Source organism: Myxine glutinosa, chromosome 1 (genome assembly GCF_964187855.1).
Source record: "Myxine glutinosa chromosome 1, kmMyxGlut1.1, whole genome shotgun sequence".
NCBI classification, from domain to species: domain Eukaryota; kingdom Metazoa; phylum Chordata; class Myxini; order Myxiniformes; family Myxinidae; genus Myxine; species Myxine glutinosa.
In genome coordinates, this window is record NC_136261.1 from 6,221,299 (window position 1) to 6,293,387 (window position 72,089).

Genomic DNA, 72,089 nt, shown 5'->3' on the forward strand with positions numbered 1-72,089 from the left:
GGTAAATAGGAGACCTAGCCCGAACTAAATCAATATTGTGTGCTTTGTGGCAGCACTGCTCATTTAAAAATAAAACAGGCTAACATCGCTGCAAGATTAGACAAGGCCGTACAATAGAAAACAAGCATCACCATGGAAACAGAGACAATATACGGACAGAGCAACTGAGAAAGGAAACGGGACAAATGCAGAAACTCATGAGGAAACTGAAACCCAAACCTAAACAAGAGAATCCAAGAAATAAAAAGCAATAATAAAATCGAAGACAAAGACTGAGAGGTAATGATTGCTGAAAGCAAATTCAAAATATAAATCATGGCAAGGAAGAGAGAAACTACAACAAAGTCAACAAAGGGGGGAAACAAAACCAGATGATTGAAAATAACACGAAAATATGGTGCTAATCCGGTGGGTGCACTCGGAAAACAAAAATCAAAATTTATCAATTCCTCCTGAAAAGATAAACTTGAGGATTTATTTAAAGGTATTTATGAGGAACCAAAACAATACAAGGATGCAGACTGGATCTGACACTTGGAAAATAAAAAACACACCACCTAAAGGAATCCCTTGGTAGGGTGTGTATGGTAGGGTGTGGATTATGTACACACCCAGTGATATTTGATAAAGAAACAATTAAACAAACAATATTATATACACACATGTTATACGTGACATGTTATACTGTATATTATATACACAATGTTATACTGCATATTATATACACACATGTTATACATGACATGTTATACTGTGTATTATATACACATATTATACGTGACATGTTATAATGTATATTATATACACACATGTTATACTGCATATTATATACACATATTATACGTGACATGTTATACTGTATATTATATACACACATTATACGTGACATGTTATACTGTATATTATATACACACATGCTATATGTGACATGTTATAATGTATATTAGACACACATATTATATGTGACATGTTATACTGTATATTATATACATTATACACACATGTTATACATGACATGTTATAATGTATATTACACACATATTATATGTGACATGTTATACTGAATATTAGACCCACATTATATGTGACATGTTATATTGCATATTATTTACACACCTGTTATAGTTGACATGTTATACTGTATATTATATACACACGTGTTATATGTGACATGTTATACTGTATATTATACATGACATATTATACTGTATATTATATGTGACATGTTATAATGTATATTAGAGACACATGTTATATGTGACATGTTATAGTTATATTATATGCACACATGTTATATGTGACATGATTAGCACAGCTCATCAACCATCTAACACCCTGACCATGAAGCATGGTGGACTGGTGGTGGCAGCATCATGCTATGGGGATGCCTTTCAGTGGAAGAGACTGTGAGACTTGTAATGATAGAGGGAACAATAAATGGAGCCAAATACAGGCAAATCCTTTGCGAGAACCTGATTCGGAGTGCAAAAGTCCTGAGACTGCTGTGAAGATTTATGTTCCAACAGGACAATGACCCCAACCACGCATGCAGCCAAAGCAACACTGGAATGGCTTCAGAAATTCAGAACAACAACGTGAAAGACCTTGAGTGGCCCAGCCAAAGCCCAGACTTGAATCCCATTGAGAATCTGTGGAAAGACTTGAAGACTGCTGTTCACGGACGCTCCATATCCAACCTGACATAGCTTGAGCAAATCTGCAAGGAAGAATGGGAGAAACTCCCCAAATCCAGATGTACAAAGCTGATACAGACAAACCCAAGAAGTCTCGAAGCTGTAATTGCTGCCATTGGTGCTTCTGTGAAGAATTGACTCAGAAGGTTGAATAGTTATGTAACCTAGAAAGATTCTGAAAGTGCAAAGCCCGTCCTCGTCCGTTTGTATGCAGATGTCTTCTTCTTCCGTATGCTCAAATAACGAAAACAGTTTAAAAAATACAAAATGAAAATTGATGACTTTATGCAACCTTTAACTTTGAGCTTCAGATCTAAAAATAATATTTGGCTTCTAGACTTTGTTTGGTGAATCAATGCAGTGAGCCAATATGCAAATTCTTAAAATTTCAGGTCAATCGGTTCTCATAATAAAGCTTTGTTGAAAATTTGATGTCAAAACTCAAATAGTAAATTGAAATTCCAGATCAATTGGATGAAAATGGATGACTTTATGTGACGTTGACCTTTGACCTTTGACCTTTCTACAAAATTTTTAATTTTCTTTCTCTGTATTATCATAATAAAGCTTTCGTGAAAATTTGACGACAATAACTTAATCTTAAAAACGTTACGGCCCAGACAGACAGACACACACACACACACATAAACACAGACACACACATCGACACAGTCACACACATCGACACAGACACACACATCGACACAGACACACACATCGACAGAGTCACACACATCGACACAGACACACAAAAGTGATTGCAAAACCCCGTCTCCTGCTGCGCACAGGACGGGCTAATTTGATATTTCTGTATTTCACATTTGATTATATTGTACAAATTTCTAAAAACGAAAATTCCACTTTTACATTATGGGGCATTATCTGGCATTATGGGAGTATTGTGGAGGTATTATGGTGTATTATGGAAGTATTATGGAGTATTATGGGGGTATTATGGGAGAATTATGGGCTATTATGGGAGTATTATGGGGGTATTATGGGAGTATTATGGGGTATTATGGGAGTATTATGGGATATTATGGGAGTATTATGGGATATTATGGGGTATTATGGGGGTACTATGGGAGTATTATGGGAGTATTATGGGCTATTATGGGGTATTATGGGCTATTATGGGAGTATTACGGGGGTATTATGGGATATTATGGGGGTATTATGGGCTATTATGGGAGTCTTATGGGGGTATTATGGGAGTATTATGGGATATTAAGGGTTATTATGGGCTACTATGGGAGTATTATGGGGGTATTATGGGAGTATTATGGGCTATTATGGGAGTATTATGGGGGTATTGTGGGAGTATTATGGGACATTATGGGCTATTATAGGGGTATTATGGGAGTATTATGGGATATTATGGGGTATTATGGGCTACTATGGGAGTATTATGGGCTATTATGAGAGTATTATGTGGTATTATGGGCTATTATGGGAGTATTATGGGGGTATTATGGGAGTATTATGGGCTATTATGGGAGTATTATGGGCTACAATGGGAGCATTATGGGCTATTATGGGTTATTATGGGAGTATTATGGGAGTATTATGGGAGTATTATGGGGTATTTTGGGAGTATTATGTGTAGAGATCAGTGACAACAAATCTCAATTTAATCCATTTTAAATTCCGGCTGTAACAACAAAATATGAAAAATGTCAAGAGGTGTGAATACTTTGTGAAAGCGCTGTGATCATTGTAATGTCCATTGGGAGAGGTAGGGATCACGTGATCTTCTTACACCACAAACTTTAGCCTCACAGCATCATCCGCACAAACCCACATCCTCTCAGTGTCCTTAACTCGAAGCTTCTGAACGATCAAACAACAATTGTCTCTCCGAAAAGACCGACTGGACAACCCTCCCATCCACTTTCTGAATAATCCTCTCCAAGAAGTTCTGTCACTCAAGCTTTTGGGTCTCACTATCTGCCATGATCTTTCCTGGGAAAACCACATTTCAAATCTGGCCTCCAAAGCCAGTCGCCGACTGGGCATCCTCCGTCGTGCGAAGTCCTTCCTTGGCACACCTGAGCTCCTCACCACATACAAGGCTTTCATCCGCAGCTCAATGGAATACTGTTCTCCCCTATGGGCTGGTGCTCCTGCCTCACACCTAGCTCGTCTTCACGCTGTTGAAACCAAAGCATTCAGAATCATTGGAATCTCCCGCGATGAAGCTATCTCCAAGGGCCTTTCACTCACTCACTCACCGCAGGCAGGTTGGTGGTCTTTCCGTCTTCTACCGACTCCTCTCTGGCCTTGCCCCCCCCAGCTCTCTCTGGGCTCTGTCCCCCAAATATTCCTACAGGTCGCACAAGATCTGCCTGCAACCCTCTTATGGTTAAACTGCCAAAATCAAGACTCTCTGCTCACCTTCACTCCTTCATTCCTCTTTTCTCCCGCCTCTGGAACAAACTCCCTCACTCTCTTCAATCCCACTCCACCCTCCAGGTCTTTAAAACAGCTGTTCACCACCATCTCTTATCTTCCCCCATCCAAAACCTTGATCTTTTCTACCCCCGCTAATTTCACCCCAATTCCACTTTTTTGAAATACCAACTTCTGTCCTGGAAGTCCTTGGTGTCCTTGTGTTTTATACTTCTCCCACCCCCCCCCCCCCCCCACCCCTTCCCACTCCTCCTCCCCCCAAGCCCTCTCCCTGCACACATCTCCCTGCTCTCAAATGTTGTGTTTGTGTGCTTCCCCTTCTCTCCCCATCTTGTCTTCCGCTCCCTCTTTTTATATATTTTGTTTGTCTGGTTGATTTGTTTGTGAAGTAAATGTTAGCTCTTTCACGAGCCTCGATTCAGTATACAATAAAAATAAAAAATAAATTTTTTTGTTTTTAGTTTTGTCTCCATTTTCTTCAATTCGTGTAACGGTCTTCCTTGGTCTCGCTCTTCCTTTGAATCTCAGGTGAGTGAATCATCACGATCCCATTCCTGTTCACCAATTCTTCATTCAAACTATCCACCATAAATCTTTTAAATAATCTATTCCTATTTATCTCGAGGCCCGAACTCTACCTGTGCACCACAACCCCATTATTACCAGCTACCATTACACCTGAAGTTTACCTCTTCCACAAGGCTCGATAACACCACTCCACAAAGGTATGTACATAGTCATACCGTCCTTCATAATAAAGAGGAAGACAAGCTCAGTGGGATGTAAGAATGTCCAGAAATTTGAAGAGGTCAAATCATTCCCATCCGTGGCATGAGGTTCAATGTTGAGTTTCCAGTTTCAGAACTATTTCAGGCCCTGGATGTGAAAAGTCCACGAGGAAGCCTCCTGATACCTGGCTATTAGTATTACTCATACACGAGGAAGCCTCCTGATACCTGGCTATTAGTATTACTCATACACGAGGAAGCCTCCTGGTACCTGGCTATTAGTATTACTCATACACGAGGAAGCCTCCTGGTACCTTGCTATTTTTATTACTCATACACGAGGAAGCCTCCTGGTACCTGGCTATTAGTACTACTCATACACGAGGAAGCCTCCTGGTACCTGGCTATTAGTATTACTCATACACGAGGAAGCCTCCTGGTACCTGGCTATTAGTATTACTCATACACGAGGAAGCCTCCTGGTACCTGGCTATTAGTATTACGCATACACGAGGAAGCCTCCTGGTACCTTGCTATTAGTATTACTCATACACGAGGAAGCCTCCTGGTACCTGGCTATTACTCATACATATATATTATCTGAATCCCAAAGGTTTCCGTTCTATTATACTACAGATAACTTTTCCATGAGATCTTGCACCAATCTCCTTTAGTTTTCCATTCCACGCCGTTCTTGCCGAGCCATCAAATTGGAGATCGCACCTGACCGGTCTGCCCAGTACTCGCCCGGGGTAACACAACCCTCTCCTAGCGACCAATGTGACACATTCACCAAGAGAATCCACATGGACAGCAAATTCCTGGTGCAATGCTCATAAACGAGCCACACCTCACATTGCCATGGCTCCATGCCCACCACACGCTTCTTGCCTCCATGGCCACATGCCCTCACAGCCGAGCTGCCATGGTCTATGCCCAACACACACTTTTTTCCTCCGTGGCCACATGTCCTCACAGCCTGAGCTGCCATGGTCCATGCCCACCATACGCTTCTTGCCTCCATGGCCACATGCCCAGACAGCCCGAGCTGCCATGGTCCATGCCCACCACACGCTTCTTGCCTCCATGGCCACATGCCCTCACAGCCCGAGCTGCCATGGTCCATGCCCACCACACGCTTCTTGCCTCCATGGCCACATGCCCTCACAGCCAGAGCTGACATGGTCCATGCCCACCACACGCTTCTTGCCTCCATGGCCACATGCCCTCACAGCCCGAGCTGCCATGGACCATGCCCACCACACGCTTTTTTCCTCCATGGCCACATTTCTTGCCTCCATGGCCACATGCCCTCACAGCCGTGGCTCCGTGTCCACCACAGCAATGACTCGCTAAACGGCCACACATGCTGGAACAACCGTCCAGCCTCAAAGCCAGGGCGTAGGCCCAGGACGCAAGGATTTCCACACATGGAAAATTCCAATAAAGAACTCAGTTATTCCTGGCCAGAGAATGCTGGCTAAGAAATGCAGGTCCATTCAATTTGTCGAATAAAGTAGAGGCGTCGACGGTGATCTTTCCCTTGGATTGTTTGTGTGTACTTCAAACGAGGGACAATCATCGTCGAGCTAACCCTAACCCTAACCCTAACCCTAACCCTAACCCTAACAACCCTAACCCGAACCGAACACTAACCCTAAATATCGAGCTAACCCTAACCCTAACCCTAACCCTAACAACCCTAACCCTAATCCTAACCCGAACACTAACCCTAACTATCGAGCTAACCCTAACACTAACCTTAACTATCGAGCTAACCCGAACAACTTGAAAAGAGGGATAATCACCATCGCGCTAACCTTAACCCGAACCCTAACTATCGAGCTAACCTTAACACTAACCATAACTATCGAGCTAACCCTAACCCTATCTATCGAACTAACCCTAACACTAACTATCGAGCTAACCTTAACTATCGAGCTGACCCTAACTATCGAGCTAACCCTAACTATCGAGCTAACCCTAACCCTAACCGTCGAGTCACAAATAAACAAAGGCAGAGATGTCGATCCAGGTTTCGTCCTTATTGTCGGCTCATCGGGACAACATACTGTTGATCGTTTATTTGTGACCAAACTAAGTCACTAAGCTGACTGGTGATCAGTGGGGCAGAGACAATGTGTTCGTGTGGTCGATCAGCAGGGCAGAGACAATGTGTTCGTGTGGTCGATCAGCAGGGCAGAGACAATGTGTTCGTGTGGTCGACAATACTTGTTGCTAAAGGTCGTGCAGTAATGGCTGGAGCGAGACCTGACCTGTGCCTTGCTTCCTCGTCAAGTTAGGGGGTTCATTCTGTGTGTATATATATTTATAAATATATACACGCCGTGTGTATTTATTTCTCTGTCACGCAGGGAGTGACCTCACATTCACTGAAGTGACGTCGTGTTCGTCACTGAAAGGGAGCATACACAATATCAGTGTTAGTACCATCTGCCATTTTGTTTCCACTCAGGAAAGGTGAATTTATGCTGTCCAAAACTTTTACTACATGCCTCTGAATTTGGGTTGATTGCTTGACCATTCCGGTTATTTTCACAACTATAACGCTCGAGGTGAGACGTTTGTCATTTACATTTGCAGTAAAAAATAAACATATATTTGGATGATTAATTTCACACATTTGAAATTCCGTTGTCACTTTGATAATAAAAATAATCATATTTTTGCTTATGAAAAAAATAGCACTGCAAAGCAGGCATAATCCCTCGGCCCATGCATTGCGGAAACCAATTTCAAGAAGGCTGCCTCGGCGGCCATATTGAAAATCGCAGTGCGCCCATTTTCGAAAGGAACCTTCCTCTACTCAACCCCAACACACACTGCAAAGATGGATTTAATCGGACAAGCCGTTCTGCTTGAAATTGACGGAAACCAATTTCAAGATGGCTGCCATGGCGGCCATATTGAAAATCGCAGGGCACCCATGAACCTTCCTCTACTCAACCCCAACACACACTGCAAAAATGGATTTAATCGGACAAGCCGTTCTGCTCGAAATTGACAGAAACCAATTTCAAGATGGCTACCGTGGCGGCCATATTGAAAATCACAGCGCGCCAATTTTCGAAAGACACCATCCTCTACTCAACCCCAACACACACTGCAAACATGGATTTAATCGGACAAGCCATTCTGCTCGAAATTGAAGGAAACCAATTTCAAGATGGCTGCCGTGGCGGCCATATTGAAAATGGCAGCATGCCCATTTTCAAAAAGAACCTTCTTCTACTCAACCCCAACACACACTGCAAAAATGGATTTAATTGGACGAGCCGTTCTTCTTAAAATTGATGGAAACCAAAAGTTGATGGATGCCCAGATGGCTGCCGTGGCGGCCATATTGAAAATCCCAGCGCGCCCATTTTCGAAAGGAACCTTCCTCGACTCAACCCCAACACACACTGCAAAAATGGATTTAATCGGACAAGCCGTCCTGCTCGAAATTGACGGAAACCAAAAATTGACGGACGCCCAGACGCGTGACAATGATACCCCTTCGCCCAATTTGGGCTGAGGGGTGAAAAGCAAATCCGCAAGTCTGTGAATTGTATTGTTTACAACTGTTATAATGGGGAGGATTGGAGAGGGGGGGGGGGGGGTTGTGATGTTATTGGCCCCATAATTTTTACAGTAGTTATATTATATTGTGGCGGAAACGATGGCTCGCTGGCACGGTGACATCATTCCGCGCACCAAGAGGGTGTCGGCCACGCCCGAGGGGTAGGCGTGGCCTCGGGATATACACGGGGTGTGCAGCCCCGAGCACCGCAGTGCGATAGTTGAGCTTTGTAATAAAGACTCTTTTTGGTTACCTGCGTTGTTGCTTCTCTTCTTGGCGAACAAGTCGTGCGCATAGCACCGCACTTCACTGGTGACCTCGACGCTGGTTCAGCCGCCGCTGACCAACAGAACGCGCCATGGTCAACAACGCGGTAGCGGTGAAGCTCCCCGAGTTTAGGGAAGCTCAGGCCGAAGTATGGTTCGTGCAGGCCGAGGCACAGTTCCGACTTCGAGGCGTAATGGCGGATGAGACGCGGTATTACCACGTCATCGCCGCCCTCGGGCCCGGCACAGCTGCCCGAGTCGTGTCCGTCCTGCGGAACCCACCGGCCGACCACAGGTACGAGGCGCTCAAGCGTCTCCTCATCGCCACGTTCGGCCTCACGGAGTGCGAGCGGGCCGACCACCTCCTGGACCTTCCCGAACTCGGCGACACACGACCATCGGTCCGGATGGACCACATGCTTTCGCTACTGGGTGACAAAGCCCCGGATTTTTTATTCCGGGCACTCTTTCTACGCCAGCTGCTGGCACAGGTACGCCTCTCGTTGGCCGGTTCCAAAATAAAGGAACCCCCGCGCGCTGGCCGTCGAGGCCGACAAGTTTTTCGCGGCTTGTGAGACGCGGGCGAGCTTCGGTGCGGCCGTCGCGGATCTCGAGGCTGATGCGCATGCACACCTCGTGGTTCCCGAGGCTGATGCCGATGCACACTGCGTGGCCGCCGCCATGCCCCGCCCACAACCACCGCAAAAACCGCGGCCTCCGCCTTCGCCGCAAACCTGGTGCTGTTTCCACGCCAGGTTTGGCCACAAGGCTAGGAATTGTTGCCCGCCGTGCTCATTTGGCAAGTCGGGAAACTACCAAGCCGGCGATCGGTAGCGGCCCTGAGCGTCGGCCATTCCGGCAGCCTCCTTTTTGTCATGGACACCTTGTCCGGGCGTCGCTTCCTCTGCGACACAGGCGCACAGGTGAGCGTTATTCCCGCCTCCACGTCCAACAAGCGAACCGCGGGCCGGGGCCCCGCGTTGCTTGCAGCCAACGGTACACCCATACGCACATTCGGGAAGTGCTGCCTCTCCCTGCGGTTCGGTGGGCAACACTTTCAATGGACGTTCGTAACCGCCAGCGTGCCCATGGCATTGCTCGGTGCGGATTTCCTATGTGCAAATGGGCTGTTGGTGGATGTGAAGAACAGACGCCTCTTCCACGCCGAAACGTTCAGCTCGCTTGCTTGCACGCTGAGCAGTTCGTTGGGCAGCTCCCCGAGCGGCTCACCGAGCGGCTCGCCAAGCGGCTTGCTGAGCAGTTCGATCCCGGCGAGGTTGGTCTGTACGCTTCTGGCAGCGGACAAGTTCACCCGCCTCCTCGCCAGCTTCCCGGCCCTCACGTGGCCCACCTTCTCGGCGGTGGCCTTCAAGCACGGGGTGGAACATCACATCCCCACCGTCGGGCCACCGGTCTACGCCCGGGCACGCCGCCTCGAGCCGACGAAGCTCGCGGTGGCAAAGGCGGAGTTCGCTACGCTGGAGCGGCTGGGCATCGTACGGCGCTCCAAGAGCGCTTGGGCGTCGCCACTGCACATCATGCCGAAGCCCGGCGGGGGATGGCGGCTGTGCGGGGACTACCGCCGCCTCAACGATGCCACCACCCCCGACCGCTACCTGGTCCCTCACATTCAGGACGTTTCCGCCCGGTTGGCGAAAATGTCCTTCTTTTCTAAGGTGGACCTCATCCGCGGGTACCACCAGGTCCCCGTCAGGCCGGCGGACGTACCGAAGACGGCCGTCATTACACCATTCGGCCTCTTCAAGTTTCTTCGGATGCCCTTCCGTTTGAAGAATGCGGCTCAGGCGTTCCAACGATTGATGGACAGCGTCTTGCGTGACTTGGATTGCGTTTACGTCTATCTGGACGACATCCTCATCGCAAGCGCGTCCCGCGAAGAGCACCTCCGCCACCTCCGCACGCTCTTCGAATGCCTGGGCCAGCATGGCCTGATCGTAAACCCCGCCAAGTGCCAGTTCGGCGTCACCGAAATCGACTTTTTGGGGCACCGCGTCACCAGGCACGCGGCCACCCCCTTGCCGGCAAAGGTGGAGGCAGTCAAGGGGTTTCCGCGCCCCCGCACAATCAGGGGGCTCCAGGAGTTCCTGGGCATGGTAAACTTTTACCACCGTTTCCTGCCCCGCGTCGCCCAGCTCCTGTGCCCCCTGCACGAGGCCCTCCGGGGGAAGCCGGGCAAAGGTGACGTTGTTTGGACCAAGCAGATGGACGCGGCGTTCGCGGGCGCGAAGCTCGCCTTGGCTAACGCCACCATGCTCGCGCACCCGGCGCTCGATGCACCGATCACCCTCACCACCGACGCGTCGGACTACGCGGTGGGCACGGTGCACGAGCAATGGGTGCTTGGTGCTTGGCAACAGCTGGCGTTTTTCAGCCGGCAGCTTCGCCTGCACGAACGCCGGCACAGCACCTTTGACCGCGAGTTGCTCGGGCTCCACCTGGCGGTCCGGCACTTCCGCCATCTGCTCGAGGGCCGTTCGTTCATGGCCTTCGTCGACCAAAAGCCCCTGGTCTTCGCGATGGCCAAGGTCGCCGAGCCATGGTCGGCCCGGCAGCAGCGTCACCTCTCAGCCGTGTCCAAGTACACGACGGACATCCGGCACATCGCGGGAAAGGACAACCCAGTGGCGGATTGCCTTTCCCGGTCCGTCGCCCACGCGGTCCACCTCGGGATTGACTATGCCCGGATGGCGGCGGACCAGACCGCCGACCCCGACGTCCAAGCCTTGCGGACCGCCGTCACGGGCCTCCGCATCACCGAGGTGCCATTCGACGGCGCGGGCACGGCCCTCTTGTGCGACGTCTCCCTCGGGCGGCCTCGCCCCATCGTGCCCGCGGGCTGGCAGCGCTGGGTTTTTGACGCCATCCAGGGCCTGTCCCACCCGAGCACGAAGGCCTCCCAGAGGTTGGTCGCCGACAAGTTCGTCTGGCATGGCCTCCGGAAGGCCGTCCGCGATTGGACCAGGATGTGCCTCGCGTGCCATCGTGCGAAGGTGCACCGCCACACCAAGGCCCCGTTGGCCCCATTCACGGTGCCCGAACGTCGGTTCGACCACGTTCACGTGGACTTGGTGGGACCTCTGCCCCCCTCGCGGGGTTTCACCCACGTCCTCACCATGGTGGACCGCACCACCCGGTGGCCGGAGGTCGTGCCTTTGGCGGCGACAACGGCGGCGGACGTCGCGCAGGCGTTCATCGCCACCTGGGTTGCCCGGTCCGGCGCCCCCTCGGACATCTCGTCTGACCACGGCCCCCAGTTCACCTCGGAGCTCTGGGGGGCGGTCGCATGGGGGCTCGGCGTCCAGCTGCACCGCACCACGGCCTACCACCCCCAGGCCAACGGCCTGTGCGAGCGCTTCCACCGCTCCTTGAAGGCCGCGCTCCAGGCCACCCTCCGCGACGGCGGCTGGGTCGACAGGCTCCCCTGGGTCCTGCTGGGCCTCCGGATGGCGCCCAAGGACGACCTGCGCGCATCCGCGGCGGAGTTGGTCTTCGGACAACCGTTGCGGGTGCCGGGCGAGTTCCTCCCCGACTCCACGGCACCATGGTCCGCGGCGCAGCAGCGCTCCGCACTGCAGGAGACCGCCCGGAGGTTCGCCCCGGTGCCGACGGCGCACCACGGGTGCCCGCCAACGCACGTCGCCCCGGAGCTTCGCACGGCGGAGTACGTGTTCGTCCGCCACGACGCCCACCGGACACCGCTGCGGCCCCCGTACGACGGGCCCTTCCGCATGCTGGAGACCGGGGCAAAACACTTCACCCTCGACATCGGCGGCACTCCTGACTGCGTTTCCGTGGACCGCCTCAAGCCGGCCCACCTCGACGTGGACCACCCCCCGCAAGTGGCTCGGCCCCCGCGGCGAGGCCGCCCCCCGGCGGGCGGACCTCCGGCACCGCCCGGCCCCGCCGGCACGCCCCCTCCCGGTCCTGCACCCATCCCAGGTGCCGCCGGAGGCATCCCAGATGACACCCCGGCATCCCAGACGCCGCCAGCCGCCAGAGGGCGCTTCGGCCGGGTCATCCGTTTGCCCCGCAAACTGACCCTTCAGGTGCGCGGGAATTCTGGGGGGGCGCGTGTGGCGGACACGATGGCTCGCTGGCGCGATGACACCATTCCGCGCACCAAGAGGGTGTCGGCCACGCCCGAGGGGTAGGCGTGGCCTCGGGATATACACGGGGCGCGCAGCCCCGAGCACCTCAGTGCTATAGTTGAGCTTTGTAATAAAGACTCTTTTTGGTTACCTGCGTTGTTGCTTCTCTTCTTGGCGAACAAGTCGTGCGCATAGCACCGCGCTTCAATATTATATAAACAAGTTCAATTCATATGCAAATTGTATGGCGTAAAGTACCGAAGTAATAATTGGATAACAAAGCAGTGATGTGTCACGTGACATTTGCCTTCCTTTTCACAAATCGAGGCCCATGGAGGGTGGATCTGTGGCCAGTGGTACAGTACAAGAGGGTGGATCTGTGGCCAGTGGTACAGTACAAGAGGGTGGTTCTGAGGCCAGTGGTACAGTGTAAGAGGGCGGCTCTCTGGCCATGGTCCAGTCCAAGAGGGTGGATATGTGGCCAGTGGTACAGTCCAAGAAGGTGGTTCTGTGGCCAGTGGTACAGTGTAAGAGGTTGGTTCTGTGGCCAGTGGTACAGTGTAAGAGGGTGGCTCTGTGGCCAGTGGTACAGTGTAAGAGGGTGGTTCTGTGGCCAGTGGTACCGTGTAAGAGGGTGTCTCTGTGGCCAGTGGTACAGTCCAAGAGGGTGGTTCTGTGGCCAGTGGTACAGTGTAAGAGGGTGGTTCTGTGGCCAGTGGTACAGTGTAAGAGGGTGGCTCTGTGGCCTGTGGTACAGTCCAAGAAGGTGGTTCTGTGGCCAGTGGTACAGTGTAAGAGGTTGGTTCTGTGGCCAGTGGTACAGTGTAAGAGGGTGGCTCTGTGGCCAGTGGTACAGTGTAAGAGGGTGGTTCTGTTGCCAGTGGTACAGTGTAAGAGGGTAGTTCTGTGGCCAGTGGTAGCCTACAGTGTAAGAGGGTAGTTCTGTGGCTAGTGGTACAGTGTAAGAGGGTGTCTCTGTGGCCAGTGGTACAGTACAAGAGGGTGGATCTGTGCCCGGTGGTACAGTCCAAGAGGATAGTTCTGTGCCCAGTGGTACAGTGTAAGAGCGTGTCTCTGTGGCCAGTGGTACAGTACAAGAGGGTGGATCTGTGGCCAGTGCTACAGTGTAAGAGGGTGGTCCTGTGGCCAGTGGTACAGTGTAAGAGGGTAGTTCTGTGGCCAGTGGTACAGTGTAAGAGGGTGTCTCTGTGGCCAGTGGTACAGTACAAGAGGGTGGATCTGTGGCCAGTGGTACAGTCCAAGAGGGTGGATCTGTGGCCAGTGGTACAGTCCAAGAGGATAGTTCTGTGCCCAGTGGTACAGTGTAAGAGCGTGTCTCTGTGGCCAGTGGTACAGTACAAGAGGGTGGATCTGTGGCCAGTGGTACAGTGTAAGAGGGTGGCTCTGTGGCCAGTGGTACAGTCCAAGAGGGTGGATCTGTGACCAGTGGTACAGTGCAGTACAGGCAAACATGGGACGTGATGTGAAAATGAGGTTTACGTGGTGATGGAGTTAGAGAATCATATAAGGCTATGATTCTATGTGATACATCTGCTGCCTGTTGTCATTTGGCTTTATTCGCTTGGGGTCTTTAAACAATTCAGCACAATTGAGGTCCCGATTCATCATTTATGGACTTTCTGTGGCTGAACATTCAGCAAACACACCTTGAGTGGTTCCTGGCTCTGGTGAGATCTCAGAGTAATCGGAAGAGGTTCGTCTGTTGAACTACTCTGGCCTTACCATCAGGTATCAGCCATGACCTTACCTAGGATGACCACGTAGCAAAGCTTCCCTCCAAAGCCACCTTCAGATTGGACCTACTCCATCAATCCAGGTCTTTTCCTCGAAAATCAGATCCGTCTCCAAGGCCCGTGTCTACAAGGCCTTTGTCCATAGCTCAATGGAGTACTGCTGTCCGCTATGGGCTGGCACCCCAGCATCACATCTACCATCAGGTGGAATTTGAAGCTATCAAAACTATTGGAATCTTCCGCGATGAGGCCGATTGAAAAGGTCAGAAAGGATATATTGTGGACAGCTGTCCGTGGCCTGGGTTTTACCGCCATTCCCCCGGTGATTCCCATTCGCTCGAATCGCTCCGACCCTCTCCAACTACTCCAGGACGCACAGGTTCCTCCAGATAACGCCCCTCCTGATCAACCTCCCAATATGAAGAAAGAATAAAGAGGAAAACCCTCACATGAAGCTTCACCGAATTCCCATGGTCTTTGCACAAGATAAGGGTTGTACTTTACCGAGACGCCATGATGTACAAGACGCCATGAAGCTTCATAAACCAGACAAAACCCTGTAAGACCGTTTTTGTTTCCCCATGAAATTCTGTTATATAATTTAGGGTAAGGTGCTCTGAGTAGGACAGGTCTCTTGATCCCGTGTGGGTCCCAATGTTGAGCGCGGGCCGCCATGTTGTTCTCTCGTCATGTTCTTGTTTTGAAAACTCCCAAACCCGAACAACTCGGTTTTTGAGGCACAGCCAGGTCACGTGACTGCTTGACCATTGTTCCTGAGAGTTTTCATCATTTCCTTTCCCGGTTTTGTTATCCCTCCCTGTTTGTGTTTTTCCAGCAACCCCACTCCATTCCATTTGAGGCACAACAGCATTCCCATGTTAACAGTACACCTATTTATGGTCCATTCCGTTTCCCATTTTCCTGTTCATCTCACCCTTCCCAACTGATGAGAAATCCTCATCCCATATATTTGATCCTTTGGAAGACAAACAACCTGGATCATATGACACGTGGACAAATCCATTCGGAATAATATCCTCCTTGTAAAGAATGATCTTCATTTAATCCTGATGGGAAAACCGAAGCATTCTTCCCGTCCTGCAGATCCTCAAGGCAAGGCTTCCTTGTCCTCGCATCTACTTTTTCCATGGAATATCGTGGAGCGGACTTGGAGGATCCACGGATGGATGTTGTATTCCGATCGCATTATTACCCACAATTCCACAAGCAAGGCCGACCAATGATATAATAAAGGCAGAAATCCCGTTTTATGACGTCACAATGAAGGCAAACACGTTCATACTGTATCAGTGTTGGAATGGTGCCCTGGGATTTAAAAAACAAAACTTCCCGGACAATACGCCAAACAGTCCCAAGAAAGGAATACCAACGGCAGGAATTCTTTTTGCCCTGAGTGTGAAGCAATTGTCCAAGTGACGTCATCGTTTGTATCTTCATCTGTTCCATTTTCCTCCCATGGTGGGGGATTCCCAGGCCCGTGGTCTCGCACTCCAGGCGGTGTTTGCTCTGGCAGGCCTGGGAGTCCTTTCCCAATTTGGCGCGGAAACTGAGACTTGGACGAGGCAGTGGGGCCGGGTTCACACAAGGCCGCGGGCTCGGAGGACGACGACTCGTGTTCGCGGATCCAGATGAAACTATGTCCGGGGTGTCCACGTCAATGGCGGCTGTTATTAGGGAGCTTGCTCGCCAGTGGGGTTCACAAGGTGCCATGGAAACGCTCCGCTGTTAGGGTCCATGCTCGACAGCGGCGTTCACACGTTGCCATGGTAACGCTCCGATGTTTGTGCACACCACTCACTCCGCTGTGACGTGTCATCGATTCCAGGAAATTTGTCCCCAAGAATTGCAATGAAGGAATTTCTGATCCCGCTCGACTTTCCTGAGTCAGAAAATATGATGGAACTGGAACTTGCCAAAATGTAAAATGGTACCTGGTGTCTTAATCCCCATTTGTCTGCAGTCAGTACACAGGACGATGTTGTGAGTACACAGTACGATGTACATAGAGTGTTGCGAGTACACAGTACGGTGTACATAGTGTTGTGAGTACACAGTACGATGTACATGGAGTGTTGAGTACACAGTACGGTGTACATAGTGTTGTGAGTACACAGTACGGTGTACATAAAGTGTTGTGAGTAAACAGTAAGCTGTACATAGAGTGTTGTGAGTACACAGTACGATGTACATGGAGTGTTGTGAGTACACATTACGATGTACATAAAGTGTTGTGAGTACACAGTACGGTGTACATAGTGTTGTGAGTACACAGTACGGTGTACATCAAGTGTTGTGAGTAAACATTATGCTGTAGATAGAGTGTTGTGAGTACACATTACGATGTACATGGAGTGATGTGAGTACACAGTACGGTGTACATGGAGTATTGAGTACACAGTACGGTGTACATAGTGTTGTGAGTACACATTACGATGTACATAAAGTGTTGTGAGTACACAGTACGGTGTACATAGTGTTGTGAGTACACAGTACGGTGTACATCAAGTGTTGTGAATAAACAGTATGCTGTAGATAGAGTGTTGTGAGTACACATTACGATGTACATGGAGTGATGTGAGTACACAGTACGGTGTACATGGAGTATTGAGTACACAGTACGGTGTACATAGTGTTGTGAGTACACAGTACGGTGTACATCAAGTGTTGTGAATAAACAGTATGCTGTAGATAGAGTGTTGTGAGTACACATTACGATGTACATGGAGTGATGTGAGTACACAGTACGGTGTACATGGAGTATTGAGTAAACAGTATGCTGTAGATAGAGTGTTGTGAGTACACATTACGATGTACATGGAGTGATGTGAGTACACAGTACGGTGTACATGGAGTGATGTGAGTACACAGTACGGTGTACATAAAGTGTTGTGAATAAACAGTATGCTGTAGATAGAGTGTTGTGAGTACACATTACGATGTACATGGAGTGATGTGAGTACACAGTACGGTGTACATGGAGTATTGAGTACACAGTACGGTGTACATAGTGTTGTGAGTACACAGTACGGTGTACATGGAGTATTGAGTACACAGTACGTTGTACATGGAGTGTTGAGTACACATTATGGTGTACATAGTGTTGTGAGTACACAATACGGTGTTCATGGAGTGATGTGAGTACATAGTACGGTGTACATGGAGTGATGTGAGTACACAGTGCGTTGTCCATGGAGTGATGTGAGTACATAGTACGTTGTACATGGAGTACTGGGATGACGTGGTTCGTGAGTCGTATAAACAGTACTGTGATTATGTTGTACATGACAGTGATGTGATCACGTGGTAATCTCGTGACGCTCCGAGACTCGATTTGTTGACAATTGTGTGATAAACGGATATTTTTCAAACCGTTAAATAAAGACTCGACTTCCAAAATCAGAATTCCAAAAATACATCACAACTCAAAGTTTCCAAGAGTCGGTTTGTGTGCGGAAAATGAAAAGATCTTTCAGCGAAATAAAAATTTTGCCCAAAAAAGGGGAATATTCACCCAAGTGGAAACCAATGATGTCATGGGAGAAATCCATTCCCTCTTCATGTCTCGAACTTCGAAGCCGAGTTGCAAATGTTCCTGCTTCTCCAAAGTCTGTTGTCTGTCTGTCTGTCTGTCCCATTCTTCCTTTTAAAACGGCAACACTACAATTATTCAATTAATCACAACAATCCAATTCTTCTTTTAAAACCTTAATATTCCAATTATTCCATTAATCACAACAATCCAATTCTTCTTGGAATTGCTTCTCCAAAGTCTGTTGTCTTTATGGAGTACGATGGTGAAACATTTATTTCATTGATAATTAGAAGTCTTTTTCACAAATGTCGTTCGATCCACCTCCAAAGGTGGGCGGAGGTTGTTTTCACCCCTGTCTGTCTGTCTGTCTGTCTGTTCGTTGTGAAATTGAAGATTCCCAAGTGTATTCGTTGGTCTGGTCTGTTATTCTGTCTGTTTGTTTGTCAATCACCTACAGGTCACATTTTTACTCAAATATTCACAACACTTAACCACTTGGAAGAGTTAGTGACAATCTGGAAGACTATCGTTTTGTGAGGGCACTAGGTCAAAGGTCAAGGTCACATAAATCGTCAATTTACATCTGATTCACTTATCTACCATATAAAACACAATGTATGTGTGTGTGTGTGTGTGTGTGTGTGTGTGTGTGTCTGTTCCCCTTCATGAGGGCAGGTTTTAAAGACTTGGGGCAGTGCTTTAGGAGGGATTTGAGTGGGGGCTTTAATGGGCTCTTTGAACACGACTGTGTGCCCACCAGTTAAGAGACCGAAAATACTATGAGGACCCAAAAGACCTAGAAGACCCCGAAGACCCAATGGACCCCAAACACCCAAAATACCCGAAGACCCAAAATATCCTGTAGACTGTTAAAGACACAAAAGACAATGAAGACCCAAAAGACCCAAACGACTGAAAAGACCCTGACGAACCAATGACCCCAAAGACCCTGAAGTCTCACGAACCAAAGACCCCCAAGAATCCAAAAGACCCCAAGGATCCAAAAGACCCAAACAACCCTGAGGATCCAAATTACAAAGAGGACAACGGCCCAAAATATCCCGGTTACTGAAAGGATCGAAAAGACCCAGAAGACCAAAAAGGCCCAAAATACCCCAAGATCCAAAATATCCCAAAGACCCCGAAGACCCCAAAAGACCCCGAAGACCCTTAAAGACTCTGAGGACCCCAAAGACCCAAATTACCCCTAAAACCCAAAATACCCCAAATACCCTTAAATACCCCAAATATCCAGATTGAGGATCTAAAATACTCAAATGACTCAAAAGACGCCGAAGAACCAGAAGACCCAAAAGACACTGAAGACCCAAAACACCCTGAGGACCCAAATGACCCAGAGAACACAAAAGACCCCAAGGACACAAAAGACCCCAAGGACTTCGAAGACCTAAAAGAAGATTAATTATGCCTCTTGCATTAAATTGTAGACAGTGGCTTGCAAACTGAGCCTCAAGGTGGGTGTACAGAAGCGAAGGGGTACACGGTAGAAAATAAATTGACACAACTAGGAATTTCAGGAAAGAAGTTGGAGATTGAAAGAGGTGGATTTGGGGTGTATTAACGGGGGTAGAAAAGATCAAGCTTTTGGATAGGGGAAGATAATAGATGGTGGTGAACAGCTGTTTTAAAGACCTGGAGGGAGGAGAGGAATTGAAGAGAGTGTGGGAGTTTATTCCAGAGGCGGGGAAAAAGAGGAATGAAAGAGTGAAGGTGAGCAGAGAGTCTTGATTTTGGCAGTTTAACCATCAGAGGGTTGCTGGCAGATCTTGTGCGACCTGTAGGAATATTTGGGGGACAGAGCACAGACAGAGCTGGGGGAGCAAGGCCGGAGAGGAGTCGGTAGAAGACGGAAAGACCACCAACCTGCCTGCGGTGAGTAAGTGAAAGGCCCTCAGGATCAGCTTCATCATGGGAGATTCCAATGATTCTGAAAGCTTTGGTTTCAACAGCGTGAAGACGAGCTAAGAGTGAGGCAGGAGCACCGGCCCAGTGGGGAGTTTGTTTTTTTTGTAAATAAATATTTGTTACTTTTCCATCTGCCAAGTTCGAGTCCTTTCTTTCATTGATCCGCCATAGGGTGTATGTAATGGATAGCTAGGAGTTCTGCCCTACTGTTTCGTTTTGGGAGCGGTGAGCCAAAGGTTTTCCACGGTTCACTCAGCCTCACTCAGCCGTAGTGGTAGTAGTAGTAGTAGTAGTAGTAGTAGTAGTAGTAGTAATAGTAGTAGTATTAGTAGTGGTAGTATTAGTAGTATTAGTATTAGTAGTAGTAGTAGTAGTAGTAGTAGTAGTAGTATTAGTAGTAGTATTAGTAGTACTAGTGAGGTACCCGTGCTGCGCACGGGTGGGAGGCCAGAAGCAAACAGACAATGCAGAAACGGCGAATGCTAAAGCATGAAACCAATAAATTCCACATTCCTGTAGCACCTTCAGTCGCACGTCAGACATGGACAGCAAGTTCGTGAAGGACTTCCATGAAAAACTTACCCGTTCTATACAAACAGGTACCTTTGTTCCATACCCAGTCAATGGCGAATCTGCATATGGCGATTCGCGAATTCACGTTTAGAAAGTAGAAACCATCACGGCTTTTCGTCATTCACTTGAACTCGATATCTCTTTTTCATTCCAAACAGCATAACTCCAATCACAAATACACATTAATATAAAAACATTAATCTTACTATAATTCACCAAATGTCCGTCTGTCTGTCCGTTGGAAGGGACCGTAAAAACTGCTGAACCGATCGCAAAGATATTTTAGGTGGATAATCCTGGGATCTCCAGGAGTAAAATAGGCTATTTCGTTTTTCCAATTTCAGCTTTAGTTTCCAGCATTCTCAGGTTTGGACTCCCGCATAACATTCGCGTTTCCATGACGTTCATTGTGACGTCTTTTTTTTTCTTCTTTTTTTTTCTTTTTTTGTGTGTACAGAGTCGAGGCTCGTGAAAGAGCTAACATTTATCAAACAAACAAATCAAGCAAACAAGCAAACAAAGTATATAAAAAGGGGAGCGGTCGACAAGATGGGGAGAGAAGGGGAGGAAGCACACAAACACAACATTTGAGAGCAGGGACATCGGGAGATGTTTTTGGAGGGAGAGGGCCTGGGGGGAGGCAGGATAGGTACAAAACGCAAGGACGCCAAGGACTTCCAGGAAGGAAGTCAAAAGTCACCTCAAAAAAGTGGATTTGGGGTGAAATTAGCGGGCGTAGAAAAGATCAAGGTTTTGGATTGGGGAAGATAAGAGATGGTGGTGAACAGCCGTTTTAAAGACCTGGAGGGAGGAGTGGGATTGAAGAGAGGGAGGGAGTTTGTTCCAGAGGCGGGAGAAAAGAGGAATGAAGGAGTGAAGGTGAGCAGAGAGTCTTGATTTTGGCAGTTTAACCATAAGAGGGTTGCAGGCAGATCTTGTGCGACCTGCAGGAATATTTGGGGGACAGAGCCCAGAGAGAGCTGGGGGAGCAAGGCCGGAGAGGAGTCGGTAGAAGACGGAAAGACCACTAACCTGCCTGCGGTGATTAAGTGAAAGGCCCTCGGAGATAGCGTCATCGCGGGAGATTCTAATGATTCTGAACGCTTTGGTTTCAACAGCGTGAAGACGAGCTAGGTGTGAGGCAGGAACACCAGCCCAGAGGGGAGAGCAGTACTCCATTGAGCTGCGGATGACAGCCTTGTATGTGGTGAGAGTAGGGTAATAATGTTGCTTCTGGGACAGCCCGTTTAACATGGGAAATCCCTATCTAATGTCGTTTACCCCTATTTGGGAAAACACCCCTATTAATCCAAAAGACTATGGGCCTTTTGACCTTATGAACCATGAGTCAATTAATCTACTTGGGCCAATACATAATGAATATATTTTAATTGAGCTAGGGATGGGATTGGGTTGGGGGCTGTATATTATTATGACTCACACATACACAAAAGTTAAACCTCAACTAAAGTTGAGGTTTAACTTATGTGTATGTGTGAGGGATAGGGGTTCACAGATCTCTAGTGTGAACCTGTGATCCTTTTGGACCATGAGTCAATTAATCTACTTGGGCTAATACATAATGAATATATTTTAATTGAGCTAGGGGTTCACACATACTGGAAAGTTGTGGGATCCTTCTGACCTTATGAACCTTTTACTCTGGTGAATATAACCCACTCAAACATCGACCCGACAAATATTTGTTTATGTGTGGGAAATAATTTAATTCTCCTACAACTCTCCTCACCGTCTAATATATTAACAAAAAATATGTTTGAGTTTGGTTCTTTATTAAGATATTTTAACTGAGCTAAGATAAAATGGTAAACCTCCCTCAATATTCTTGTTTGAGCGCCTCCAGTGCCACATACCATTTTTAAATTAAAGTATATATTTTCCTGGCAACCATCAAAGTTTTCCGACCACTCAAAAATATTTCCATCTTTTTTACCCAATTCACCGGTATTTAAATTAATTCTCTTATTTGTTTTGTGAACTTTTTTACCAGTTGCCTTTTCAATTATACCTATTTGATATTTTTCACATTCATTATGTTTTCCATTTATATACCAAGGTTGATTACACCTCCACTCTTTAGTCTGGTTGGTACTTGGTTCTATCATTTATATAATAGTAAAAAGGCGGCGGTAGCCCGTTAAAATCCCTAACCCCATTAACTTATCACTTATATACTTATATATCCATAAGGGAGACTATCAATTCCATTTTCTAAAATAAACCTCTTATCATCAAAAGCCCCCAATGCTTTCTTATTCATCTCTTCTGAATATAATTGATGTTTATAACTTCTTATTCCATTAATCTTTCTAAACTCTTCTTTCTTTGTTGTTAAACAGTTATAATAATCCTTAAAGTTTATTGTTTCTTTTATGACATTTTTCTTTATGCCTTTTAACTTCTTATCAGTTTTTTCGACGTTATTCACAATATATTTATAAGCATAAGCCTTAGACCTCAATCCCACAAATTCACTCATGGCATTTCCTCCTAATTCATCCTTAAACTTTCCAATCACCTTTTTATTTTTGGAGGAGAACAACTCACTCTCTGGGCTGTAATTACTAGTGTCATAGATATTAATGTCCTTTTTCATGTCTGAATAAACATCATCAGTATTAATTTGCAAAATAAAACTATCTGTATCCATATAAAGTAGATTAACATCATTTTGATATTTCTTCCTCAAGTTATTATAAAAGTAATCATACATTAATGACTTTGATAAATCAAGAATTGTTGTTCCAATATAAATAGGTTTGTTCATTTCAATACTCTCTTTAACCAAATGGATCGCACAAAAGTTCTCAGTAAAGACCTCAGCTCTAGTAAAACTCGGTCTATTAATTAATTTTGATGCTTGTTCCCAAGATGTTGATAGTCTGATATTTTGTCTTTTCCTCACATTCTCCATGGTCTTACCAAAGACCGCATTATTCATCAATTTATAAAAGTCTTTCTCAAAATCGGTTTTTGACTCTGTTCTTCTTTGTGTATTGAAATCAATGTACCCCCTTAACCAATGACTTTGATTGAACTTTAGAACCCTATGGATCTTCTCTACTCTTAGACCTTTTGATAAATATTGTTGCAAATTTCTTTGGTGTAGAACATAATTTTTCTTGTTATATAATGTAGTAAGTAATTTTTCTGTTGATTCACCTATATTAAATGATCGTTGATAATCACTTAACCACTCCTTCTTTGGACTTTCTTTCTCACAAGCAAATGGGAGATCTTTGTGTAGGTTATGGAGTTCCTCTGGATATTTTAAATCAATTTCAAAATAATAACCAACCTTTGAATCATCCAATTCTTTTTGTGTAGAGATACATACATCTTGTAAAACCTTTTTGTAATCTTTTTCCTTTACCCATCTAAGTTTTCCATAAGGAAGAGCCTGAGACATTGCCCAGCCATACAGGTTGTTTGCGTCATAGTACATCAAGTAAGAACTCTCTTTCGTTGAATCATAATTTGGAAGATATTTGTTATTTGCTTTTGCGTATCTCTTTGAACAGACTTGTGAAATTCCTCCTCTCTTTGCCTTTTCAATCATCAAAAGCATATCAACATCGGTTATCAAATCCAAATCTTGTTATGTCATTTTCAACATCGCACTCCAGGCCAATCCAGGTGCTGTGTAGTAGTGAGCAGGATCCAATCCATATCCAGTGCGACAAACAGATCTAAAGGCTTCAAATACATCGGCCAATAAAAGCACATCAGTTTTGAGATACAAATCGTGATACTCGCCAAGATTCTTGATGTTATATTTTTCCCAAACATTTTGTGCGTGTACATAATCTTTATCAGATATATTACTGTTGTTTAATTTGTTATAGAAATTTTCTTTTGAAGGAAGTTGTGTTTCATTGAATCTCTCAAATGAGTCCATATAGTCATAGGGGTAAATTCCCTTTTGTGTTAGAAAATCTTTATCTAAAAAATACTCTGAAAGACATGGAAACTCTTTTAGATTTTGAACCAAGTTAACCAATGGACTTGCCATGAATTTAAATGTATCAAGAAATCTGATATGAGTAATAGGAGATGTGTGAATTGTTTTTGTGAATGAAATGTATTTCTGATCCGTGTTTGGAATTGCTGAGATACTTCCAGAAGTCTTTGAGAGTTCCTTGATAAATAGATGTGTATCATAATGGGCGTTGTTATGAAGAAAGACAGGAATGAAAGAGGGGAGTTGATAATTAATATTACAACTTTGATGAGCCGGACCTCTATATTTACCAGTGAGATGACAATGGTCTCTAACCTTTAGACCTTTACCAATTTTCTCCTCACAAATATGACAGACATTGTTTTTTATAAATTCCCTTTTTTCTTTACTTGTTAAGGACATTGGTTTATTGGTTTCTCTCATTATCTTGGTTAATCGAACACAGTCTTTTTCTAGTCGTTTCACAAACTCCTCTGGGGTATTTGAGCCTCTATACATCTCTAACTTGTTATATTTATCACCAACGGATGATTTGATATAATAACAAAAACCGCAAGGAGTATGTTTTTGATATTTATTTGTGTATGATTCTTTTGGATCTGGAGAAGCAGTATCTATTTTTTCTAGAATACTTTCAAAATCAGCATATATAACAAATGGATGTTTAATCTTTTTCTTTTCATCTTTGAATGTGATCTTTGAGCCTTCTTTAGGCATATTGATTACCGTTGATTTATGTTCGCCACAATAATTTGAATGTTTATCTAATCTTTCTTGTGTATGGAAGAAGTTAAGACAACGCAAACAAATATATATTTTATTTGTTCTCTTACAGACTTGTGGTTTTATTAATTTAGCAATATCTTTGATGTATGTATAATGTGAATTTTCGTCTAAATTAAAATATAGAAGATTAATATGAGTTTGTTTACAATTGTCAGAAAGCTTTAAAACCTGAATGTTGTTTGTTTCTGTTAGACCATAAACATTAACTGATAAATTAATTCATCTTTTCAAATTTAGGAATATCATTTAAAGTCATCGGAAACTTTAGATCTTTCGTATTTAATGTATTCTCATATTTTTTATAATGAGATACTCTTTCATCATGAAAATGTGGAGGATGTAAGTGTGCTAAAATAGACCAGAGAAAACATTTATTGTCTTTATTTTTGATATTGATAACTGCTTTTCTATTTTTGATAACACTGGGTAAATCAATGTAAGAAGAAGCTTTTAGAGGATCTGATTTAAGAATATGAATGTCTATGTAAATAATTTCTCCTATAGTGAATCCACTTCCTACGAGTGAATTACCCACACTTTCCTCTTGTTTAATAAGTTCACCATAGACTCCTGATGTTTTAAAATCTTGATATGAAGAAATAAAGTGTGGCTCTGTTCTCATGTATGGTTTAAATATTTCTCCTGTATCCCTCATCATTTCAAATTTTATTCCCATATAAAATTTAAGTGGTTTCATTTCTTTTAGTGTTTTTTTAATCAACGTTTGAACAGCAGGTTTAACTATTTCTACAGCTTCAACTATAGACTCTGGTGTAGGAGATTTGAATTTAAAGATTCGAATCCTGATATGTCCTTTGAATGCTCCATCAGTATTTTTAATAGTGATTAAATTTGACAAGTGTTTGTTTGTTTTAAGATGGGCTTTGAACCCCTTCTTTAGGATATCTCTATTACAGTGTATACAATTTTTTTTGTTCTTAGGAAATGGTGATAATTGATTTAGAATGTTGTATGTATGTTTTGCGGTGAGAATATGTTGTTTATAATATTTTACTTCCTTCTCACAAGTATCACAATAAACCATATTTATAGGTGAACAATCTTGTGAGATTTTGACACTCATTTAACTATGAATCTTTCCTTAAAGCCACGCACATTTGGCACCAAGCCAACTTTTAATCTGACTCAGAACTTTGAGATTCAAGGAAGCTCGAGAAATCACTCGTTGTGTCATCATCAATAAAGCTTGACTCATATTCATCATTTGAGCACAAGCTATCAGAATCATACTCAGAGTCATCAATAAAGCTTGACTCATATTCATCATTTGAGCATAAGCTATCAGAATCGTAGGAATCTTCATCCCCAATTGTTTCTCCATCACTATCATGACTTGTGAGATCTTCAGAGTCAGAATCTGAATAATCCCATGAATCTAAAAAATCTTCTAAATCGTAATTACTCATATTTATAGGGGCACAAAGAGTTTATTGTGTCCAAAATTAGTTTATTTATTTTTTCATTAAGAATTACTAATTGATCTGGATTTAATATTTCCTTTGTTAATTTAAAAAGATCATTATCGAGTTTCGTATATCTTGGAGGCATTCCATCTCGATCACAACATGAATCTTCAGAGTCAGATGAATCTTCAGAGTCAGATGAATCTTCAGGGTCAGATGAATCTTCAGGGTCAGATGAATCTTCAGAGTCAGATGAATCTTCGGGGTCAGATGAATTTCCTGACCCTAGCGGAATAGTTGAACATAGTACTATATCATAATCACCATGATCTTCTGAGTCAGAGTCAGATGAAATATCTTCGAATATTCTATGTCTTCTTAAACATCTATCCAATTTAAACAAAAAAAAAATTTCTTTACTTTCATGTCTTATAATAATTTTATTTAGGTGCATTATCCCATCAAAATCACATTTAATTTCTCCAGTAATTGGATTCTCTCCATTTAATAATCTATAATTAGTAGCAGATCTAATGTCTCCAATAAATTTAAAATATAAATTAACACGGAATGATCTATCAGTATATTCTTTTTCATCATCATCAAGCAAATCTAAAACTTTTTTAATTTGGTCAATAATTATATTGAATCAACACTAATTAATTTATTCCAACTCATCCTAAATTTAATTCTTCCATCGGACCAATTTAAGTTTGTTATTGATTCGTCTTCACGATGATAACCAAGCAGAGTATCAGTTCTTCCGATAGGCTCTCTAAGAATTCTGTTAAGAGATTCAATTGTGTTTTGAATTGTGTGCCCCATTTATATATGAAAACTTTACTTAAACTAAATTACATTTCCATTGAGCCCAATAATTTTTCTTTCAATATCCTTTTGGATAATAATATTTTTAACATTAAAAGTTATCTTCAAATAATCTTTAATTATCATTGACCTAAATGTCATCTCCCCGGTTATGATTTTATTATTAACATCAATATCTGTTTTAATTAAAAATATACATACATCTCCTTTACTTGAGTTGATGGTCTTATCATTAAGTTCTAAAGAAGTGGCGTCCAATTTTTCACCAATCTTTTCATAAATAGCCATTAGAAGGGGGGAGACATGATCCAAATGGACTTTTATCGATTTTTTAGCTGGAATAGAAAATCCGCGGCCTTTAAACATAATTGATGGACTAATATTATCATTTAATTCGGGATAAACCCAAAAATTACCATATTTATCTTTGTTCAACTTTACATCTTTGACACAATCAATAGAACCTTCGGTAATAGATTGAAATTGATCTTTTGTGTTGTGAAACATTGTATTTATTAATGAATAAACTTGCGTTTAGTTTAAGTAAAAATTTACTATATAAATATGATAAGTTCTGAAGGATATTTAGAATTTCCAGACTCTCCATATGATAAATTAGAGAATTGTCCGGCTTGTGATAGAATAGGGCTTAATAATGAGGGTTCATATAAACAATGTATTTTCTGTGATTTAATTTTAATTAATGATAATAAAAAATATAAAAAAATATATAACTCTTTTAAATTAGAACCAAAAATGAATTACTTTACAAGATTAATAAGAGAGATGAATGTTAAGTATTGTGATGATAATACACCATTTCTTTCAAGGGAAGAGACGATTTGTATTGAGGAAATGTATAAGGGTTTAATGATATTTATTATTCAAAATAATTTTAATGGAAATGTTAATACAAGATACTACATAAATAAAATAATGAATTATTTTGAAATTAAACCTGAACTCAGGATAAAATATAGAGTTTCTCAAATAGCTCAAAAAAAGTTGGATAACTTGTTTTCCAAATATATAAATGAATGATTTTTTACCCGTTTGGGAAAATAAGATAAAATTTAATAACCATAAAAACATTCCAAATTCATTGAGATGTCTAATAGTTGGTTCAAGCGGATGTGGAAAAACCTGTTTACTTTTAAAGATGCTCCTTCGTCCTAATTTTTTAGATTATGATAATTTAATAATTTTTACAAAGTCAAGTTTTCAACCCGAGTATCAACTACTCTCACAGGGTTTTAATGCGGGTCTTAAAAAGGAAGACATTATCGGTTTATTTAAACTTCAAAACAAACTAAATGATTATAATATTGATGATATAATACAATTATTTTGTGATACACAGAAATCAAAATCGAAACCCATAACTTGTATTCTCAGTGATAATACGGATGATATACCTTCACCTCAAGATTTAGATAAATCAAAAAAGAACCTCGTCATCTTTGATGATTGTGTTAATGAGAGAAACCAAACAGTAATGGATAGCTACTATACAAGAGGGAGACATTCTTCTTGTAATTGTATATATCTTAGTCAATCATATTTTCAACTCCCTCGACGCTCAATAAGAAACAATGCCTATACTTTTATTTTATTTAAGTTAAATTCAATAGATGTAAATAATTTTTGGAGAGATAATTGCTCTACGTTATGTAGTAAAAAAGAATTTGAAAATTATATGAAACACACGATTGGAAAATATAAATATATTGTTGTGAAACAAGATGAGATACTAAATGATATTTTTCAATACTAAATGAATACTGAAGAAAGAGAAAGAAAGTTTAAGGAACATCAACAATTAGTTTCAAAAGTTGTTAAACAACAGGAAGAGATAAAGAAGAAACGAAAACAGAAACTAACTGGTGAAGAAGCCTTTGAAAGAAAACAAGAGAAATTCTTTAAACCACTTTTGAAAACTCAACACTCACCTACAGTTCCCACGGTAGAATTTACTCCGAAAAAACTTCAAATGCTCAAAGATTTTAGTCAGATAACAAAACAAGAACTTGGTGAATTAGAATATAATGATGAAGAATTATTTCGGAAACTTGAGCAGGTAAATCAACCCCCTAATTATGTTGTGGAAGCTCTTCAAAACAATGAATATTCGGCGGGTTCAAAAACCAGAGCAGGTCTCATTCCAACAGAAGAACCAGCAGTGTTTCATCTTGTGGAAGAAAAGGTATTGATATTTAATGATGAATTGATGTTCTTGAGTTCTACTCAACCAAATGTTAAATTAACTCCAAGATTAATGTTTCTTCTAACAAACCCCGGATTCAGCGGTTCAAAATATTTTGAGGAACCACTTGATATGGAAAGAGAGGAAGATAGAGTATATATTGAGTTGTTAAATACACTTGATTATGGAGTTTCTGTTGCTGGTAAAAGTAAGAAGAATGAGAAGGAGAAACATATTATTGATGCTTTAAGTAAGCTTGGTTCGGGTGTTAGTTTTCTTCCAAATGACCCATCACAATTAGTTAATAGGCTATTATTGTTATTAGGTAGTAAGAAGGCTGGAAACAACAATTGTTTTAATGAATCCTCAGCCATTTTAGATCAGTTGATGAATATGAAAATAATTAATAAATGTCAATACAAAGATATTTTATTAGATATTAAATAAGATGAGAAGCACAATTCTTAGTTTTAATTTCACAACGAGCGATTACACAGCTTCATTCCCTTACCCACTACAACTTAACCCCCTTACCTCATATGAGGCATCTTTATTGTCGATGGAAACTTATAATACCTTGTTTAATATCACAGAGAAAAACAACAAGTTTAGTTATAATCCAGGCACTGCCTACAAAACTATAACCGTTTCACCCGGAGCTTACGAGATTTCTCAAATATCTTCAGAACTCTCTCGCCTTATGAAAGAAAAAGGTGATGAACCAAAAAATATTGTAATAGATATTCAAACACACACTTCAAAATCAACTATTAAACTTAAAAATAATTATAAAGTTGATTTCACGATTGAAAATTCGTTTAGAGAGCTATTGGGTTTCTCTTCAAAAAAGATTGAAAATAACGGGACGTTTTACAGTGATAATGTTATCCAAATATCCTCCGGTATAAATTCAGTATTAATTCATTGTGATTTGATTGATGGTGCTTATAACGATGGAATAAGAACAAATACAATATTTTCATTCAGTGCATACTCAACCCCGATTGGTTATAAATTTAATATGGAACCAAAAAATCTTGTCTATTTACCTGTGTCAGGAAAAACCATATACAGAGTAAATTTTAGGATAACCGACCAAGATAATCGTATGATATCCTTTAATGATGAAATTATATCCATCAGAATTCATCTACGTGAAGTTTTTCAATAAATAAATAATGGTTATTGTAAGAAAACACGAGTTGGGAAAATATAAAATAATTACAGGGGAGGGCATGTTCCTTTCACCAGACTATACAAGGTATGTGGGTAAAGGATACTATAAACCTAAGAGACAACGGGGTGTGGGTCATCAATTTCGAAATAAAGGAGATGGGATAATTGATACTCTAATGGGTATTGGTTCAACCATCCTTAAACATAAAGACCTAATTGGTTCAACTGCTTCTCTCATGGGAAATGTAGCGGGTGTTGTAAAGAGTATAAAAGATGCTCAAAAGGAGTCCCATAAATTACAAGCAATCAAAGAAATTAAAAAAGGTAAAACTCAACTATCTTCACAAGAACGACAAAAAATCATTAAAATACTTGGGTCAGGGTTTCAACAATTTTAATACTATATAAATACAAGTATGGAAGCGATTGATAGTATCTATGATTTGGATGATACGATTATCATTTCAAACTCTACTAAAAAGGAAGACTATTTTAAGGTAAATGCTATTACAGGAACCGACTGGAATTCAAACGGAACAAAAAGTTTTGAAATAAATAATCAACAAACTTACTTGAATATAGCTGATAGTTTCTTGCTGTGTAAATTTAAATTCACTAAGGCTGCGAATAATACTAATGCTACACTCGTAAATGATTTCTTCTGGAAAATGTTTGACAGTGTTCGCCTGTATATTGGAACACAAGAGGTTGAAGCGGTTGATTATGTCTCTGCTACATCTGAAATGATGAAATTTACACTATATTCGTTTGGTGATAGAATGGGTAAGGGAGCTGTTGAAGGCTTTATTCCTGATATGTCAACGGGATCAAACACAGACCCTGGTTATAGTCAAAGGAAGTCAATGTATAATGATGATGCAAAAGCTGAGAATAGTTTTACCGTAGCAGTACCTCTTAAAGGTATATTTGGATTTTGTGATTATGATAAAGTTTTGTATGGTCTTAAAATTAGATTTCAACTACAAAGGAATGATAATGTAAATAGATTGCTTTTTGGGGCTGAAAATGCTTTTGGAGACAATAATAAATTTGTTATTAATGATTTGTGTTGGTATATCAATGAATATACTCCTAATCTTAAAACGGAGGAGATGTTAAATAAAAGACTTAACTCAAAGAAACCGCTAAATGTATCATACCTTAAAAGAAGATGTCAACACGTTAAACTGGAACACACTACCTACACTTGGAATTTGGGTGTTCTTGAAGGAAAGCCACGATACCTATGGCTCATTTTTAAAAAACCAGATGGAGAGGAGGGTACTAATAAGAATAATGCGCTGAGTGATAATGCTAAGGTGAAACAACTTCGGGTTTCTCTTGATGGCACATTTTATCCGCGAGATAGATTGGAAATTGATTGGGAAAAAAATGATTATGCGGAAGCCTACAAGTCCTACCAAAAAGTGTGTGAAAGTAATGGTAATAATGATCCTATTTTGGATATGGTTGCATTTAAAGGTTTATATACAATCTACGCAATTGACCTGAGTTCTCAAAAGGAAACTATAAAGTCTAATCGAGTGGATACTTCTCTATACATTGAAAGAGGGGAGAATGAAGAAGTTGATGCTTATTGTTTGCTTTTGGAGGAAACAGAATTACAGATTAATACAGATAATGGTGTTATGATTAATATCACATAGGTTTTTTCTCATAAATAAATGGTAGGGGTATATGTTAATCAAATCAATCTTAATAAATTAACATCTTGTATTCAAAATCAAAAGCCTTGTATTATTAATGTTAATACAATTCAAAGAAAAGGAGCTGTAAGAATTGATGTTTTACTCACACACACACAAGTAAAAACACTAAATGATGTTGGATCACTTAAAATTAAAATGACGAAACCTATGTTAAAGAAATATTCAATAGACGAGTCAAGAGGAGGATTTCTCCCGTTTCTAATTCCTTTATTTGCTGGTTTAAGTGCGGCGGGAGCATTGACTGGTGGTATTTCAGCAGCGGTAAAAACTGCTAACGAAAGGAAGGCACAACTAAAAGCTCAAAAAGAATTGGAAAGACATAACAAGGAGTTGGAGAAACAAATTAGTGGAAGTGGTGTAATTGTAGATTTTACTCACCCACTGCCTGATAAAGCTAGATTGTTGGTTGGTGATATGCTTTCCTCTATCGCTCAAGCGGGTGTTAAACTAACTAAACGGGGTAATGGATTGTATCTTTCTCATAAATAAATGGATAAATGGTTTAAACAATTTGGAAAGAATACAACGTCAAATATAGAACTAGCCAAGTATTGTAAAACACTAAAAATTGATAATGTGGTAATCTGTATGAGAGATGAATTAATACATATAAATAAGAATACAAAGAATATTATTATGAATTTAGACACACAGAATGGTTCTCATTGGGTTTGTATTCATAATAGTCAGGATAAATATTATTTTGATAGTTATGGTATGCCACCACCTGTTGAAGTAATACAATTCTTACAGAATGGTGTTTATCAAACATTTCAAGTTCAAGAAATTAATTCTAAATGTTGTGGTCAATTATGTTTATATGTATTATTTCAACTCAACAATAATGAAAATTTTTATGATATCATTTTTAATCTAATATAAATGACTTATGTTGGAAAAGATGGTTCTATCTTTGGAAAATCCTCTCAGGATATTGATTTATCAAATTATTATACAAAGGCACAGGCTGAACGACAAAAATATAGTGTAAGTAAAAATATTAATATGAAGAATACTTATAAATTAATCAATTATCCAAACCCTACAGATGCGAATGACTTAATTAGATTCAGTGATTTATCACACTTGTTAAATAAAACAGCACGTTTTGTGAAACAAGTAAAATTTACAACCACAACACCTGGTTATACTGACCATACACCTTTCCTCATTGAATTTAACTACCTGCTTACAATTGAATTTTATAAAGAAGGACATTTAGTTAATATGCGAATTAATAAATGGGGGTATGATATGCCTGATTTAGGGTATAATTGGTCTTTTTCAATAAACTTAGAAGACCTACATGATTTAAATCAGTCTCGTAAAGAAGAATATTATCCACTTGGTGAAGATAAGGATTTATGTGGAAGTACAATTAGTAAACAACAAATACGTGATTTTAAGAAAATAAAAATATATGATAGTATAGCGATGATTCGCATGACAAAGAAGGAAGGTAATGAGATAAGGATAGAAAGCCGAGGAATACAAACCGATTTGGTAGTGGGAAGATGGGGTGGTATTACCTGTCATAATATTAATCTCACATATATTTCTGATACATAAATGGCAGGAAGAAGACTACAAGAGAATTATAATTTTTGTATTCAAGGATACCTACAAGAAAAGGGTGCTCGGTTTTACATACCGTAAGAATTGGAACATACACATGGAAATTTTGTCATTAAAAACTGGCCTTATACTGATATTGTTAAACCCACAAATAGAGACTTGTTTAAAGTATTAAATAAAAATGAACTTCTCAAAGTTATGAAATATAAAACTCTTTTAGAAATCGTCAACAAATCTTATTGGTATCCTATTATGAGAAAAATAATTATAGATACAAGAATATCTCAAAATCCAGATGAGTATATGTATAATATTATTTGGGACTCAAGCTCAAGGGTTGTAAGGGCTGAGGAAGGAATTGAAGAAGAGAAGGAGGAGGAGGAGAGGGAGGAGAGGGAGATGGAAATCAGTGAGATTCGTAAAAGATTAAATGTATTACAACAAATAAATCAATCTCAACGCACCGAAGAGGAAAATAAAGAAAGAATGACTCTTGTGAAAAAATTGGTTTTAAAAACGGATGAGATGAGTTCAATTTCAGGGAGGAGATCTAAACGAGAAAGTGGTATTGACTTTAGTTAGTTTTATTTGTAAATAAATGGAGGAGAAAGTGAAGACATTTCTAAGGATTCTTTATGTTTTAAAAATTAAGATAGAAATGTATATGTTGAAAACTAAAAAGGTTTTGATACTCTGTCGGAATTTTTCTGATAAATAAATATGAGTTATTGTCTCAAATGTAAAAAGAAAACTAAATCTAAAAGTGTATTGTATGTTAAAGCTAAAAATAATAGAGTTTATCAAAAAGGAATATGTCAAGTGTGTGGCTCTAAAAAGTGTCAATTCATCTCTCCTAAAAGTGGAGGAGACATACAAAAGTTTCTGTCAGGAAGTAAATTTACAACAACTGGAATTCCAGGGGAACTACATCTACCTGGATATTCTTTCTGTGGTCCTGGAACAAACCTGGATAAAAGATTAGATGAGACTGACAATCCTAAACCTTGGTCTAAACCTACAAATATGGTTGACGAAGTGTGTATGAAGCATGATATTGCTTATGGGGATACCACCACATTGGATGAAAAACATGAAGCAGACAGAGAAATGTTGTATAATTTGTCTTTGATACGAAATCCGACATTGAGAGAGAAAGTTGATAGGTTTATTGTGAAAAAAATGATAAGTGTTAAATTGAAAGTTGGTCTTGGTTATTTCCCAAAAAACTATTAAACTCCAATGATGTTATCAAGACTGAGGAGCTTTTGGCTAATGAATTACATAAACCTATAATCACAAAGTTTAAAAGAAGGAAAGTTTATTCTAAATACACTGACCACATATGGTCCGCTGATTTAATTGAACTAAAAAATGATAAGGGATACAAGTATGCTTTAACCGTTATTGATTTGAGGAGTAGATTTGCTTGGGTTGTTCCTTTGAAAAACAAGAGAGGTTATACTCTGATGTTAGCCTTCCAACAGATATTTAATAAAAGTAAAAGAAAACCAAAGAAACTGTGGACCGATGAGGGAACAGAGTTCTATAACAAAATATTTATGAAATTTCTTAAGGGGAAGGGTATTAAATTATACAGCACCTTTAATGAAGGAAAGGCAGTTGTTATTGAGCGTTTTAATCGTACTTTGAAAGAGAAATTATATAAAAAATTCACACAACTCGGTTCTCAAAAATGGGTCTATTTAATTCAGGATATTGTAGATAATTACAATAATACAGTTCATTCATCAACAAAATCAAAACCATCAGAAACATTTACAAAATTAGAATATGAAAAGGAGATTAATTTGAGAAAGCCCAAGTTTAAAGTTGGTGATATTGTAAGAATATACAGATGGAAAAGTCATTTTGAGAAAGGTTATACACAAAAATGGACTCGTGAATTATTTAAAATCATTGATGTAATGGATACAGTCCCTTGGACTTACAAATTATATGATATGAATGAGGAAGAAATATTGGGTTCATTTTACTCACAAGAATTACAAAAAACAAAACTGATAAGCCATTAAACAACAACCATCCATATACATAAGTGATAAGTTAATGGGGTTAGGGATTTTAACGGGCTACCGCCGCCTTTTTACTATTATATAAATGATAGAACCAAGTACCAACCAGACTAAAGAGTGGAGGTGTAATCAACCTTGGTATATAAATGGAAAACATAATGAATGTGAAAAATATCAAATAGGTATAATTGAAAAGGCAACTGGTAAAAAAGTTCACAAAACAAATAAGAGAATTAATTTAAATACCGGTGAATTGGGTAAAAAAGATGGAAATATTTTTGAGTGGTCGGAAAACTTTGATGGTTGCCAGGAAAATATATACTTTAATTTAAAAATGGTATGTGGCACTGGAGGCGCTCAAACAAGAACATTGAGGGAGGTTTACCATTTTATCTTAGCTCAGTTAAAATATCTTAATAAAGAACCAAACTCAAACATATTTTTTGTTAATATATTAGACGGTGAGGAGAGTTGTAGGAGAATTAAATTATTTCCCACACATAAACAAATATTTGTCGGGTCGATGTTTGAGTGGGTTATATTCACCAGAGTAAAAGGTTCATAAGGTCAGAAGGATCCCACAACTTTCCAGTATGTGTGAACCCCTAGCTCAATTAAAATATATTCATTATGTATTAGCCCAAGTAGATTAATTGACTCATGGTCCAAAAGGATCACAGGTTCACACTAGAGATCTGTGAACCCCTATCCCTCACACATACACATAAGTTAAACCTCAACTTTAGTTGAGGTTTAACTTTTGTGTATGTGTGAGTCATAATAATATACAGCCCCCAACCCAATCCCATCCCTAGCTCAATTAAAATATATTCATTATGTATTGGCCCAAGTAGATTAATTGACTCATGGTTCATAAGGTCAAAAGGCCCATAGTCTTTTGGATTAATAGGGGTGTTTTCCCAAATAGGGGTAAACGACATTAGATAGGGATTTCCCATGTTAAACGGGCTGTCCCAGAAGCAACATTATTACCCTACTGGTGAGGAGCTCAGGTGTGCCAAGGAAGGACTTCGCACGACGGAGGATGCCCAGTCGGCGACTGGCTTTGGAGGCCAGCTGGGAAATGTGGTTTTTCCAGGAAAGATCATGGCAGATAGTGAGACCCAAATTTTGAGTGACAGAACTTATTGGAGAGGATTTTTGAGAAAGTGGATGTGAGGGTTGTCCACTCGGTCTTTTCGGGGAGACATAGTAAGAGCATGAGATTTGTCAGGATTTAAAGACATGTTCCACTTGTTTGACCAGTCTGTGTTTTCGTCCAGGTCTGCAGAGAGTGAGGAGGCTGCAGACTGCCGATCTGAGGGATGAGGAATGGAGTGGCAGAGAGTGGAGTCATCAGCAAAGAGATAGAGAGGATTTTCAAGAGAGTCAGAGAGATCATTGATGAAGACCAGAAAAAGCACAGGGCCCAGAACACTGCCTTGGGGAACTCCAGCCTGAAGAGGAAGAGGAGATGAGAGAAACCCATTCAGGGCCACACGTTGACGACGACTGGAGAGGAAGTCCGCCACACATGCGTGGAGATTTCCATGGATACCAAAGGAGGAGAGTTTGGCGAGCAGAGCGGGGTGCCAGACCGTATCGAAGGCACGTGATATGTCGAGGGAGACAGCTCTAATTTCCTGTTTGGCATTGAGGACCTCCGTCCATTGTTGAGACAGCAGAAGCAACATGTCCAGAGTTGAGTGACCTGGTCTGAAACCAAATTGATGCTCAGAGATCAAGCCATTGGAGAAGAGGAAAGATTTCATATCCGAAGCAATGATGGATTCCATGACTTTGCTGATAATTGGGAGAAGGCTGATTGGTCTGTAGTTGCTAGGATCTGTTTTTGCACCTTTTTTGTGCAAAGCGGTGATGTTGGCTGATTTCCAAGCAGATGGCAGTTGACCTTGAGCAAAAGAGAGGGTGAAGAGAACAGAGAGAGGGAGTGAAAGAGCGGAAGAACAGGATTTTAGGACCCGTGGGCTGATGCCGCAGGTCCAGTTGCAGAATCAGAGTCGAGGGTTGACAGAAACTTTTCCACCTTGTCAGGAGGAAAGGACACGGAGTCCAGGAGCAGCTGGGTACGACTGGGTATGGTGGGTACAGAGAGGGATGGGTTTGGGACACAAGATTTAGAGGCAAACACAGAGTTGAGGCATTCAGCTTTTTCACATGCGGAGTCAGCTGTGAAGCCGTTTGAGGTAATGGAGGGGATGGAGGGGGAACAAACACCAGAAACAGATTTGACCAGACGCCACCAGGATTTGGAAGAGGGAGACAGATAAGAGAGTTCGGTCTTGAGAACGGAGAGATATTGTTTCCTGGCTCTCCTGAGGGTGGACACACACTTGTTTCGGGCTTTGTGAAAGGAAATGAGATTTCCTTCCGTTGGATTTGCTTTCCAGGAGAGGAAGGCAAATTGTTTCTGGGCAACAGCCTCACCACAAGATTCCGTGCACCATGGACGGGACGAAGGGTATGACAACTGAAGACGAGATGGGATAAATCTGTGCATGAGAGAGAGCAATTTACTTTGGAAGAATTCCCAGGATGAGTTGATGTCAGAGGTGGTAGAGATGGGAGACCAGTCCAGATGATTGATGCTTGAAGACCGTGCCAGTTGGCCTGAGTGAAATGCCAGACTCGTCGACGCTGAGCAGGCTCCCTGAGAATGGTCAGAGAGATGTCCACTTTAACAAGGACATGATCAGATGATCCGATTGGAGCAGAAGAAGAGCAGCAGACATTTTCAGGGAAGTTAGTCATAACCAAGTCCAGAAGAGAAGATGCTCCGTTGACTGAGATCCGGGTCGGGAAATTGACAGATTGTGTCAGTCCCAGTGAGTCGCAGAAGTCCTTTGCTGAGGAGCCATGGCTGGTGAGAGAGGTACCCACACCCAGCCAACTGGCATGGTGACAATTGAAATCACCACATATGAGGAAGAGAGAGTTGGGATGAGTAGATAGAAGTTGGTCCATATTATCAGACAGCAAGATGTAGATGGAGTCATCACTGTTTGGTGGACAGTACAACACACATATGAACAAGAGGTGGGAGCGAAGGGGAAGCCGTAGCCAGAGGTATTCCTGGGGGTGAGGTGGAGAGAGTGCAGTGCAGGGCGAGTGAGGAAGAGAGTTTTTGATAAAGATAGCAACCCCACCTCCAGGACGAGGCTCAGGTCTATCATACCGGAGGAGGGAGTAACCCGGGAGAGATACTAAGGAATCAGAGACATCATGAAGGAGGAAAGTTTCTGTTAAGCAGATCACGTCTGGTTTGACAGAAGCAACCTGTATGGAGAGATCAGTTAAGTTTGAACGAAGGCCCCGGATGTTTGAGGTCCATACCGTTAATGAAGAGGAAGGGGAGCATCGGATACAGAACAGGGGGGAGGAGGGGTAGGGTAAGATGTGGAAGAGGTGGAAGAGGTCGGGAGAGCTGTTGAAGGTGTGTCAGAGATTTCAGAATAGCTCGGAGAAAGGGAAGGATGGGGCGGACAAAAGGTTTGATGGTGATTGGGTGAGGCACAATGAGGTGTTATTTGAGGAGGGGGAAGAGCGAGGCAGAAGGTTGGGGGAGATGGAGGTGAGAGTTGGAAGGGGGAAGACGTGGGGAGGACGCTTTAAGGAGGGGAAGTGAGAGGGGGGAAATTGAGAAGAAATTAGGGTGGGGAGATTTGAAGGGGAGGGGCGAGGGTGGAGTTGGGAGGGAAGGGACAAGGGGAGGGATTTGAAAGGGATGGGATATGGGGGAGATTTGGAGGGGAGGGGTGAGGGAGGAGTCTAGGAGGGGAGGGGCGAGGGGGAGTCTTGGAGGGGAGGGGTGAGGGGGTAGTTTAGGAGGGAGGGGGCAAGGGGGGAGATTTGAAAGGGATGGGTGATGGGGAGGATTTGGAGGGGAGGGGAAAGGGGGAAGATTTGAAAGGGATGGGTGATGGGGAAGATTTGGAGGGGAGGGGTGATGGGGAGGATTTGGAGGGGAGGGGTTATGGGGAAGATTTGGAGGGGAGGGGTGAGATTGGATTTTAGAAAGTGTACGATTAATGGGAAACGAACATTTATTGCAAAATGAGTTTCTTGTGACCTTCGAGTTAAAAATACTTTTAAGGATGCTGGATGGAGGATGGAGTGCAGGAGAGTTTAGGGAATGTAGAAAAAAGGCACTATAGGAGATGGAATTTTTTTTTGGGATGAATAGATTTGGTGAGCAAGTCGAAAGCAGCCTTTTAAAGAAGAAGAAGAAAAAGGTGTTATAATATATGACGGAATACAGAACTTGAAGGGAAAGTGTAAACATTGAAGGTTAATCACAGTGAAAACTATCTGGGGAAATGGGGGAGAAACACGTGGTCGAAGAACGAACGAACGAATAAGAATGAATAAACGAATGAGAACAAAGAATAAGAACAGAGAAGGAAATGTTTTTTTGTTTGTTTTTTTGAGTTGAGATTTACACAAGGAAGTAGGCTCTGGGGTGAAAAGACTGGGAATACAGAGAACGAAAGTTATTGGATCACAAACGACGGACTGCTGAGAGAAAAACAAAGCCTCAAGGTTGTACACTGTACAAGGCCTCAAGACACGACACAAATTAACACGATTTTCAATACAGGTATGAAAGATTTGCACCGAAAATCTTCCTCGGGACACAATATACGTACACACACCATAAAATAAATACAGTTATAACGAAAATACAAATGGGAACAATTACTTAACTTCGATTTCAAATCGCTCACGACGCGGCAAAGGCCTTGCTCGCGACACGGCAAACAGACGATTAATTTATGAAAGATAAACACCGAGAAACTTCCAAGGTGCACACTATAACTTCACACACCGAAAGATAAATACAGTTTCGACAAAATACAATTGTGAACAGACTTAACTTTGAAAACGTGGAGACCGTGTGGAGCTTCGAGAATCCCTGCCGCCGTCTCCAAGATCTTGCGAGATCTCAAACGTCTCCAAGATCTCGCGAGTCTTCTTACGTCGAGCAACGGTACCCGCCCGCCGGGCGGGGCTTCAATTGGAAGACCCAAATGAAAAGGCTAAATATCAGAAATTGAAGGCTTTTTTTCTTTTAAACGATTTATATAAACATCCGTTAAATCTCGATCGGTGCAGCCGTTTGTGCGGCACCCGGGAAAATAACGTCATGCGGGAGCAAGTATTAGCAGGATGTGGCAGTGTGGGAGTCCACGTTTGCACCGATCGCTGCACCATGTGCCGCACAATGTCTGCACCGATCGCTGCACTGTGTGCCGCACAAACGTCTGCACCGATCGCTGCACCGTGTGCCGCACAAACGTCTGCACCGATCTCTGCACCGTGTGCCGCACAAACGACTGCACCGATCGCTGCACAGCTGCATCGATCGGATGTGGCATGAAGGAGGATCTGCACTTCGGCATGAAGGAGGATCAGATCTAACAGATCGCTGTCTCCACCGATCTTGCCAAGGCCGTAACACCTATCGGCTCAAAATCCTTTTAACTGTTGATTTGGTACAGTTACACGTTTCGGGAATTTGGTACACGTATCGGGAGTACATACGACTTAGCGATTGTGAACACGATTATCGATCACGATTCACGATCACGATCATCACGATCATAGTGTATCGATCTCGATTTTAAACACCATGGAATAATATTTACCGATATGAACAGTGATGTGGCTTTTATTGAAATTCTAAAGATACTGTTTAGATTTTGATGATTTGCATGTGATATGATTCAACGGATGTTTATATGAATCATTTAAAATAAAAAAGCCTTCAATTTCTGATATTTTGCCATCACCATATGCAGATTCGCCACGGACCCACGATCGATGTTTCTATACGTGAACGTACCCGTTTGTTTGCGAACAGGTACGTTTTTCATGGAAGTCCTTCACGAACTTGCTGTCCATGTCTGACATGCGACTGAAGGTGCTACAGGAATATGGATTTCATTGGTTTCATGCTTTAGCATTCACCGTATCTGCATTGTCTGTTTGCTTCTGGCCTCCTACCCGTGCGTAGCACGGGTATTTCTCTAGTATAAAAAAGAAACTTTTAACAACATTCGTTACATAAACAAATATTTAAATCCTGATGTGAAGTTCCGTATGGTTGGGTGAATACAATTACGAATTCAAAATCGTACTTGTATTCACTCAAATCCAATCATCAATTGATACTTTAACAAAACGATGAACATGATTAACGTTTAACGATTTAACATTACGATTGAATGACGGTTGTATAGGGATATTATCAAACCCACGCATTGCCGTAATCTGTCCACTTCCGCATTCGCGGCAGGTTCGTAATTCTTATCAAAATCCAAACAGTATTTGCAGAATTTCAATAAAAGCCACATCACTGTTCATATCGGTAAATATTATTCCATCGTGATTGGAAAAACTGGAAAATTGGAAAATTGGAAAATTGGGAGAAAATTGAAAAACAATATAGTGAAGTGTGGTGCTGCGCACACACAACTTGCTTGCCAAAGAGGTAGGCCACAACGCGTTTGATAAAACCAAGAGTCTTTATTATGAAAGCTCGAACTGCAGCACTGAGCGGGCCTGAGCTTAGAGCCCGCATATATGTGCCGAGGCCACGCCTCGTCCCCGGGCGTGGCCGGTCGGTCGATAGGCGGGGCATGCATTCCAGTTCCCCGCCTGGACGTTCGCGCCACCTGCTGGTGCGCTGAATTCGTGTATTTTGCTTGTGTCCGCCACACACGCCCCCCCCAGAATTCCCACGCACCTGAAGGGTGAGTTTGCAGGGAAGCCGGATGACCCGGCCGAAACGCCCCCTGGCGATGGGTGCCGGTCTGGGGGTTGGCGGGACGGCAGGGCTGGGGGGTGCCGGGGGTCCGACCGCCTGGGGGCGGCCTCGACGCGGAGGCAGAGCTGCTGGCGGGGGTGCCGAGGGTCCGACCGCCGGGGGGCGGCCTCGACACGGAGGCAGAGCCGCTGGCGGGGGGTGGTCCGGATCGAGGTGGGCCGGCTTGAGGCGGTCCATGGAAATGCGATCCGGGGCACCGCCGATGTCGACCGTGAAAAACTTGTCCCCGGCCTCCAACACGTGGAAGGGCCCGTCGTACGGGGGCCGGAGCGGTGCCCGGTGGGCGTCGTGCCGGATGAACACGTACTTTGCCGTGCGAAGCTCCGGGGCGACGTGGGAAGGCGGGCAGCCGTGGTGTGCTCTTGGCACCGGGGCGAACCTCCGGGCGGTCTCCTGAAGGGCGGAGTACTGTTGTACTGCGGACCAAGGAGCCGTGTAGTCGGGGATAAATTCACCCGGTACCCGCAGTGGTTGCCCGAAGACCAGCTCCGCCGGGGACGCGTGCAGGTCGTCCTTGGGCGCCGTCCTGAGGCCCAGCAGGACCCAGGGGAGTCTGTCGACCCAGCCGCCGTCACAGAGGCTGGCCCGGAGCGCGGCCTTCATGGAGCGATGAAAGCACTCGCACAGGCCATTGGCCTGGGGGTGGTAGGCCATGGTGTGGTGTAGCTTCACCCCGAGTCCTTGTGCCACCACGGCCCTGAGCTCCGAGGTGAACTGGGTGCCGCGGTCGGACGAGATGTCCGAGGGGGCACCGAACCGGGCAACCCAAGTGGCGATAAAGGCTTGCGCCACCTCAGCCGCAGACGTCGCCGCCAATGGGATGGCCTCCGGCCACCGTGTGGTGCGGTCGACCATGGTGAGGAGGTGGGTGAACCCTCGCGAGGGGGGCAGAGGTCCCACCAAGTCGACGTGCACGTGGCCGAACCGCCGCTCGGGCACCGTAAACAGGGCCAACGGTGCCTGGGTGAGGCGGTGGACCCTTGCGCGCTGGCACGTGAGGCACGTCCTGGCCCAGTCGCGGACGTCCTTCCGGAGGCCATGCCAGACGAACTTTGCCCCGACGAGTTTCTGGGATGCCCTCGCGCCAGGGTGGGATACGCCGTGGATGGCGTCGAACACCGGGCGCTGCCAGCCAGCGGGCACGATGGGGCGAGGCCGGCCGAGGGAGACGTCGCATAGGAGGGCCGTGACCGCGGCGTCGAACGGCACCTCGGCAACACGGAGGCCCGTGATGGCGGTCCGCAAGGCATGGACGCTGGGATCGGCGGTCTGGGCCTCCGCCATCCGGGCATAGTCGGCCCCGAGGTGGACCGCGTGCACGACGGTCCGGGAAAGGCAATCCACCACCGGGTTGTCCTTACCCGCCACGTGACGGATGTCCGTCGTGTACTCGGACACGGCAGAGAGGTGGCGCTGCTGCCATGCCGACCATGGCTCGGCGACCTTGGCCATCACGAACACAGGGGGCTTGTGGTCAACGAAGGCCGTGAACGGGCGGCCCTCCAGCAGATGGCGGAAGTGTCGGACCGCCAGGTGGAGTCCGAGCAACTCGCGGTCGAAGGTGCTGTACCGGCGTTCGTGCGGGCGAAGCTGCCGGCTGAAAAACGCCAGCGGTTGCCAAGCACCACGCACCCATTGCTCGTGCACCGTGCCCACCGCGTAATCTGACGTGTCGGTGGTGAGGGCGATCGGTGCGTCAGGTGCCGGGTGCGCCAGCATGGTGGCGTTAGCCAGAGCCAGCTTTGTGCCCACGAACGCTGCGGCCATCGGCTCCAACCATGCGATGTCACCTTTGCCCGGCTTGCCCCGGAGGGCCTCGTGCAAGGGGCGGAGGAGCTGGGCAACGTGGGGCATGAAGCAGTGGTAAAAGTTTACCATGCCCAGGAACTCCTGGAGCCCCTTGATCGTGCGCGGCTGCGGGAAATCCCTGACCACCTCCACCTTGGCCGGTAAAGGGACGGCCCCGTGCTCGGTGATGCGGTGCCCCAGGAAATCGATGGTGGTGATACCGAAACGGCACTTGGCAGGGTTGATGATTAGGCCATGCTGGCCCAGGCATTGGAAAGCGTGCGGAGGTGGAGCAGGTGCTCCTCCCGGAACGCGCTCGCAACTAGGATGTCGTCCTTGTAGACGAACAGGAAAGGTAAGTTGCACAAGACGCTATCCATAAGCCGCTGGAACGCCTGAGCCGCATTCTTCAACCCGAAGGGCATCCTTAGAAATTCGAAGAGGCCGAAAGGGGTGATGACGGCCGTCTTTGGGACGTCGTCCGGTTGGACAGGGACCTGATGGTAGCCCCGGATGAGGTCCACCTTCGAAAACACGGTCGTGTTGGCCAACCGGGCAGAAAAGTCCTGAATGTGTGGGACCGGGTAGCGGTCGGGGGTGGTGGCATCGTTGAGCCGGCGGTAGTCCCCGCACGGCCGCCATCCCCCGCCGGGCTTCGGCACAATGTGCAGCGGGGAAGCCCACATGCTGTTGGAGCGCCGCACGATCCCCAGCCGCTCCAGCATGGCGAACTCTGCTTTCGCCACCGCGAGCTTCGTGGGCTCGAGCCGGCGTGCCCGGGCATAGACCGGCGGCCGGACCATGGGGATGTGATGCTCCACCCTGTGCTTAACGGCCACCGCTGAAAAGGTGGGCCGCGTGAGGGCCGTGAAACTGGCAAGGAGGCGGGTAAAGTCGTCCGCTGCCGGAAGCATACAAACCAAACTCGCCGGGATGGAACCGTCCAGCAAGCTGCTTGGCAAGCCGCTCGGTGAGCTGCTCAGTGAGCCGCTCAACGAGCTGCTCAGCGAACAAGTGAGCGAGCGAAAGGTTTCAGCCTGGACGAGCCGTCTGCGCGTTACGTCGACCAACAATCCGTGCACACATAGGAAGTCTGCACCGAGCAATGCCCTGGGCACGCTAGCGGTCACGAACGACCATTGAAAGCGCTGCCCTCCGAACCGCAGGGAGAGGCAGCGCTTCCCGAATGTGCGGATGGGTGTACCGTTGGCGGCAAGCAAAGCGGGGCCCTGGCCCGCGGTTCTCTTGTCGGACGTGTAGGCTGGAATGACGCTTACCTGCGCTCCTGTATCGCAGAGGAAACGGCGCCCGGACAAGGTGTCCGTGATAAAGAGGAGGCTGCCGGAATGGCTGACGCTCAGGGCCACTACCGAGCGCCAGCTTGGTCGCTTCCCGACCTGCCAAACGAGCATGGTGGGCAACACTTCTTAGCCTTGTGGCCGAACCTGGCGTGGAAATAGCACCAGGCTTGCGGCGGCGGCGGCAGCGGTTTTCTCGGCGGCGGTGGTGGTGGTGGTGGTGGTGGTCGGGGCGCGGCAGCGGCCACGAGGGATGCTGTAGCATCTGCCTCGGGAACCACGACGGCCGCACCGTAACTCGCCCGCGTGTCGCAAGCCGCGAAGAACTTGTCGGCCTCTACGGCCAGGGCGCGGGGTTCCCTTATGTTGGAACTGGCCAGCGCGAGGCGTACCTGTAGAGGTAGCTGGCATAGGAAAAGCGCCCAAAATAAAAAATCCGGGGCTTGGTCACTCAGCTGCGACAGCATATAATCCATCTGCATGGATGGTCGTGTGTCGCCGACTTCGGGAAGGTCCAGGAGGCAGTCGGCCCGTTCGATCTCAGTGAGGCCGAACGTGGCGATGAGGAGACGTTTGATCGCCCCGTACTTGTGGTCGGCCAGCGGGTGCCGCAGGATGGACATGACTCGGGCGGCAGTGCCGGGCCCAAGGGAGGCGACCACGTGGTAGTAACGGGTCTCGTCCGCCGTTATGCCTCGAAGCTGGAATTGCGCTTCAGCCTGCACGAACCACACATCGGCCTGTGCTTCCCAAAACTCTGGGAGTTTTACCGCGACAGCATTGTTGGCCATGGCGCGTTCGGTGGTCAGCAACGGCTGAACCAATCGGGGTCACCAGTGAAGTGTGGTGCTGCGCACACACAACTTGCTTGCCAAAGAGGTAGGCCACAACGCGTTTGATAAAACCAAGAGTCTTTATTATGAAAGCTCGAACTGCAGCACTGAGCGGGTCCGAGCTTAGAGCCCGCATATATGTGCCGAGGCCACGCCTCGTCCCCGGGCGTGGCCGGTCGGTCGATAGGCGGGGCATGCATTCCAGTTCCCCAACCTGGACGTTCGCGCCACCTGCTGGTGCGCTGAATTCGTGTACCGTACCTTGCTTGTGTCCGCCACAATAGCCTATTTTACTTCAAGGGGTCCCAGGAATACCCACCCAAAATATCGTTGCGATCGGTTCAGCTGTTTTTGCGGTACCTGCGAACGGACAGACGGACAGACATTTGGTGAATTATAGTAAGATTCGTTGTATTAGTAGTACTAGGGCATGCCCGTACTATATCTATATCTAAAATTATATCCCCCCCTCTATTTACATGAAATGGTTTGGTCCATGAAATGTTTTGGTTCATTCGCAACGCCAAAGCGAACGGCGAACGCTTTACATGAAATGGTTTGGTGCATGAAATGTTTTGGTCCATTCGCAACGCCAAAGCGAACGGCGAACGGCTTGCGAGTACAGTGACAACCCCCCCCCCCCCCCCCCCTCTATTTAGATGAAATGGTTTTTATTAGTTTTAAAACATAGTTTAACGCCAACATAGCGGCAACATAGTTTGCAAACGTGAAATAAATGAATACGCTCTCAAATGTGCCATCCGAGGCAGAGTGTGTCCGCCACGTTCGGCACACGCGATAGCTCGCTGCTCTCTGATTGGTTGAATCGTTTTTTGGACATAGCTCGGTAAGTAATTGTCCGATTAATATGAAACCTTGAAAAGGCACATCCTCGGGTCCCCAGCAATATACCTGGCAAGTTAAAAGTATATCGGACCCGTGGTTGTCGAGAAACAGCGGTCACAGACAAACAGACGTACAAACGTACAAACGTACAGACAGAGATTACTGGAATTATAGATAGATTAGTCGTAGTAGTAGTCGTAGTAGTAGTAGTAGTAGTAGTAGTAGTAGTAGTAGTAGTAGTTGGAAGACGAGTGAACGCTGAGGGTGCAAACCTTTGCTGAGGTCATCATGTCACCAACAGGTAAAACAATATAAAAGGTGAGAGGGTCCCTGTTGGACTCAATTATCCCAACTGGCATCCGTGGTTGCTTAACAAACCCGACGGGACACGGAGTTACCTGTTGCCTGGTGGTCTCAGGGTCGGTAGCGGCGGCAGGTCCGAGTCACTTCACAATTCACTTGATTCACTTCAATCCATTTCACCTGATATCTATAAATGATGATGTCGAGTCTCTTCGGGTGATGATGGCATTGCCATTCTACGGCCGGTACACACGGGTAAGTGTGTGGTATAGACGGGGGTCGCCACTCCTCTCCGTCAAACCAGTTATCTGGTGCTCATTATCTATACCAGTTATCTGGTGCTCATTATCTATACCAGTTATCTGGTACTCATTATCTATACCAGTTATCTGGTGCTCATTATCTATACCAGTTATCTGGTGCTCATTATCTATACCAGTTATCTGGTACTCATTATCTATACCAGTTATCTGGTGCTCATTATCTATACCAGTTATCTGGTGCTCATTATCTATACCAGTTATCTGGTACTCATTATCTACACCAGTTATCTGGTGCTCATTATCTATAACAGTTATCTGGTACTCATTATCGATACCAGTTATCTGGTACTCATTATCTATACCAGTTATCTGGTACTCATTATCTATACCAGTTATCTGGTACTCATTATCTATACCAGTTATCTGGTACTCATTATCTATACCAGTTATCTGGTGCTCATTATCTATACCAGTTATCTGGTACTCATTATCTATACCAGTTATCTGGTACTCATTATCTATACCAGTTATCTGGTATTCATTATCTATACCAGTTATCTGGTACTCATTATCTATACCAGTTATATGGTACTCATCTATACCAGTTATCTGGGGCTCATTATCTATACCAGTTATCTGGTACTCATCTATACCAGTTATCTGGTGCTCATTATCTATACCAGTTATCTGGTGCTCATTATCTATACCAGTTATCTGGTACTCATTATCTATACCAGTTATCTGGTACTCATTATCTATACCAGTTATGTGGTACTCATTATCTATACCAGTTATCTGGTACTCATTATCTATACCAGTTATCTGGTACTCATTATCTATACCAGTTATCTGGTACTCATTATCTATACCAGTTATCTGGTGCTCATTATCTATACCAGTTATCTGGTACTCATTATCTATACCAGTTATCTGGTGCTCATTATCTATACCAGTTATCTGGTGCTCATTATCTATACCAGTTATCTGGTACTCATTATCTATACCAGTTATCTGGTGCTCATTATCTATACCAGTTATCTGGTGCTCATTATCTATACCAGTTATCTGGTACTCATTATCTACACCAGTTATCTGGTGCTCATTATCTATAACAGTTATCTGGTACTCATTATCGATACCAGTTATCTGGTACTCATTATCTATACCAGTTATCTGGTACTCATTATCTATACCAGTTATCTGGTACTCATTATCTATACCAGTTATCTGGTACTCATTATCTATACCAGTTATCTGGTGCTCATTATCTATACCAGTTATCTGGTACTCATTATCTATACCAGTTATCTGGTACTCATTATCTATACCAGTTATCTGGTATTCATTATCTATACCAGTTATCTGGTACTCATTATCTATACCAGTTATATGGTACTCATCTATACCAGTTATCTGGGGCTCATTATCTATACCAGTTATCTGGTACTCATCTATACCAGTTATCTGGTGCTCATTATCTATACCAGTTATCTGGTGCTCATTATCTATACCAGTTATCTGGTACTCATTATCTATACCAGTTATCTGGTACTCATTATCTATACCAGTTATGTGGTACTCATTATCTATACCAGTTATCTGGTACTCATTATCTATACCAGTTATCTGGTACTCATTATCTATACCAGTTATCTGGTACTCATTATCTATACCAGTTATCTGGTACTCATTATCTATACCAGTTATCTGGTGCTCATTATCTATACCAGTTATCTGGTACTCATTATCTATACCAGTTATCTGGTACTCATTATCTATACCAGTTATCTGGTACTCATTATCTATACCAGTTATCTGGTGCTCATTATCTATAGCAGTTATCTGGTGCTCATTATCTATAGCAGTTATCTGGTGCTCATTATCTATACCAGTTATCTGGTGCTCATTGTCTATACCAGTTATCTGGTACTCATTATCTATACCAGTTATCTGGTGCTCATTATCTATACCAGTTATCTGGTACTCATTATCTATACCAGTTATCTGGTACTCATTATCTATACCAGTTATCTGGTACTCATTATCTATACCAGTTATCTGGTGCTCATTATCTATACCAGTTATCTGGTACTCATTATCTATACCAGTTATCTGGTGCTCATTATCTATACCAGTTATCTGGTGCTCATTATCTATGCCAGTTATCTGGTACTCATTATCTATACCAGTTATCTGGTGCTCATTATCTATAACAGTTATCTGGTACTCATTATCGATACCAGTTATCTGGTACTCATTATCTATACCAGTTATCTGGTACTCATGATCTACTAGGGCATGCCCGTACTATATATAAGCTAGGACGTGCCCGTACGTGGGTGCCCGTTCCTTGCCAAAAAAAAAAAAAAAAAAAAATTTGTGTAGGGGTGTGTGTGTGTAAACATCCTAGGGCGTGCCCGTACGTGGGTGCAAAAAAACATGCGTGCAAACAACAACAACAAAAAAAAACTTTGAAACCACGTGGCAGTAACGACCACAGAACCCCCCCTCTATTTACATGAATGGTTTGGTCCATTCGCAACGACCACAGAACCCCCCCCTCTATTTACATGAAATGGTTTGGTCCAAAGCGAACGGCTTGCGGTGTTTGGTAAAGAAATCGCCATAGCTCGGTAAGTACTTGTCCGATTAATATGAAACCTTGAAAAGGCACATCCTCGGGTCCCCAGCAATATACCTGGCAAGTTTAAAGTATATCGGACCCGTGGTTGTCGAGAAACAGCGGTCACAGACAAACATACAAACACACATACACACATACACACATACACACATACACACATACACACAGAGATTAATGGAATTATAGATAGATACCAGTTATCTGGTACTCATTATCTATACCAGTTATCTGGTGCTCATTATCTATACCAGTTATCTGGTGCTCATTATCTATACCAGTTATCTGGTACTCATTATCTATACCAGTTATCTGGTGCTCATTATCTATACCAGTTATCTGGTGCTCATTATCTATACCAGTTATCTGGTACTCATTATCTACACCAGTTATCTGGTGCTCATTATCTATAACAGTTATCTGGTACTCATTATCGATACCAGTTATCTGGTACTCATTATCTATACCAGTTATCTGGTACTCATTATCTATACCAGTTATCTGGTACTCATTATCTATACCAGTTATCTGGTACTCATTATCTATACCAGTTATCTGGTGCTCATTATCTATACCAGTTATCTGGTACTCATTATCTATACCAGTTATCTGGTACTCATTATCTATACCAGTTATCTGGTATTCATTATCTATACCAGTTATCTGGTACTCATTATCTATACCAGTTATCTGGTACTCATCTATACCAGTTATCTGGGGCTCATTATCTATACCAGTTATCTGGTACTCATCTATACCAGTTATCTGGTGCTCATTATCTATACCAGTTATCTGGTGCTCATTATCTATACCAGTTATCTGGTACTCATTATCTATACCAGTTATCTGGTACTCATTATCTATACCAGTTATCTGGTACTCATTATCTATACCAGTTATCTGGTACTCATTATCTATACCAGTTATCTGGTACTCATTATCTATACCAGTTATCTGGTACTCATTATCTATACCAGTTATCTGGTACTCATTATCTATACCAGTTATCTGGTGCTCATTATCTATACCAGTTATCTGGTACTCATTATCTATACCAGTTATCTGGTACTCATTATCTATACCAGTTATCTGGTGCTCATTATCTATAGCAGTTATCTGGTGCTCATTATCTATAGCAGTTATCTGGTGCTCATTATCTATACCAGTTATCTGGTGCTCATTGTCTATACCAGTTATCTGGTACTCATTATCTATACCAGTTATCTGGTGCTCATTATCTATACCAGTTATCTGGTACTCATTATCTATACCAGTTATCTGGTACTCATTATCTATACCAGTTATCTGGTACTCATTATCTATACCAGTTATCTGGTGCTCATTATCTATATCAGTTATCTGGTACTCATTATCTATACCAGTTATCTGGTGCTCATTATCTATACCAGTTATCTGGTGCTCATTATCTATGCCAGTTATCTGGTACTCATTATCTATACCAGTTATCTGGTGCTCATTATCTATAACAGTTATCTGGTACTCATTATCGATACCAGTTATCTGGTACTCATTATCTATACCAGTTATCTGGTACTCATGATCTATACCAGTTATCTGGTACTCATTATTTATACCAGTTATCTGGTACTCATTATCTATACCAGTTATCTGGTGCTCATTATCTATACCAGTTATCTGGTACTCATTATCTATACCAGTTATCTGGTACTCATTATCTATACCAGTTATCTGGTATTCATGATCTATACCAGTTATCTGGTACTCATTATCTATACCAGTTATCTGGTACTCATCTATACCAGTTATCTGGTGCTCATTATCTATACCAGTTATCTGGTACTCATCTATACCAGTTATCTGGTGCTCATTATCTATACCAGTTATCTGGTACTCATTATCTATACCAGTTATCTGGTACTCATTATCTATACCAGTTATCTGGTACTCATTATCTATACCAGTTATCTGGTACTCATTATCTATACCAGTTATCTGGTGCTCATTATCTATACCAGTTATCTGGTACTCATTATCTATACCAGTTATCTGGTACTCATTATCTATACCAGTTATCTGGTACTCATTATCTATACTCGCGAGATCACGGCGAGGTCACCTCTTTTCGAAGCTGCTCCATGCGCTCACGCTCTCGAAGCTAAGTGATCTATCACAATCGTGTTTTTGTCGAGACTGTATCTATCTTTCGGTGTGTGTACCTTTAGCGTATCTTTTGGAAAATTTTCGGTGCTAATTTTTCGTACATGTATACACAATCGTCGGTTAATGGTATCGAGTATTCTGCGGCCTAGTACTCGTAGGCTTAGACTACCGTACCGTCTCCGACCTTGTGGTTTTTTCTCTCAGCGATTCGTCGAATGCGCTGAAATTATTTTCGTTCTCTGTTTCGTACCAGTCGTTCACCCCGTACCTCCTTGTTTAATATCTGTACTCACAAACAACAAAAAAAAAACCCCAAAAAAATATTTCCTTCCCAGGTCCTATTCGTTTATTTGTTGTTCTTTTTATTCGTTCGTTCTTCGTTCGCGATCACGCGGCTAGAAATGTATAATCTCTCCCCTGAACAACTATTTTCTCTCATATATTATAACACCCTTTTCTTCTTTTCCTACAAAAGGATGCTTTCGTCTTGCTCACCAAATCTATTCATTCCAAAATATATATATAATACCATCTCTTACAGTTCCTCCTTTCTACATTCCCTAAACTATCCAGAACTCCACCCCTCCTCCAGTGTCCTCAAACGTATTTTTGACTCGAAGGTCTCAAACTCATTTTGCAAAAAATGTTCGTTTCCCATGAATCGTACACTTTTCAAAATCCAATCTCACCCCTCCCCTCCAAATCCTCCCCATCACCCATCCCTTTCAAATCTCCCCCCTTGCCCCTTCCCTCCCCACTCCTAAACTCCCCCCACACCCCTCCCCTCCGAGACTCTCCCTCGCTCCTCCCCTCCTAGACTCCCCTCTCACCCCTCCTCCTCAAAGCATCCTCCCTGCTTCTTCCCCCTTCCAACTTTCACCTTAATCTCCCCAAACCTTCTGCCTCGCTCTTCCCCCTCCTCAAATAACACCTCACTGTGCCTCACCCAATCTCCATCAAACCTTTTGTCCACCCCATTCTTCCCTTTCTCCAAGCCATTCTGAAATCTCTGAAATCTCTGACACACCTTCAACAGCTCTCCCTACCTCTTCCTCCTCTTCCACATCTTACCCTACCCCTCCCCCCCCTGTTCTGGACCCGATGCTCCCCCTTCCTCTTCATTAACGGTATGGACCTCAAACATCCGGGGCCTTCGTTCAAACTTAACTGATCTCTCCATACAGGTTGCTTCTGTCAAACCAGACGTGATCTGCTTAACAGAAACTTTCCTCCTTCATGATGTCTCTGATTCCTTAGTATCTCTCCCGGGTTACTCCCTCCTCCGGTATGATAGACCTGAGCCTCGTCCTGGAGGTGGGGTTGCTATCTTTATAAAAAACTCTCTTCCTCACTCGCCCTCCACTGCCCTCTCTCCACCTCACCCCCAGGAATACCTTTGGCTACGGCTTCCCCTTCGCTCCCACCTTTTGTTCATATGTGTGTTGTACCGTCCACCAAACAGCGATGACTCCATCTACATCTCGCTGTCTGATAATATGGACCAACTTCTATCTTCCCATCCCAACTATCTCTTCCTCATATGTGGTGATTTCAATTGTCACCATGCCAGTTGGCTGGGTGTGGGTACCTCGGTCACCAGCCATGGCTCTTCAGCAAAGGACTTCTGCGACTCACTGGGACTGACACAATCTGTCAATTTCCCGACCCGGATCTCAGTCAACGGAGCATCTTCTCTTCTGGATTTGGTTATGACAAACTTCCCTGAAAATGAGATCTCGCGAGATCTCGATCGGGGCGGTCACGGATTTTCGAAGCTGTTCCACGATCTTCACGCACGCTCGAAGCTAAGTCATTGTCACATTTGTATTCTTGTCTAAACTGTTTATCTTACGTGTGTGTACCTTTTAAGTGTCCCTCGGTAGTTTTATCGGGTTTAATCTTTCATACCTGTAAAAAATAGTCGAGTATCTCGTGCCGCGCGCGGCCACGCGGCCTAGTTGTTGAAGCTTCCGACCTGGAGGCTTGGTTTCTCTCCGGGCATCCAAAGTGGTTATTTTTTCATTCGTGTGTTTGTCAAATTTCAACTCGTTACTTTATCGTCCATGCTTTATTGTTTGTTTATAGTTAGTTTTGGTTTGAATTCCCTTTAACTCGTAATTAATTAATCCTGTTCTGCGCCTCGTGTGCGGCCTTGTACCCCTGTCGGTGTTCGTTAACTTAAGTCCCCTACATCGTGTTTTGCTTGGCTCTCAGTTTTTCCCTTCTACACCGAACGTAATACTCTCTGTCTAACGTTTTAAATCCCCACCCCACCCCGCCCACCCCCCCCCCCCAAAAAACAAAAAAAAAACATTTATTTTTCCTTTCTCCACGTGTGCCGTTGTCTCATCCTGTACTTTCTGTCCAGGTGTATCGCGGTGCTTTTCGCCCCGCCCCCATTATCTCCTTGCCATCCACCTTTTGCCCTGTTCACGTGACTCGTGGTGGTCCCTCTCGGCCCTCCCCCCGTTGGTATTTCGTGCATATAAGATTGTTCACGGTTCTGTTTAAATATTATTTTAAATATGTTTAACCTTTCCCCTTCAGTGGTTTATTCAGTGGTATATTACAACATGCTGTTTTTCTTCCTATTTAAAAGGCTTTTCTCAATTTCCTCTCCAACTCATTCCACGTCAAAAAAAAGAAATTCAATATCTTATACGTCTCCCTCACTACATGGTCTAAATTCACATTCATTCCATCCCTCCTCCATCGTTCTGAATCGGATTGCTAACTTGAAAATCACAACAAACCCAATTTGTTATCAATGTTCGTCTTTCATTAATCATCCACTTTCTAAACTCCCCTCTTGCCCCTCCCCTCCAAATCCCCCCCTTGCCCCTCCACTCCTGAACTCCCCCCTTGCCCTTCCCCTCATAAACTCCTCCCTTGCCCCTCCCCTCCAAATCCCCCCCCTTGCCCCTACACTCCTAAACTCCCCCCTTGCCCCTCCACTACTAGACTCCCCCCTTGCCCCTCCCCTCCTAAACTCCCCCCTTGCCCCTCCCCTCCTAAACTCCCACCTCACTCCTCCCCTTCCAAACTCCCCCCCAACTCCTCCCATTCAAATCTCCCCCCATACCATTCCTCTCAAATTCTCCCTCCTCCCCCCTCCTCAAAGTTGCCTCCTCCCCACCTCGTCTCCCTTCTATCTCATGCCTCCACCCACCCCAACCTTCTACTGTCCCATGCCCCCCCTCAAACAACCCCTCACTCTGCCTCATCCCTTCACCACCAAACCTTTCATCCTCCTCATCCTTCCTTTTATTGGAACTCTTCTGTAATCTCTGACACACTATCAACTGCTCTCCCTACCTCCCCCTCTCATCCTTCATCTTACCCTACTCCTCCCCTCCCCTGTCCTGTACCCGATGCTCCCCCTCTCTCTTCTTTAACGGTATGGACCTCAAACATCCGGGGCCTTCGCTCAAACCTGAGTGATCTCTCCATACAGGTTGCTTCTGACAATCCAGACTTGATCTGCTTAACAGAGACTTTCCTCCTTCAAGATGTCTCTGATTCCTCAATATCTCTTCCTGGTTACTCCCTCTTCCGGTATGATAGATCTGAGCCTCGTCCTGGTGGTGGGGTGGCTATCTTTATCAAAAACGCTCTTCCTCATTCTCCTTGCACTGCCCTCTCTCCTCCTCACCCCCAGGAGTACCTCTGGCTACGGCTTCCTCTCCGCTCCCACCTTTTGTTCATATGTGTTCTGTACCGTCCCCCAAACAGTGATGACTCAATTTACATTTCACTCTCTGACAACATGGACCAACTTCTATCCACTCATCCCAACTCTCTCTTCCTCATATGTGGTGACTTCAACTCTCATCATGCCACCTGGTTGGGTGTGGGTTCCTCTCTCACCAGTCATGGCACCTCAGCAAAGGACTTCTGTGACTCACTGGGATTGACACAATCTGTCAATTTCCCGACCCGGATCTCAGCAAATGGAGTTTCTTCTCTTCTAGACTTGGTTATGACAAACTTCCCTGCTAATGTCTGCTGCTCTTCTTCTGCTCCAATCGGTTCTTCTGATCATGTGCTTGTCAAAGTGGACATCTCTCTGGCCATTCTCAGAGAGCCTCCTCAGCGTCGAAGAGTCTGGCATTTCACTCAGGCCGACTGGGATGGGCTTCAAGCAGCCATCAATCGTCTGGATTGGTCTCCCATCTCCACTGCCTCTGACATCAATTCTTCCTGGGAATTCTTCCAAAGCAAACTGATCTCTCTCATGCACAGATCTATCCCATCTCGTCTTCAGTTGTCTTACCCTTCCTCCCGTCCATGGTACACCGAATCTTGTGGTGAGGCAGTTGCCCTGAAACAACTTGCCTTTGCCTCTTGGAAGGCTAATCCAACTGAAGGCAATCTCAGTTCCTTCCACCAAGCTCGGAACAAGTGTGTGTCTACCCTCAGGAGTGCCAGGAAGCACTATCTCTCCTCACTCAAAAACGAACTCTCAAACCTGTCTCCTTCCTCCAAATCCTGGTGGCGTCTGGTCAAATCCGTTTCTGGTGTTTGTTCCCCCTCCATCCCCTCCCTTACCTCAAATGGCCACACAGTTGACATCGCACGTGACAAAGCCGAATGCCTCAACTCTGTGTTTGCCTCAAAATCTTTAGTCCCAAACCCATCTCTCTCTGTTCCCACCTTTCCCAGTCGAACCCAACTGCTCCTGGACTCTGTGTCCTTCTCTCCTGACAAGGTAGAGGAGTTTTTGTCTAACCTCGACTCTGATTCTGCAACTGGACCAGACGGCATCAGCCCACGGGTCCTAAAATCCTGCTCTGCCACTCTATCTCACCCTCTCTCTGTTCTTTTCACCCTACCTTTTGCTCAAGGTCATCTGCCAGCATCCTGGAAATCAGCAAACATTACCGCTTTACACAAAAAAGGTGCAAAAACAGATCCTTTTAACTACAGACCAATCAGCCTGCTCCCAATTATCAGCAAAGTCATGGAATCCATCATTGCTTCGGATATGAAATCTTTCCTCTTCTCCAATGGCTTGATCTCTGATCATCAATTTGGATTTAGACCAGGTCACTCTACTCTGCACATGCTGCTTCTCCTGTCTCAACAATGGATGGAGGTCCTCAATGCCAAACAGGAAATTAGAGCTGTCTCCCTCGACATATCACATGCCTTCGATACGGTCTGGCACCCAGCTCTGCTCACCAAACTCTACTCCTATGGTATCCATGGAAATCTCCATGCATGGCTTGCGGACTTCCTCTCTGGTCGTAGTCAACGTGTGGCCCTGAATGGATTTCTCTCATCTCCCCTTCCTGTTCAGGCTGGAGTTCCCCAAGGCAGTGTGCTGGGCCCTGTGCTTTTTCTGGTCTTTATCAATGATCTCTCCGACTCTCTGGAAAATCCTCTCTATCTCTTTGCTGATGACTGCACTCTCTGCCGCTCCATTCCTCTTCCCTCAGATCGGCAGTCTGCAGCCTCCTCACTCTCTGCAGACCTGGACAAAATCACAGACTGGTCAAACAAGTGGAACATGTCTTTCAATCCTGACAAATCTCACACTCTTACTATGTCTCTCCGAAAAGATCAACTGGACAACCCTCCCATCTACTTTCTCAACAATCCTCTCCAAGAAGTTCTGTCGCTCAAGCTTTTGGGTCTCACTATCTGCCATGATCTTTCTTGGGAAAACCACATTTCCAAGCTGGCCTCCAAAGCCAGTCGCCGACTGGGCATCCTCCGTCGTGCGAAGTCCTTCCTTGGCACACCTGAGCTCCTCACCACATACAAGGCTTTCATCCGCAGCTCAATGGAATACTGTTCCCCCCTCTGGGCTGGTGCTCCTGCCTCACACCTTGTTCGGCTTCACGCTGTTGAGGCCAAAGCTTTCAGAATCATTGGAATCTCCCGCGATGAAGCTATCTCTGAGGGCCTTTCACTCACTCACCGCAGGCAGGTAGGTGGTCTTTCTGTCTTCTACCGACTCCTCTCCAGCCTTGCTCCCCCAGCTCTCTCTGTGCTCTGTCCCCCCAATATTCCTTCAGGTCGCACAAGATCTGCCTGCATCCCTCTTATGGTTAAACTGCCAAAGTCTAGGCTCTCTGCTCACCTTCACTCTTTCATTCCCCTTTTCTCCCGCCTCTGGAACAAACTCCTCCACTCCCTTCAATCCCACTCCTCCTTCCAGGTCTTTAAAACAGCTGTTCACCACCATCTCTTATCTTCCCCCATCCAAAACCTTGATCTTTTCTACCCCCGCTAATTCACCCCAGAGTCCTTGCAGTGTTCATATGTTTTATTCCTCTCCCACCTCCCCCCAAGTCCTCCCGATGTCCCTGCTCTCAAATGTTGTGTTTGTGTCCTTCCCCCTCTTCCCCCTCTCTTTTGTGTCCTTCCCCCTCTCTCCCCATCTTGTCTGCCGCTCCCCTTGTTTTTTGTGTTTTGTGTGTCGGTTTGTCTTTTTGTGTGATTAATGTTAGCTCTTTCACGAGCCTCGATCTTGTATACAAAAATAAATAAATAAATAAATATAAAAAAATACCAGTTATCTGGTGCTCATTATCTATACCAGTTATCTGGTGCTCATTATCTATAGCAGTTATCTGGTGCTCATTATCTATACAAGTTATCTGGTACTCATTATCTATAGCAGTTATCTGGTGCTCATTATCTATACCAGTTATCTGGTACACATTATCTATACCAGTTATCTGGTACTCATTATCTATACCAGTTATCTGGTACTCATTATCTATACCAGTTATCTGGTACTCATTATCTATACCAGTTATCTGGTACTCATTATCTATACCAGTTATCTGGTACTCATTATCTATACCAGTTATCTGGTACTCATTATCTATACCAGTTATCTGGTACTCATTATCTATACCAGTTATCTGGTACTCATTATCTATACCAGTTATCTGGTACTCATTATCTATACCAGTTATCTGGTACTCATTATCTATACCAGTTATTTGGTACTCATTATCTATACCAGTTATCTGGTACTCATTATCTATACCAGTTATCTGGTACTCATTATCTATACCAGTTATCTGGTACTCATTATCTATACCAGTTATCTGGTACTCATTATCTATACCAGTTATCTGGTACTCATTATCTATACCAGTTATCTGGTGCTCATTATCTATACCAGTTATCTGGTGCTCATTATCTATACCAGTTATCTGGTACTCATTATCTATACCAGTTATCTGGTACTCATTATCTATACCAGTTATCTGGTGCTCATTATCTATACCAGTTATCTGGTGCTCATTATCTATACCGGTTATCTGGTGCTCATTATCTATACCAGTTATCTGGTACTCATTATCTATACCAGTTATCTGGTGCTCATTATCTATACCAGTTATCTGGTACTCATTATCTATACCAGTTATCTGGTACTCATTATCTATACCAGTTATCTGGTACTCATTATCTATACCAGTTATCTGGTGCTCATTATCTATACCAGTTATCTGGTACTCATTATCTATACCAGTTATCTGGTGCTCATTATCTATACCAGTTATCTGGTACTCATTATCTATACCAGTTATCTGGTGCTCATTATCTATACCAGTTATCTGGTGCTCATTATCTATACCAGTTATCTGGTACTCATTATCTATACCAGTTATCTGGTACTCATTATCTATACCAGTTATCTGGTACTCATTATCTATACCAGTTATCTGGTGCTCATTATCTATACCAGTTATCTGGTACTCATTATCTATACCAGTTATCTGGTACTCATTATCTATACCAGTTATCTGGTGCTCATTATCTATACCAGTTATCTGGTACTCATTATCTATACCAGTTATCTGGTGCTCATTATCTATACCAGTTATCTGGTGCTCATTATCTATACCAGTTATCTGGTGCTCATTATCTATACCAGTTATCTGGTGCTCATTATCTATACCAGTTATCTGGTGCTCATTATCTATACCAGTTATCTGGTGCTCATTATCTATACCAGTTATCTGGTGCTCATTATCTATACCAGTTATCTGGTGCTCATTATCTCTACCAGTTATCTGGTGCTCATTATCTCTACCAGTTATCTGGTGCTCATTATCTATACCAGTTATCTGGTGCTCATTATCTATACCAGTTATCTGGTGCTCATTATCTATACCAGTTATCTGGTGCTCATTATCTATACCAGTTATCTGGTGCTCATTATCTATACCAGTTATCTGGTGCTCATTATCTATACCAGTTATCTGGTGCTCATTATCTATACCAGTTATCTGGTGCTCATTATCTATACCAGTTATCTGGTACTCATTATCTATACCAGTTATCTGGTGCTCATTATCTATACCAGTTATCTGGTGCTCATTATCTATACCAGTTATCTGGTGCTCATTATCTATACCAGTTATCTGGTGCTCATTATCTATACCAGTTATCTGGTGCTCATTATCTATACCAGTTATCTGGTGCTCATTATCTATACCAGTTATCTGGTGCTCATTATCTATACCAGTTATCTGGTGCTCATTATCTATACCAGTTATCTGGTACTCATTATCTATACCAGTTATCTGGTACTCATTATCTATACCAGTTATCTGGTACTCATTATCTATACCAGTTATCTGGTGCTCATTATCTATACCAGTTATCTGGTGCTCATTAGCTATACCAGTTATCTGGTACTCATTATCTATACCAGTTATCTGGTACTCATTATCTATAAATACACTGCATAGAAAACAGAAAAACACGGGTAGACGGTGAACCCTCCTTGAGGTGAAGCCTTGCTCGATCCATGTGAGAGGCTATTAATTACATACTGTTTGAACGTGAGTTGGATCGTGAGTACGTATGTATTAATTACTTATTATTAGACTTTGACTACGTCTATTAATTACAGACTATTGGAACATACCTTTTAGACAGTTCGACCTTTAGAACTCTTTAGAGCATTTTCAACCTTTTAGACCCTTTAACCTCCTTGATCCCTCAACTCTTTAGAACCACTAACCCTATTTGACCCTATAGACCCTGTTTGCACCCTTTAGATCACTTTACACCCCTCAGATGATAAAGACCCCTTAGACACCTCAGAACTGTAGCTACTGTTGAAATATACCCTTTTAGACCTTTTGGACAATTAGATCCATTCAACCCTGTTTGGACCCTTTAGATCCCTTTACACTCCTTAGACCCTTTTAGACCCCTTAGACCAGTAACTACTATTGACACATACCCTCTAGACCGGCGCTTCCCAACCTGGGGGGCCATGGTGTATTTCTCGGGGGGCCATGGGGGTAATTTGAACCAAATAATTTCTGGGGGGCATGCCCCCAGACCCCCTAGCCTGCTTACACACGCTCCGCCGCTCGACCCTCGCGAAAGGGAGGGGGGTGCTGGGGATGTGCTCTGGGAGCCAAGGGGGCCATACACACAAAAAAGGTTGGGAACCCCTGCTCTAGACCATCATAGACCATCATAGACCACTTAGCTCCATTGACCTTATGGACTGCTTAGACCCCATGACCCTTTACACCTTTTAGACCATGAAGAACCATCAGGACTGCTAATGAAGATCCCTAAGATCCCCCATTAAGTTTAAAACCCTGAGACACTTAAGACCCCTAAGACCTTGTGGACCCCATTATAACTCTTAGGCCCTAAAACCCGATAGACCCCGTGGGACGACTACCGGTGGGCCACCTACCAGTGGGATACAAAATGTAAACTGTTCAGCCTTGGTGAGGTATGCGCTCTAGAGTGTCATTCTAGTTTCCTCCACCAGACAAGAAGTTATTGCATTTGGGTCGCTGTTTGGTTCTTGCAAAATCGAAGATCGCTCGACTTTGTTATTCTGTCTGTTTGTCTGTCACTCACCTGACTCTAAGGTCACAATTCCAAACCGATAGTCATGAAATTTTACCACGTTGTAGAGATAGTCACATCTGAGAAGCCTATTGATTTTGAGATCAAATGTCAAAGGTTATCTTAAAATTAAATTTCTAAAATCGTTGTGTTGGCATTGTTAGCACACTCACCTCCCAGCCACACACACCTCACACTCACATACACCTTCCAGCCATTAACACACACACCTTTCAGCCATTAACACACACACACACACACTCACACCTGCACCTCAAGCATCCCTTTACAACTCACACCTCAACAGCAAATACTGTAATACTCAACTATCACCTCAACAGAGAGCAAGCTTTGAGTACAGCGTCCTCTGCTGTCATTTTGCAGGTATACAGGCTGAGTCCCAGTGACTGATACCTGAAGATGGAGACTGAGAGCCACGGTTACCTGTATGCTTCACCCCATCACCTGTATAAAGAGGAGCAGTTCCAGATTTCAGGAGCAAGGTTGGGAGTGGTTGTGGGGAAAAGCAGAGTGGTTGTGGGGAAAAGCAGAGTGGTTGTGGGGAAAAGCAGAGTGGTTGTGGGGAAAGAGTACATGTGAATTGAAGAAATTGCACCGGTTTCAGAACGTATTCCATGTACACGGGATATGCGCTTTTTCCTCTTCATGGTCATCATTATCAATGGGAAACCTAATGTCCGCCCGGACGTTGTTCGAGTGTCCAAAGCAAGGTAAATCACGAAAACCCACACTTGGTGGGTTTGACCCAGTAACCCACAACTGGTAGGTTTGACCCACATTTACACCTTTGACCCACAGTAACTCACATCAGGTTGGTTTGACTCCCATTTTCACCTTTAACCCACAGTAACCCACATCGGGTGGGTTTGACCCACATTTTCACCTTTAACCCACAGTTATCCACACCTGGTGGGTTTAATCCACATTTTCACCTTTGACCCACAGTAACCCATATCAGGTGGGTTTCACCCACATTTTCACCTTTAACCCACATCTGGTGGGTTAGATGTATATTTCACCTTTATGTACCAGTAACCCATATCTGATGGGTTTCACCCACATCTTCACCTTGTTTATTATTATTTATTTATTTTTGTATTCAAGATCGAGGCTCGTGTAAGAGCTAACATCAATCACACAAAAAACAACAACGAACGGACACACAAAACATACAAAAAAGGAAGCGGGAGACAAGATGGGGAGAGAGAGGGAAGCACACAAGTACAGCAGAGAACAGGGGCATCGGGAGATCTGTGGGAGGGAGAGGGCTTGGGGGGGAGGAGGCATGCGAAGGCAGGGGGAGTTGTGGGGGGGGGGGGGGGAAGTATAAAATACATGGCCACTGCTGGAACTTCCAGGAAAGAAAAAAGTCGGTATTTCAAAAAAAACAGTGGGTTTGGGGTGAATTAACGAAGGGGGAGAAGAGATCAAGGTTTTGGATGGGGGAAGATAAGAGATGGTGGTGAACAGCTGTTTTAAAGACCTGGAGGGAGGAGTGGGATTGAAGAGAGTGAGGGAGTGAGGGAGAACAGCTGTTCCAGAGGCGGGAGCAAGCTATTTTTTTTAATTTTTTTTTGTATACAAGATCGAGGCTCGTGAAAGAGCTAACAGTAATCACACAAAAAGTCAAACCGATACATAAAACACAAAATAATGGGAGCGGTAGACAAGATGGGGAGAGAGGGGGAAGGACACAAACACAACATTTGAGAGCAGGGACATCGAGAGAAATGTGGGATGGAGAAGGCTTGGAGGGAGGTGGGAGAGGTATAAAACATATGAACACTGCAAGGACATCCAGGAAAGAAGTTCGCACGACGGAGGATTCCCAGTCGGCGACTGGCTTTGGAGGCCAGCTTGGAAATGTGGTTTTCCCAAGAAAGATCATGGCAGATAGTGAGACCCAAATGCTTGAGCGACAGAACTTCTTGGAGAGGATTGTTGAGAAAGTAGATGGAAGGGTTTTCCAGTCGGTCTTTTCGGAGAGACATAGTAAGAGCGTGAGATTTGTCAGGATTGAAAGACATGTTCCACTTGTTTGACCAGTCTGTGATTTTGTCCAGGTCTGCAGAGAGTGAGGAGGCTGCAGACTGCCGATCTGGGGGATGAGGAATGGAGCGGCCAATAGTGGAGTCATCAGCAAAGAGATAGAGAGGATTTTCCAGAGAGCCGGAGCGATCATTGATGAAGACCAGAAATAGCACAGGGCCCAGAACACTACCTTGGTGAACTCCAGCCTGAACAGGAAGGGGCGATGAGAGAAATCCATCAGGGCCACACGTTGCCTACGACCAGAGAGGAAGTCCGCAAGCCATGAGTGGAGATTTCCATGGATACCATAGGAGGAGAGTTTGGTGAGCAGAGCTGGGTGCCAGACCGTATCGAAGGCACGTGATATGTCGAGGGAGACAGCTCTGATTTCCTGTTTGGCATTGAGGACCTCCATCCATTGTTGAGACAGCAGAAGCAACATGCCCAGAGTAGAATGACCTGGTCTGAATCCAAATTGATGATCGGAGATCAAGCCATTGGAGAAGAGGAAGGATTTGATATCCGAAGCAATGATTGATTCCATGACTTTGCTGATAATTTGGAGCAGGCTGATTGGTCTGTGGTTGCTAGGATTTGTTTTTGCATATTTTGTGTAAAGCGGTAATGTTTGCTGATTTCCAAGATGCTGGCAGATGACCTTGAGCAAACCTATTAACCACATCGGCTGGGTTTGATCTATAATTTCACCTTTGACCCACCATAACCCACATCTGATGGGTTTAATCCAGATTTTCACCTTTAACCCACATTTGGTGGATTTGACCCACATTTTCACCTTTGACCCACAGTAACCATTGAATCATTGGAATGGGAGGAGGCATGCCTCTTCCCTTGGAATCATTGGATCATTGGATTTCAGAATCATTGGAATCTCCCGCGATGAAGCTAACTCCGAAGGCCTTTCACTCACTCACCACAGGCAGGTTGGTGGTCTTTCTGTCTTCTACCGACTCCTCTCCGGCCTAGCTACCCCCAGCTCTGTCTGTTCATCACCATCTCTTGACCAACGAGGGCCCCTTTGGTACACAGATCCACCACACTTACAAAGACCAATCACTTTTATTTACACAACTCATATTTACAATCATATGTGTACACCAACAATTATTCAATTCAATTATTCAAGAAATAGTTCAATAAATTGTTGTGGAATCAAACGCAGGTCTCTTGCAAAAAATGAGGCTTTATTGAACTATTTCTCATACCATTCCTACAACACAAGAATACAGATTATTAGTTCCATAAAAGGCAATCAAAGCATACATCTCTTTCTAGTTCCTTGCAAGCAAGCATTTACGTACCTGTTAAATCTCAGCAGTCTACAGCGCTGGGATACAGTATGCCACCCCTTGCGCACTGAATGGACACAGTTTATATAAGCTCCCTCAAGGTCATCCCTTCACGTGGATAATCTCTTCACTCAACTTGAGACATTACAACATATTTCACCACAACCACTCTCAACGACTTGAGCAAGACCGGCAGCGTTACGCATCTGTAAAGGAAGAGGAAATTGAGGAGCACTGCTCTCAACATCTTCAACAGCAACGAGAGCGTCAGGCCTCTGCAAGGGAAGAGGAAATCAAGGAGCACCACTCTCAACGACTTGAGCAGCAATGAGAGTGTCACCACCTCTGTAAAGGATGAGTAAATCGAGGAGCACCACTCTCAACAACTTGAGCAAGACCAGCAGCCTCATGCCTCTGCAAGGGAAAAGGAAATCGAGGAGCACCGCTCTCAACGACTTGAGCAAGACCAGAAGCATCACTCCTCTGCAAGGGAAGAGGAAATTGAGGAGCACCGCTCTCAACGACTTGAGCAAGACCAGCAGCGTTACACATCTGCAAGGGAAGAGGAAATCGAGGAGCACCCCTCTCAACGTCTTCAACAGCAACGAGAGCGTCAGGCCTCTGCAAGGGAAGATGAAATCAAGGAGCACCGCTCTCAACGACTTGAGCAAGACCAGCAGCATCACACCTCTGCAAGGGAATTGGAAATCGAGGAGCAACGCTCTCAATGACTTGAACAGCAACGAAAGCGTCACGCCTCTGCAAGGGAAGAGGAAATCGAGGAGCACCGCTCTCAATGACTTGAGCAAGACCAGCAGCGTCACGCCTCTGCAAGGGAATTGCAAATCGAGAAGCACTGCTCTCAATGACTTGAGCAAGACCAGCAGCATCACGCCTCTGCAAGGGAAGAGGAAATCGAGGAGCACAGTTCTCAACGACGTGAGCAAGATCAGCAGCATCATGCCTCTGCAAGGTAAGAGGAAATTGAAGAGCACCGCTCTCAACGACTTTAGCAAGGCCAGCAGCATCACGTCTATGCAAGGGAATTGGAAAACGAAGAGCACTGCTCTCAACGACTTGAGCAAGACCAGCAGCATCACGCTTCTGCAAGGGAATTGGAAATCTAGGAGCACCGCTCTCAACGACTTGAGCAAGACCAGCAGCATCACGCCTCTGCAAGGGAAGAGGAAATCGAGGAGCACCGCTCTCAACGACTTGAGCAAGACCAGCAGCATCACACCTCTGCAAAGGAATTGGAAATCGAGGAGCACCACTCTCAACGACAGCATCATGATGCCAGACAGCACAGACATGCACGCCATAATCATCAACAACAATTCCATCAGGTGGCATGACAGTATGACATCGATGAACTCGCTGACATTGATCTTGCAGTGATCGAGTTAAATTGTGGTCTCATGGAAAAAAGCTGCGCCCACTGTGATGCACGTATGTGGATGTGCATGTGGGATTGTTGAAGGTAAATGTTGCACTTGGATTCCAGACCCGACAGAGGGAATGCAGGCAGCCATCAAGAAGATGAGGGAGATAAGTACCAATTTGAAGGAAGAAAGATTGGATAGAGAGAAGTGGGGGATAGGAGCCTGGTTGGAAAGTATCTTCGGAGGTTGGGGGGGCCAAAATAGTTCATTGGCTGATGGTTTCCGTGGGACTCCTCATCACGATCATCATTGTTATTGGACGCTTGAAAGTGTTGATCCGTGTGTGTATCAGTAAGTTTTACGATGCAGGTACAGGTGAACAAAACATGGTGGTCCGGGAACCGGAGGAAGATGTACGAGATATCCTCATAGATGCATGAGACATCCCTGTACGAGAGCCGCCACCTCCCTACTCCCACTCCGCCTTGCCCTTAACCCTTGCCCCCAATTCAATGGAATCATGCCCAACCAGCCTGATAGCCTATATCCAAGCGTTAACTAAACAAACCATGCGTGAGCTGGAAACACCTCTGGAGCAAGCCGACAGTTCCAACTCAAGCGAACGCGAGTGGCGAAGATTGTGTAATGTCAGCCTTGAAGTCAATCACTATCTGTGCGTGCCAGAAGAGGTGATCATGTGCGAATCCTAAAGGGGGAAGTTTGTCAGGGATTTCATGTTCAGTAATGTCCTGACAAAGGCAGCAGTGGTCCATGCAGGAGAAACCAGTGTGCTATTTCCGGGGCAGCCCAGATTGTACCCTGAAGCAAAGACATATGAGATACTGCAAATGCAAGAGGAAACTCCTCCACCTTATCGGAGGAATCCTGCATGACAGGCACCCGCATCTGTCATACAGGAACAACCTATAGCAGCACCCGTACCTGCCATACAGGAACAACCTATAGCAGCACCCGCACCTACCATACAGGAGCAACCAAAGAAGGGCCCGCACCCGAAGAAGGGTCGGAACAAGTAGGGGTGGTTAGTTCTATTCATCAGGTGAAAGATGGAAGGAGTGGTTCATCTGGAACTACTGCCCAAGAGGGGGAAGTGGGGGGGGGCAGGAATTGGGTCTGGGACAAGTAATGACTCAAACAATGGCAGAGAGAGAGGACCAGTCAGTGGCATTGCCAAAAGAGAAAGCCTTCAGTCCACACAAGAACCAGTTTTAGCAACTTCAAAATACTTTACAGAACACAGCTATGATTTGAGAAGTAGGGGGCCTGTTGGGAACATGCCACCACCTGCTTAGAGGATGAATTATCAGGAGAAGGATCTTGAGCAGTCTGGTGTTACCAATCTTGCTCAGCGACAATTTCCTGGGGCAAATCGACAAGAACCAGACCTTATGTACCGACCTTGGCAGATATATGAACTTAAGGCATTGCAGAGCAGTATGCCATCCATCAAGACCAATCCAATTCAATTCGCAGATGAATTGCGATTGGTTGTGGAAACGCAACTACCAACTGCAAGGGACATGGAAATACTTCTGAAATGGATCATTCCTAATGCCACAACGTTGAGACAGCTAATGTCAACTGTGCAATGGGTACTGGCAGAAAATGGCAGAGTAGATATGGACTGTGGTGAAATTATATCCTAGTTGCGACCCAGGTGCCATTACCACGACTGACCACTACTTGGCCACTATAAGAACTTGGCTCCGAAGTGTGAAAGGCAGTCCTAGGACATTTATCATGCTTTATCCACGTGTATGCTTAGAATGGTAAGGGAACTACATTGCATATCGCTTGCTTGTGTGCTTGAATGTGATACTCTTTCTTGCTTATATGATTGCCGTATATATACACTATATATGTGTATATATATATATATATATATATATATATATATATATATATATATTGTTGCGGAGATGAGGACTGTATTTTTTTGATTGTGTGCTGTATTATTATTATTATTGTTTATTCTGCGCCCCCCTGCCTCCGGAGCTGTGTAAAGGTGAAAGGGCATCCCATAATTAGTCCACAAGCATACACGTCAGCCAAATAATAGAATACCCCTGTTGATAGTTATCTCTTATTCTGTGTTTTAGGGTAAGGCTGTGTCTCCCATTAATTGAAGTACTCCATTGCACCAGTGAAAGAGAATAGATCCCCTTTCATTCCCATCCCCAAAATCTCCATTTCCTTTAACATCCCCTCTCGTCATTGCCAAGCCTCGATTGCCAATTACCTCCCCTCCAAAACCACCATTGAACATGTGCTCGGACCGGGGAAGAAAGGCGTGCCCGCCCGTCGTCATCAAGGGCGGAGCCAGAGGGTCGCGCGACCAACCAGGGCCGAGGTGAGCACCCCGATGGGCGTGTCCTGAAGGCCGGCGGCTTAATCGCCGGAGGCGCTATAAAAGGCGCGCACGCAAGAAGCAAGTGAGTTGGTCATCAGTGGAGGGTCAGTGGTTGCGTTGGTTGCGGTAAGAAGTCGGTGGTGAGAAGTGGTGGCATCGAGTGGTCAGTGGTTGCATTGGTTGTGTTGAGTTGTCGGTGGTGAGGAGACACCAGGGCCAAGAGAGAGAAGGTTCAAGGTCAATTACCAGCAGTTGCGCCAGAGACGGCAGACGCGCCCTGAGGTGAGCCAGAGAAGCAGCTTTGGCTCCACAAGCAGCGTTGACTCCACCAGGCAGCTTCAACCCGTTACCCCGCAGGGACCAGATAGCGGTGGCATCGGTGGCCGTCGAGGTCCAGCCGACGTCCCGTGCGGGATCAAGCCCGAACCATCTGCCCCAGCTGAACCTTCCCATTCCTCCTTCCAGCATTCATTCCTTTCCTCCACCCTTCTTGTGTACGTGAGTTTGTTCTGTGTGTCTTGTCCCTGGGTATTAATTAAGCTTGTATAAGTTAATAATTGCACTGTGTCTCTGATTCTTCTGTATATTATTTTATTATCTTTCCTTCTCCTTGGTTACTTTGAGCATGTAAATAGTAGGAATAAATTTAGTAGTATTTCCAACCTTTTTGTCTTCTTCTTCTTCTTCTTCACATCCGTGTCGCCTTTGTCTTTTCCCTATTGAATAGCTGCGGGGCGATCCGGCCAACGTTTGGGTGGAATCGGGTTCTAATCGGGGAATAACTGTTCGGTCGCGGAGCCTTCACTCGGCAAAGTAACATCTAAACCGCGATCAGTAACAATTGGTGTCGGGAAGTGGGATCGGACCCGAAGCGCGCTTAACGCGCTCAAAATTACAAGCTGCTGGAAATTTGTGTTGTTTTACAAAAACCCGAATTTTGAAATCGCGCCATGGCTGGTCAAGGCGATCGGATGCCGGTGGGTGAGCTAGAGGAGGGGTTAGGGGTAACCCAGGATCAAATGGAGGGGAGCAATGAGGAGGCGGTTGAAGGAGTATCAGACGCACAAGATGGCGTCCTCGCGCACGTGGGTGTAGCGGCACCAAATTGCGCTGCGCCCGTGGTCGCGGCAGCCGAGCCAGAGATACCAGGGTACATGCGATTTTTTATGGACCAATTGATGGCAAAAATGGATGCTCATAGTGAGCGAATGAGGGACGAAAGGAGGGCTCAGACTGAGCAAATTGAAGCAACAACGAAAGGAATGAGGGCCGATAGGGAGAAAAGGGAGCAGAGGGACAGAGACCGCAAGTTGGGTGAAAGGGTCCCAGGGGTGCATGAGGAGGTAACGCGAGTCGAAAAGCGCTGGTTGAGCGAAGCGGAGGAAAGCGCGGGTACAATGACAGGGGTAGAAATCGCGACCCGGGGTTTGGAAAAGCCGGCGACCGCTGAGGTAGAGGAGGGTGTTTTATTAAAACCAGCGGTCGCCGAGGTTAATAAAGAAAAAGCAGTGCTGGGAATTAAAATTGAAGAGATGACGGAGGTAGCCCGGGAATTGCAGGGAGAAATGGATTATGTACAAAGTCCCTGCTCACATCACGATGCTGTGCTTAACCCGAATGGAAGTTTGCAGGTTCGCGTGGAGAAAAGGATCCCCCAGGTGAGTCGTGCTGTATATTGTGCGGGGAGATTTTGTAAGAGGATGTTTGGCGACAAAAGAATTTTCGCGCGCTTGGGATCGAGGAAGCATCCGGGCGTTGGTGAGGGGTCCCGTGTGAGTGGAAATGGCACGCGTGGGAGAAAAAAGTGTGCGTCAGCGAGTGGGTGTGCTATAAAG